Here is a 71,344-nt window from a genome sequence, read left to right as displayed (position 1 = left end):
TCATATGCAAACACTTGGAAGGTAATAAAGTGATAGGGAATAGCCAGCATGGGTTTGTGAAGAACAAGTCATGCCAAACTAATCTGATAGCTTTCTTTGATAGGATAACGAGCCTTGTGGATAAGGGAGAAGCGGTGGATGTCATATACCTAGACTTTAGTAAGGCATTTGATATGGTCTCGCATGATATTCTTATTGATAAACTAGGCAAATATAACTTAGATAGGGCCACGATAAGGTGGGTGCATAATTGGCTGGATAACCATAGTCAGAGAGTTGTTGTTAACGGTGCTAAATCCTGCTGGAAAGGGATAACAAGTGGAGTTCTGCAAGGGTCTGTTTTGGGACCCGTACTGTTCAATATCTTCATCAATGATGTAGATATTGGGATAGAGAGTACGCTTATTAAGTTTGCAGATGATACCAAACTGGGTGGGGTTGCAACTTCTTTGGAGGATAGGGACATAATTCAAAATGACCTTAGCAAGTTAGAGAAATGGTCAGAGGTAAACAGGATGAGGTTTAATAAAGAGAAATGCAAAGTGCTCCACTTAGGAAGGAACAATCAGTTCCATACATACAAGATGGGAAGCGACTGTCTAGGAAGGAGCATGGCAGTAAGGGATCTAGGAGTCATAGTGGACCACAAGTTGAATATGAGTCAACAGTGTGATGCTGTTGCAAAAAAAGCAAATATGATTCTAGGTTGTATCAACAGGTGTGTTGTAAGCAAAACTCGTGAAGTCATTCTGCCACTCTACTCTGCACTAGTTAGGCCTCAGCTGGAGTACTGTGTCCAGTTCTGGGTGCCACATTTCAAGAAAGATGTGGAGAAATTGGAAAGGGTACAGAGAAGAGCGACAAGAATGATTAAAGGTTTAGAGAACATGACCCATGAAGCCAGGCTTCATAAACTGGGCTTGTTTAGTTTGGAAAAAAGAAGATTACGGGGGGACATGATAGCGGTGTTCAAATATCTAAAAGGGTGTCACAAGGAGGAAGGAGAAAATTTGTTCCTCTTGGTTACTGAGGACAGGACAAGGAGTAATGGGCTTAAAGTGCAGCAGGGGAGGTTTAGATTGGACATTAGGAAAAAATTCCTAACTGTCAGGGTGGTCAAATATTGGAATAAATTGCCAAAGGAGGTGGTGGAATCTCCCTCTCTGGAGATATTTAAGAACAGGTTAGATAGACATCTGTCAGGGACGGTGTAGACGGAGCTTGGTCCTGCCTTGAGGGCAGGGGGCTGGACTCGATGACCTCTCAAGGTCCCTTCCAGTCCTATTATTCTATGATTCTATGAAGAGGCCAGTGTAGACAGGCAACTAGGACATTTTGCGCAAAAGCAGGCTAAACGGAAAAAAGCCCTAGTGGCCGCTTGGACGCTCCGTACCTGAGGGCAGCTCCTGACTTCCTTGTAACCCAAGACCCCTGCAGAGGCCACGAGGCAGAAGCTCTTCTGCGATCTCTGCTGAGAACTGTGCCACATGGCCCCTGCTGTCCCCAAAAGCCACCCAGAGCAGGATGGCAGCTCCGGGGGGGGGGGGGGGGAAACAGCCACCCACACCCTCAGTGCAGGAGGCTCCAAGGGGCCGAAAATGGATGGCCCCATCCTGGTACCCGGGGGAGTTGGAGGCTCTACTGGACCTCTGGGAGGAAGAGGACGCCCTCCATGCTACCCGCTCCTGTTGCCACAATGTGGACATTTTTCGACTGCATGGCCCAGGCGCTTGCCCACCAGGGACATCCAGCCCGGACCCTCGAGCAAGTCTGGGCTAAGGTGAAAGAGCTGGGCTATGTCCAGGCCAGCGAGGGCCAGGGGGCAGGAGCGGACACCTGCCCCCACTACCAGCGGCTCCACCACATCCTGGGCCAGGCACCACCCCAGGGACCATCCGTCCCTGTGGACACCTGCATACGCCCCCCTCCCCCTCGTCACCAGGACCAACGAGGTGGGGGAAGACGAAGACACCGCCAGTGGGTTGGAGAATGAGGCCAGCATCGTGACCCTCCATGCAGAGGCCCCCTCCGGCAGCCCCGATGTCTCCCGTGTATCCTTGGAGGCCAGGGAAGGAGCCGCCAGTGAGTGTTGCACTTTGCACTCACAAGGGCAGAGGGAGCCAGGCGCCCGGAGGGGGGAGAGGGAGAGCGTGTCACTCAAGGCTGCGTGAGCTGCACGCTGGGTAGCATTAGGCAGCAAGCAGTACGTGCAACCACGTGCAGCCTGGTGACCGAGCGGCATGTGGCCGTGGCAGGCAGCTGCAGGGCACGCCTGGGACTGTGCAGTGGGACCAGCTCCTTCGGCACCTCGTGCAGGCCGTCAAACACGTGGAGGCAGCCATCATGCGGAGGGTGAAGGCGGACTTGCAGTGGCGCCAGGAGGCCTGGGGCTCCTTCCAGGCCCCATGCGCTTGGCAGATGCCATATCCACCCTCACTGCACACATTGGCCATGCCATTCATTATGGCATGGCCTTGCCCCATGCACCTGCCATCCCTATCATAGCACTGCCTCCTGCTCCCGTAATGGCCCCTCCTGCTCCTTCCCCTCCTGCAATGGCCCCTTCTGCTCCTGCCCCTCCTTGCCCCTGCCCCTCCTGCAATGGCCCCTCCTGCTCCTGCTCCTGCCCCTCCTGCAATGGCCCCTTCTGCTCCTGCCCCTCCTTGCCCCTGCCCCTCCTGCAATGGCCCCTCCTGCTCCTGCTCCTTCCCCTCCTGCAATGGCCCCTCCTGCTCCTGCTCCTGCCCCTCCTGCAATGGCCCCTTCTGCTCCTGCCCCTCCTTGTCCCTGCCCCTCCTGCAATGGCCCCTCCTGCTCCTGCTCCTGCCCCTCCTTGCCCCTGCCCCTCCTGCAATGGCCCCTTCTGCTCCTGCCCCTCCTGCCCACCTCCCCTTGCTGCCTGCCCCAATGCGGCCTCACCCCCATGTGCAGATCTGCCCCCACAGAAGCAGTCGCAGGGGCCAGCCCTTCCAGCAGTTCCTCCTCCCCCTCCCACCCTACATCTCCCCCCTCCCCATTGTAAATAAAAAGTTCCAAGTTTGTGTTAAAAAAACCCCTGTGTTGTTGTTTATTGGCAGGTAAGGGGAGGGGAGGGGGGATGGGAGGGAGTTGTAAAGGGAGACAGAGGCGATTCTACTATGGGGCCTGGGAGAACATCTCCGTCAGGGCCTCCCGGATGTGCCTGGGCGGATGGCAGCTGTGCGGGGCTGTTCATAGGCCTGGCCCTTGCCTGCCATCCATGCAGGAAGGCCTCTCCCCTCTGCTCCACGAGATTGTGGAGCACGCAGCATGCAGCCACTACCTCTGGGACATTCCACTCACCCATCTCCAGACGGGTGAGCAAACAACGGAACTGGGCTTTCAGACGCCCGAAGGTGCACTCAACTTGATTGCAAGCCCAGTTGAGGTGGTCGTTGAACAGGGCCCGGTTGTGGTCCGGCTGCCCTGCGTAGGGCAATTAGCCAGGGCAGCAGGAGGTAGGCCACGTCCACCTCAACACATGTGGGCATGGGCACATCCCCGACAGTGAATTCCCGCCGGGGGAAGTAAATGCCCGCCTCCAGCCTGACAAACAGGCTGGAGTTGTGTAGGCTGCGGGCGTCATGTGCCCTGCCAGACCAGCCCGCATAAACGTCCAGGAAGCGGCCACGGTGGTGTCCAGGAGTACAATTGAGAAGTACCCCTTTCTGTTAATAAAATGGGCCGCTCAATGCTCCGGGGCACGGACAGGGATGGGAGTTGCATCCAGGGCTCCCCCGCAGTTGGAGAACCCAGGGGCAGTGAAGCCAGCCACTGTAGCCTCCACGTCGTGCAGGCGGATGACTCTTGGGAGCGGAACGTCATTGTTGGCGTGGACGACCTACAGAAGGGTGCAGAGAAACACAGGGGAACACATCACATAAGGCAGGGCGAGTGTGTGCTCCCTTGGGGCTCCCCCCCATGATGCCCTCTGTCCTCACACATACACACCCACACCAGGGCCCCCTCGCCCTATGGGCCCCCTCCCACCCCACCAGCAGGCCTGTGCAAGGGAGGGATGGCCCAAACCCCTGGGTGACCCAGCCTGGAGTCTTGCCTGCCCCTGGCCATAGAGTGCGTCACCCTCCCCCTCCCCACGGGACTTACCCTTCATCACGACGGCACCGACGGTTGATCTGCCCACCCCAAATTGCTGTGCCACTGATCGGTAGCTGTCTGGGGTGGCCAGCTTCCACAGTGCGATGGGGACCCTCTTGTCCACGGGGATGGGTGCTCGCAGCCGGGTGGTGGTTCTCTGGAATGCAGGGGCGAGCCAAGCACACAGCTCCAGGAACATCCGCTTTCGCATGCAAAAGTTCCGGAGCCATTGCTGGTCATCCCATTGCCCCAGGACCAGCCAGTCCCACCAGTTGGTACTGGTGTCCAGTCTCCACAAGGGTCTCTCCACAGTGGGGTGGGGATGGCCTCCCTGGTGAGGGAGTCCAGAGTGATCTGTGCCTCCAAGTCGTGGTGGAGGAGTGCAGCAGCCTGGAGCAACAGCTGCAGGCACTCCAAAATGGCCGGAAGGGGCCGGAGCAGGCACATGGCCACCCCTAGCTCCATGGCACAAAAAACAAGGTAGATAAAAAAAATCAGCCAAAGGCACTAAAAGGCACAAGGCAGTGGGGTCCAAAAGGCAGAGAGCAACCACAAAAACTGCTACAGCTGTCAGTCCCTGCAAGAGGTCCTATAGCTCGCAACAGGGGAGAATCAGCTGTCCGGGGAGATCCCTTTAAGCACATGTCTCAAAGGAGCTCCAGCCATCGCCTCCGGAAAGGGCTGGTGCCCTTTTGCCCTCTTCAAAATGGTTCCGGGCTTCTGCTTTTTTGCAAAAGCATCCTGCCAATGTAGACGCACTTTTGCGTAAAAGCGCATCGTTCTTACGATGACTCCCGGACCAATATAGACACTTTCTTACGCAAATCCTGGCTCTGGCTGTAGGATCAGTTACCCACTGTGAGACCCTCATGCCACCCTGGTGCCCACCATGCGGCGCTGGCTCCAACCATCCTTTGAAGCAGCTGCCCATCACAGAGCCCTGCACATTGTGCCAGAGCAGCTGCCCTCCACACAGCCTCAGCCCCGGCTGCTAGAGCAGCCATTTGTCACGTGGTCCCAACCCCAGCTGCCAGAGGAGCCTGTTACCGGAAGACCCCAGCTGCTGAAGCAGCTTTCCACTATGTGTTGCTGGCCTTGATTACCAGAGCTGGTGCACACTAGCTGGCCCCCGGTTACTACACGTCACTGGCTGCTGGTACAGTCATGCACCACCTGGCCCTGACCTTGCACCTGGCTGCAGAAGAGCTTCTCACACTCAGCCCTGAGTGCTACCTCCTCTCGGCTCTGGCCTCGGCCAGTGACACAGCTGCCCGCAATGTGGTTCCAGCCTCAAACCCAGATGCCAGAACAGCCATCCACTACATGGCCCCCCAGCACTGGCCACCCAAGGAGCCACCAAGCAGCCCTGAATGCCAGAGCACCCGCCCACTGCCCAGCTCCAAACATGAGTGCCAGAGCATTCACTCATCATAGAGCCCCTGGCAGTCGGAGGAGCTACTTGCTATATGGCCCTGTGATGGGGTGGCCTGACATCCCTGCTGGAGTCCTTTCAGCACCCTGGCCAGAAGCAGGAGCAGAAGAGAGGTCCTCAGAGCAGAACAGAGGAGCAGCCTCCACTGCAGCCAATCAGGATGCAGTAGGCTGATATAAAATGAGCTGTTAGGCCAGTGCCTGTCAGTTCCTTCCTGGAGCTTGACCCAGGCAGATCTCAAGGGAACACCAGAACTCTAGCTGCTTTTGTGGAAAAACTTGCCAGCTGTCTACACTGACTGCTTGAATTTCCGCAAGAAAACTGAGGGTATGTTTACACTACAGTACTAATTTGAACTAACTTAATTTGAATTAGGTAATTCGAACTAAGCTAATTAGAACTAGTGCATCTAGACCTAAAAACTAATCTGAATTAGCGTTTTGCTTATTTGAACTAGCATGTCCACAGTGAGTGGACCCTGAACCGAGGTTAAGGCTGGCCGGAAGCAGTGCCGGCAGGGCATCAGGTTAGGACTTAGAGCACGGAGCTGTTGTCTCAGGCTAGCTGAGGTCTGTGCTTAAAGGGACCCGACCCCTACCCCGGACAGACAGTTCTCAGGGTTCCCCACTCGCTTGTCTAACTCGATGAGGGACAGCAAAGCAGTCGTGACTTGGAGTGCCCTGAATGCCCACACTCGGTACATCACAGCACTTGGCCATCAGCCCGGCTGCACTTGCTGCAGGCTGCCATCCAGGGAGGTCAATCGGGGGGCTGCAGGAGAGATTCCACCCCGAGGAGCCCACAGAGCCACCCCAGTCCTCCCCATTGGGGGCTTGTACCCCATTCCTCCCTCACCTCCTTCCACTTATCCCTCCCTAGCCCCCCTTCCTGATGTAAAAAATAAAGGACACGTGTTAAAAAATAGAAACTCTTTAACAAAACTGTGGGGGGGGAGGATTAACCTCTGGGGAGACTGGGAAAAGGAGGTGGGAGAGGGGAAGAGAGAGGGTGGGAGAGGGGAGGGGGAAACCTGGGAGGAGGGAGCTGGAAGGGAGAAGCCAAGGGGAAGAAGGAGGAGGGGAAGTATCAAACTATGGTAAGCCACATCTTCAGTACTGTGTACAGATGTGATCTCCTCACCCCAGAAAAGATATTTTGGCCTTGGAAAGGGTTCCGAAAAGGGCAACTAAAATGATCAGGGGTTTGGAACAGGTCCCATATGAAGAGAGGCTAAAGAGACTGGGACTTTTCAGCTTAGAAAAGAGGAGACTGGGGGGGGGGTGGTATGATAGAGGTCTATAAAATCATGAGTGATGTGGAGAGGGTGCATAAAGAAAAGTTCTTCATTAGTTCCTATAATATAAGGACTAGAGGACACCAAATGAAATGAATGGGTAGCAGACTTCAAACGAATAAAAGAAAGTTGTTCTTCACAAAGCAAATAGTCAACCTGTGGAACGCCTTGCCACAGGAGGCTGTTAAGGCTAGAACTATAACAGAGTTTAAAGAGAAGTTAGATAAAGTCATGGAGGTTGGGTCCATGTAGTGGTATTAGCCCAGTACCCATTTAGAAAAAGGGGCCTCAGTTGTGGATGCCGAGTGCTTGATAATTTGGCCCTAGAAGCCCAAGCAGTGCAGGTTTCTGATGCATCGGAGGCAGGTTTGCATAATTTTTGGTGGTGCCCCATTAGCCACACCCTCTGCCCCCCATTAGCCACGCTCTCTCCCCCCCCATTAGCCAGGCCTCTGGAGGTAACATGCTCGGGGCAAGATGGACACATGACCAGAAGTAAAAGGTGTCACGTCAACCCTCTTTAAGGGCTTTTCCCACCATCCTCCTACCAACAGGGATTAGTTTGGCCCCCACCAACCCGCACACATGCAACTATCCTGCAGTTGCATTAACCTAATGTGTGCGACATTAACTCGGGGGCAGAGAGGCTGGGGGAAGTGTTCCCTCTAAGGCTATGTCTACACTCGCGGCTTCTTGCACAAGAACAGCTGTTCTTGCGCAAGAACCCACAGAGCAGCCACACTACCTCCTGCTCTTGCACAAGGAAATTTACAGTCCGGCGTGGGAAGAGTGGGCGTCTTGTGCAAGAGAGCTTACACCTGTTAGAAAAGAGTGTAGCTCTTGCTCAGGAGGGCAGTGTGGATGCAGGGCAGGGATTTCTTGCGCAAGAAACCCCGATGGCTAAAATGTCCATCAGAGCTTTCTTGTGCAAGAGAGCACCCAACCCCCACCCCTCCGCCGCCGCTATCTCCCGCCGGCTGGTTGATCTTCCCCGGCAAGCCCCACTGTACTCCCCGCCAGCTCTGCTTCCGGCGACCAGTTCTCCCCTTCTCCTCCTGAGCTCCCCTGGTCAGCCCTGCTCCACCTGATCCCTTCTCCCCACTGCCCAGCTTAGCTTCCCATCAGCTCCCCCCCCGATCTGCCCTAGCCAGCCTCCAACCCCTCCTCCCCTCCAGCTCTGCTTTCCGGCCTCCCCTCCTCCCGGCCAGCGCCCCATCCCTCCCGGCTGGTCTCCTCACCCCCCCCCCCCCATGAAGTGTGGCCAGTATATCTTTAAGCCTACCTAGTAACCCTACCGATCGGTGCCAGACCCCTGGAGCACGGCCTCCTCTTCTGGCGCATCTGCCCTGCCCAGGGCTATGTCTACACTCACGGCTTCTTGCTCAAGAACATCTTGCGCAAGGGTTCTTGTTCAAGAAGTCTTGCGCAAAAACACGTCCACACTGCCATGTGCGAGCTGTGCTTTTGCGCAAGAGTTCCCATGGCAGCGTGGACACTCTCTTGCTCAAGAAAGCTCCAATGGCCATTTTAGCCATAGGGCTTTCTTGCGCAAGAAATCCCTGCCGAGCGTCTACACTGCCCTCTTGTGCAAGAGCTCCTGAGCAAGAGAGCTTATACCTGTTAAGAAAGAGCGTAGCTCTTGCACAAGAAGCCCTCCCTTACCACGCCGTAATGTACATTTCCTTGCGCAAGAGCAGGCGGGCAGTGTAGACACTCTGCGGATTCTTGCACAAGACCAGCCGTACTTGCGCAAGAAGCTGTGAGTGTAGACATAGCTCAGGTGTTCTGGCAGCCTCCTCGGGTAAGAAGAGGGCTACCATGGCAGGCCAGCTGCTTACTCTCTGCCTTCCCCCTTTTCATCTGCCTCCACCGTTTTTAAATACCAGCGCCTTCTTCCAGCGCTGGCATGCCCTCGGCTGCCAGGTCTCCCCTGGGTCTATCAGCCCTCCAGTTTCTGGCACCCCTGGCATGCGCATGCACCAGATGGGGGTCTCCACTGGCCACCCCTGCGCATGCGCCGCAAGCCCCAAATGGTGGCAACCTGCTGGCCATGAGCGCAGCACCACTGGCAGGGCTAGTGTGGGGGGTCAGGCCCCCATCACAGGGACGCTCTGGGGACGGAGGACGCGTGGGGGGGGCAGCAGGGAGGGGCCGGGGCCTGCTCCAGTCAGGGCCGGGGGAGAGACTCAGCTCCAAATATTGCTGGAGCAGGGCCCCCGGCTCTGGATATTGCTGGAGCCAGGGCACCACGAGCCCATAGAACTCGCTGCCCATGCATCTCTTGGGAGACTGGAGCAAACCCTGGGCTGTGTTGTGTCCATTTTGTGCCACACCAAAACTACCTTAAAATGGTGTATTTAGCTCCTAGCCCCTGAAGGGACCTTCCGGGAGCCTAGAGCCAACCCAGCAGCTCCTAGAATCATAGAAGCATAGAGCTGGAAGAGATCTCAGGAGGTCATCGAGTCCAACGAAATCCCCTAGCCCAAGGTCAACTAAATAAACCCAGCCAGGGCTTCGTCAAGCCGAGACTTAAACACCTCTAGGGATGGAGATTCCACCACCTCCCTAGGTAACCCAATCCAGTGCTTCACCACCCTCCTAGTGAAATAGTTTTTCCTAATTTCCAACCTAGATCTCCCACTGTAACTTGAGCTAGCACATCCTGTATCAGATGGGAGATAGAGGTTGAGGCAGGGAAAGAGCATCACTGGGGCTTTATTATATCCCACTGAATGCCCAGTTACTGTAATATTCTCTGATATTCTCTGGTCATATTCTCTGATGACCACTGTCCATCTCTGGGTTCCTTTACCTTCTAGCGCAGGGCTGGCCCAGGGCTGGTTGCCCCAGTGTCAGGGATCACATTGGTGGTTGTAAGAGAAGATGTAGGCTGGGATCGCAAACTGAATACATGTCCTCACACTCAGGAAGCCTTCCTGGGTTTTCAGCCTCAATTTTCCCTTTCTCCGTGTTATCTCTATAGCGCCTTATGCCACATTAAGGGCTTGACTACATGGGGAAACAGCCGCTCCTTTTCCCTTTGCATACTGTTCCCATGTCCCGCCCTTCGACTTCACTTAGCTTAATGTGCATAGCCCAGCTGTCTTTCCAGTCTGTTCTTGTAAATTGATTTCCTCAACCTCCTGATCATTTTTGTTGCTTGTTTCCCACCTCCCTCCAATTTGTCAGTGAGAAAGAATAGGCCGTCAGTGCTCATCTGTGTTTTCTTTGTAGAGGCGTTCTGTGCCCAGTATTTCTCAGATCTCTGTGATTTGGCTCAGGTTTTTTTCCAGCTCAGAACATGCTCTGGTTTTTGTGCCTTATCTCACTCCTTATTTCACTGCTGCCTTTGTAAACTACAACTCGTATCAGAGCCCTTGTGTGTTTGTCACTGGCAGCCATCTTGAATGAAGACTAGGGACCTAAACACTCAAACTCTCCCAGAGTTTTAATCACTAGCTCTGAAACCTCTCATTTACTAGGTTTTCCTGGGAAGAGGGGTTTCTGTATGAAATAAATGATGCAACATTGCTGCCCTCTACTGGGGGAAAAATGAATGTGTGGAGGGAAGTAAAGAGAATAAGGACAGACTAGAAAGAAGTATTTTGCAGTAACACGGGGAGGGAAATTATTTTGGCTAAACAAAAAGCAAGTTTTGAGAACTGTCTTATGCCCTGGACACGAATTCATGCCCAAGTGATTGGCTAGCCTGGGTTGGTGCTCTCCAGCCTGTTTCATTAGCTAACACCCACCAAAGGTAAAACTTAAAAACCAACAAATAGTCTAGTAACATTTTAAAGACTAACAAAACATGTAGATGGTATTATGAGTTTTCATGGGCACAGCCCACTTCTTCAGATGACTGGAGTGTTGGAAGTCCAGATCCAAGAATAAATAAGGGAAGGAGGGTGGGGGGAGTAGGAAAAAAATTGAAGGGGAGGAAGAAAAAGACAGTGAATAGATAAGCTTCAGAGGTATAGCTGAGTGAGTCTGGAACAGGAAAAACTTAAAAACCAACAATTAATCTAGGAGCATCTCAAAGACTAAATAATTACAAGAGGCTGATAAGAACCATTAGCTTGCACTTGGAAAAGGTGTTGATCTGACACAGAGGTTTTTTTAGCCACAATTCTCATTCATGGCTTCTACCATTACAGCTACTTTATCCAGGCTTCTAACTATCTCCATTGTCTATCAAAACCAACTTCCACAGAAAATGACTCCAGCAATGTGTATTTCTGGATTTCTGTTCAATGTATTAGGAGACCCAACCTGCAGATGGGAGTTGGGGGAGGGGAAGGAAGCAGTTGCCTGGGGACCAAAAGTTCTGAGAGCTCCTAGCCATGGTCCCTGCTACTGCAGAAACGGTGACAGCCAGAGCCCCGGTCCTTTAAATTGCTTCCCAAGCCCCACACAGCACACTGCAAGCAGCACTGAGGGTTGGCTGGGGGCAGAGACTGCGGGGTCAGCATCACTGAGAGCTGGCTGCTCCACACCTTGTGCAGGGGCACCCGGATAGGGGCTTTTCCAGAGTTCAGTTTTGTTTTGATTTGAAGTTTCTCTGTATTCAGACTGTGCTGGTGTCTTTAAAAATCCATGGGTACCTGGATAATCTCCTTAATTTACACTAAAACAATGCAGCATCTCAAATGAAGAACTCATTGTTTTTGGATACTTTCCTTCTATTTTGGCACTGTAGTCAGATATCCTCTTTCCAGCGATGGGAACGTCTCTAAATGTAACTGTGCAGTTAAATAGTGATGCTTTTTCGGTTAGGTGGAGAAACACCCGTGGGGGCTGAATCCCTACTATTGCAAAAAGGATGTCTCTGGGCTTAGCTCATGGAGAGACAGACATGTCTCTGTAAAGGAGCAGGATGTTTGATTCCATCTCCTTTAAAAACTGAACAGTGGCCTGTAACTGGTTGAGTTTCCATCCTGGCGTTTCCTGGAGTCCACACTCTGAACACAGTCCACACTTTATTGGCTTTACATTGAAATGTACAGCCAATAAAGTTTTACGTAAAGCTTTCTCCCAAGCTTGGCTGCTCATAGGTTTTGCTTGAGGGTGGGAAATGGGGGAGGGAGGTATCCACATGTTCCCTTTGCAGTTTAGACCCTTATGCACATCCGAGATTGGCACTAACAGCCACATGACTTAAGTGATAATGCTGCATCTCTATGCGGGTGCCGAGCTCTTGACATCTGATTAACTCAACAGAAGAGCGTCCTCAAACCCACTTCTCTGTGGCAGGGTTAAAATAAAATAATAATCAGTGAGAGGAAGAGTTGGTTTTTGCTTGGGGTGTGTAAGAGTTAAATAAGGGGTCTGAGTGATCTCTACTGTGATGGGGCATGGCAACCCCGCACTGAACCGCTGAGAGTTGCCTCGGCCCAGCTAGCTGAAAGAGCCCCACCCCCACGATCCTGGTAGGCATGCTTGCAAGGGTGGCCAGGTATAAAAGCCCAGGGAGTCACTCAGTCTGGGCAGACTGCCAGAGGGGAAGGAGCTCAGGCCAGAGCTCCTGATCAACCTCTGCAGTAGCAGTAGTAGTAGCAGCCCCCCGACCAGGGAGGATGTGTACGAGGGTCTGATCTGCCGAGTAACGCCCCAAGAGCTGAACACCGCACTGGGAATGGTAGGATTGTCCTCCAGGAGCTCAGCGCGCTTCAGCAGGAATCCCTCACTGCCAACAGGGCTCTGAGCTGGGACTCGGTGGAGTGGGAGGGCCACCCCACAACAATCCAGCTCCCTAGCACTCGGGGAGGCTTCCCTTGGACTAGGCCTCTAGGTCCTACTGACCCTGAGAGAGGGGAGTGTGTTTGTGACTGGGTCTGCAGGGCCGTATATACCCTGCTAGTGGGAACTGTACTTTGGAACTAGGCCCACAGAGCTGTACATACCCTGATAGAGGGGACTGTGTTTGGAACGAGGCTGGAAGGCCATAGGTACTCTGGTAGAGGGACGTTTGAGGGGAACTGGGTCTACGGGCCTTATTTGCCCTGCAGAAAGCAGGCATGGACCCCAACTTTGGAGCTTCCGGACTGTTGAGGGGTCCTGCCCCTCGACAGCTACCATGGTGATGAGAGTCCCTATTGATTTATAGACATGCTCTCCTCCTTTCTTGCTTGCTTGGGCTAGGTAAGCATGTAGCTCTACCAAAGATGTAACGTCTAATGAATACTCTTTGTCTATAACTGTATGTTATCTTCCTCCCCTCCCTCTTTCCCACCTATTCTGAAACATATTCAGGGTCACAGCCCCTTTTTGTCCCCCTTGTAAGCTACTGGTTCAAGAAGTTTGTAATGTAAAACTTACTGCTTACAGCTTTTTAGCTGAAGCAAGCAACAGGGGCTGGTATAATTATATTCATCACATGGTTATGGTGTTCACATTACTAAATTAGGGCTTAAGGGAGGATGTAGGAGATAAGTGCATTTACATACTAACGAAGATAAAAAGGTGAACCTCTGGTTAATTTGTTGCTCACTTAGACCCGGGCTTTGGAGGTCCACAACGGAACGAGTATCTGCAATGAAGAATACTTTGACCCCATCTGCCTCTGGGTCACCTGTTCTTTTCTAACAGTTTTCCTTCCATGTCTGTGGTAGATGCACCCCTTGCAGAAGGGAGAAGGGAGAGTTTGAATGCACTCCAATATGGGACTGGCCAAAACTTTCTTGAACAATTTCAAGAAGCTTTACATTTTGGTTTCATTCTGCATCAGAACAAAAACAAGACCAGGTTCAAATGCTTGTTGCTCTGCATCAAGTATAAATAACTCGATTTCCTGCCTCTCTCACACCCTAGCCGTACACCCTAACACAGGGGTGGGCAATACTTTTTTGCCAGGGGCCACTTCTGAAATTTTTGAAGTGGCCTTGGGCTGCACTGGAAGGGGCAGGGCCTCAAGCAGAAAGAGCGAGGCCAGGATACTTCCCTGCTTCCTCACGCAGAGACTGTGACCCAGAGACCTTCCCCCAGAGGGTCCCGCTAGGCGCCCATGCCCCTGGAAGTGGGAGGAGACTTCACACATTCCCCAGGCCAATCAGAGCTTGGGGGTGGGGAGCACACAAAGTCTCCTCCCACCTTGCCAGGAGTGCGTGGCACTTCTAAGTGCCATGTGCTCCTTGCAGAGTGGGGGCAGGGTGGAGGAAACTTTGCACACTTCCCCACCCCTAGGCCAATCAGGGCAGGGGAGTGGCAGGGCCTCTGCAGGCTGGATTAACCCACTTGGTGGGCCGTATCTGGCCTGTGGAGGCCCTTTTCCCACCCCTGCCCTAACAACTAGGCAATGGGCTGTTCTGGAGAGAGACAAAGACCTTCCTTTTTTCCCTTCCCCCACAGAAATTCCATCCTGGGGCTTGAGAAACCGTTTCGGTTAATCTGCATGTTCTGACAAAAAATATTTCAACTACTGTCCAGCTCTGTTCACCTAGCCAATGCGTCGCTATGCGGAAGGAAAGAGGGTGACAGGAAAAGCTGGACCTATCATAAGTTCAATTTTCAAACTAGGCATTGTTTTAGGTTTTTTTCCTCTTTGTACTGCCACCGGAACTGACTCTCAAGTAAGAAGGAGGATCAAAAATTAACAACTTCATATCTCTGCCCTTTCCTGTGGGACATCTCACAGGAAGGAGTTAGGCTGCCTGGCTCTAAGGTTAGCACAAGTGTCAGTCTTGGCACTTCCTTCTCTGCAGGGGTTTCATAACTGAGTGATGTGTGTCAAATTTGCCTTACCACAGTCTGATACATGCAACTTCCATTAGAGTTATGTGTAGTGGATTTGTGTACAACTGGAGGATAATAGAGCTCTTATTTTTTCACCAGAATAGTGACTCTCCAGGGAAATTCCCTGTGTGCTTTACAATTCAACACAGATAAAAATTGACACTTCTGCCTAATGTGTCAAATTTGTAAGCCCGCTTTCAAAATGGCTACAGTCCAGAATTCCAGAACTTCATAGGCATAGTTTAACAAACCAACAGCCATTTGACAGGCCAGCATCTACTTCCCCTGAGGAAGAGGCCATAGTGTTAGAGCAAGCATGAAGCTCCCAAAAGGATTGGCTGGAAGTTGGCTGGAAGTTTTAAGATCAAAGTCTTGGTGACCCAGGAAGCCAGAGAAGTGAGTGAGCAAAGCTGCCTCTGTGCACCCTTTAATCACCAAGATTCTACCCACAGGAAACTTACTGGCAGGATGAAAAATAAGTCATGAGGCACAACAATCTGTAATCCCTGTCCATTAAAGAGTGTGAAACTATCAGGTTAGCTGCTGACTAAAGTCTTCCAAAAAGGTATTGGCCAACTCAAACCGCGACAGACAGGATGGTATCAGTTTGGTCCCGGATATGTGGGTTTGTGTCGCTGCATACTTCATTCGGGGCTGAGTTGACAGGATATGTGGCAGTAAGCCCTTGTGTATCTGCAAATACAATCAGACCAGGAGTTCTAGAGTGTTATCTATATAGGGATTTTTTTTTTTAAGTGTAGGTAGGCAAATACACACACATTCTCAGCTTGCAGTTCAGTCGTTTCCTGTGTCATTTTAGGTAAATCACTTGAAAAGGCAGAGCCTGACTCTGATATTTACTTACACTGGGGTGAATCAAGAGATCAAAATTGCACCTTCAATGTTACAGGCTTGGTCTAAGCTAGAAAACTGGCATCTTAACTACATAGTGCAGGGATGTGAAAAAGCCACCCCCCTGAGCAGGACTGTTAATCTGACCTAACTTCAAGTATAAACAGTGCTAGATTGATAGAAAAGGTGGCTTACCTATGCTGAAGCACTACAGTTGTGCCTTTGTAACTTTTTAAAGTGTAGACATACCCTCTGTTCCCTATCTATAAAATAAAGATAGATTTTCTCCTTCTCTTGTCTTGTCTATTTAGTGCTAGGACAGACATGCTGTTACTACACATGCACAGTCCCAGTCCCAGTTGGAGGCCTCTAAGGGCACGTCTACACTACAGCGTTATTTCAATACTAGCCAACTAGCCCATCCTAAAACGGGATTTTCAGGGCTCTCCTCCACATTGGTCTTCTCTCCTGAGCCTCCTGTCTCTCGCTCCGTCTCTCTCCTCCTCCTCCTGCCTCCCTCCCCCTCTCTCAGCTCTCCTCTGCCTCCTGCCTCTCTCTCTGTCTCTCTCTTTCTCTTCTCCTCCCCCTCCTGCCTCTCACTCAGGGGACCGCGGAGTCTAAATGGCCGTTTGGGCTCCGCACTCCCTGTGCTGCATGGGGAGCGTGGAGCCCAAACGGTCGCTTGCACCACTTGCTCCCACATGGCGGCCTGGCTGAGCAGTGCAGAAGTCGGCTGAGCGCCATGGCAGGAGGCGAAGGGGGGCGGGGCAGTGATATTCACAGCCAGGGAGCGGGGCCTGGAGCCGCTGTCACGCCACATGTCACCACCCCACCCCGCTTCCCCTCCCGCCGTGGCACTTGGCTGACTTCCGCACTGCTCAGCCAGGCTGCCACGGGGGAGCAAACAAGCCATTTTGGCCCCACACTACCCATGCAGTCGGGCCGCCCAGAGGGAACAGCCAGAATTTCAGGCAACAGCGCCCCCCCCCCACAGGGAACAGACAGCATTTTGGCGTTACAGACTCTCAGACACTGGGCTATGACGTCAAAACTAGCCAATTAGCCCATCATAAGACGGGATTTTCAGGTCTCTCCTCCACGTCAGTCTTCTCTCCTGAACCTCCGGTCTCTTTCTCTCTCTCTCTCTCTCTCTCCTTCTCCTCCTCCTACTGCCTCCCCCACTCTCTCTCTCTCTCAGCTCTCCTCCGCCTCCTGCCTCTCTCTCTGTCTCTCTCTTTCACTTCTCCTCCCCCTCCTGCCTTTCACTCGGGGGACCATGGAGCCCAAATGGCCTTTTGGGCTCCACTCCCCGTGCTGCTTGGGGGGCGCGGAGCCCACGCGGCGGCCTGGCTGAGCGGCACAGAAGTCAGCCGAGCTCCACAGCGGGAGGTGAAGGGGGGCAGAGCGGTGACATTCACGGCTAGGGGGCGGGGCCTGGAGCCACTGTCACGCCGCACGTCACCGCCCTGCCCCCCTTCGCCTCCCACCATGGCATTCGGCTGACTTCTGCGCCACTCAGCCGGGCCGCCACGGGGGAGCAAGCGGCGCAAGCGGCCGTTTGGGCTCCACATTCCCCATGCAGCATGGGCTGCCCAGAGGGAACAGCCAGCATTTCAGCATTACAGACTCACAGACACTGGGCTACTATATATATGACTAGCCAATTAGCCCGTCATAAGATGGGATTTTCAGGACTCTCCTCCATGTCGGTCTTTTCTCCTGAGCCTCCAGTCTCTCGCTCCGTCTCTCTTTCTCTCTCTCTCCTCCTACTGCCTCCCCCTCTCTCTCTCAGCTCTCCTCCACCTCCTGCCTATCTCTCCATCTCTCTCTTTCTCTTCTCCCTGTCCTGCCTCTCACTCTCTGTCCGCTCTCCTCTGCCTCCGTCAGGAATGAACACTCGTCCAGGCCCCACCCCCTGGCTGTGTATGTCACCGCCCTGTCCCCCTTCGCCTCCCACCGTGGCGCTCGGCTGACTTCTGCGCTGCTCAGCCAGGCTTTTGCAGGGGAGCAAGCAGAGCAAGCGGCCATTTGGGCTCCCCCGGCTGGGTGGTGCAGAAGTCAGCCGAGCACCATGGCGGGAGGCGAAGGAGGAAGTGAAGGGGGGGCGGGGCAGTGACATACATGGCCAGGCCCTGCCCCCTGGCCGTGTATGTCACCGCCCCGCCCCCTTGCCCTCCTGCCATGGCGCTTGGCTGACTTCTGCACTGCTCAGCTGGGCCACCGCAGGGGAGCTGTATGGCGGTGCTGCATGGGGACCGTGGCTCCCAAACGGCCACTTGCACTGCTTGCTCCCCGCGGCGGCCTGGCTGAGCGGCGCAGAAGTCAGCCGAGCGCCAAGGTGGGAGGTGAAGAACGTGACTCAGGCAACAGCGCCGCCCAGAGGGAACAGCCAGGGAGGCAACAGCGCTGCCCAGAGGGAACAGCCAGCATTTCGGCATTACAGACTCTCAGACACTGGGCTACTATATATATGATAAGTTATTTTGGAATAATAACTCCCGAAATAACTATTTAGAAATAACTTGCTTGCTGTGTGGACACTTGCCTGGTTATTTCTAAATAATGTGAATTATTTTGAAATAACTCTGCAGTGTAGACATGCCATAAGTGCTAAGCTAATACACATAATTAAGAAGACACATATTAAAACCCATGTTGTCTAGGCTATAATTTCAAAAACTGTATAAAACATTGGAACGCCATATAAAAGCCTTCACATAGCTTATAGCTGTATGAAATTAAACATAGAGTGACCTGGCAGGATGACTTAACCATATAAATAAGGCATACATTTTGAACAATATGAGTGATGACCCACTGCAACAAACTCTCAGGGGAGTTATATTCTCAATGGCTTCAAATCAAGACGGGATGCCTTTTCTGAGAGATGTTTTGGTCAAGCCTAAGTTAATTGAGTTCAATATATGGGCGACTGAGTGAAATTCTGTGGACTATGTCATGCAAGAAGTCAGACTAGATAGTTCCTTCTGGCCTTAAATTACAAGAAATTTTATAGATCCATGATCTACCAAGGCCCAATAGGGGACATCATGTGTGATAAAGGCTTCATATGAGAGAGAACAAGACTATTTTAGGCAGAAAACGTAATATACTGTAGGATAACTGTATAACCTCAGGTCAAGATGATTTCTACTTTAAGTAACTTTCTGTGATAAAAGTAAGGAGACAGACTTGTGTGGAAAAGAAGTAAACTCTGGACTGCAAGTGATGTCCTGAAATAAGGGCTGTTGGAGAAGAATGTTTATTCGAGTCCCAAATTGCATCTGAATATTTTATGAATCTATTCTTTTTTTAAAATCAGGTTTCCCACATCTAACACAAGTTACCTTAAAGGAAGCATCTAAGGTGTTTATATTACTTAAAAACCACAGTTAAAGAGTCTAAACACAGACAAATTCTGGAACTCCTATAAAGAGATGTGTTCAATGTGAAAATCACATTGCTTAACATGAAAGGCACTGATGCCTCAAACATCAAACCAAAGACACTTGTGTGTGGTAATGCTTGCTTGAATTGCAAAATACTTGCACAGAAGGCCAAGGCATACTTTTTGTGCTGGCGTGGCGTCTGCCAACTTCTGACTCGGTGACGCACGAATTTCTCAGAGTGTAGCATGTTTCCTGTCACTTTATTGGCTGAGTTTATCACGAAGCACTGAATAAATTTTCAAAATGAACATTAATGAGGTCTCTTCCAATCCATGATTATATGACTAATGACAACTTCAATAGTGTCTATACTTGCTTGACTTTTCTCTTCACCCCAAACACTTTTCGCCGTGCTGAATATATTGCTGACTAGCATGTCATGAGTTTTTTCCTCTGGAAAGAGGGAACAATTCTGTTTGGCATAGTAATGTGTGTTCAAAACATTTGATAAAACAAAACATTTGTTAAAAGGTTTTGACTGATAAACTAGGACACTTGTGGTATCCTGAAAAGCTCATGAGGCAGACACCACATGAGAACCCAGGACTGCGCAGGTGAAACAAACATACTGTCACTTGCAGTGTAAGCTCAGGTTCTGCAAACCTTTCTGTTTGAAGACTATTTTTCATTGTTTCTCCTGCGTACTGTAGTCCAATCCCTCCCCAACTTTTTTTTGAAAAGGCCATTAACCAGCAACAGAGGGACAAAATATTTGGAATTATCTATCCATTTATAAACCTTTGGTCAGACTATTTTGTTTGAAAGGGTGCTCAGTCAAAAACTAGTTATTTAAAAAACTAATCTGTTTGTGAAGATTCAAACAGTTGGCTTCTATTTACTGTGCACTCATGTTACTGATTAATGCTGCAGAAGAAATATTAATGTGAGCCCATGATTATCAGCAGCCTGGTGTCTAGATTATTCCCACACACATATGGCATTTCTCACTAGTGATAAGTTATGGAGTCTTCTACTGAGTAATGGGAGTGGCTAGAAAGGGGAGGCAAGAACCTTATTCCTTGTATCCTCTGGAACTGGTGATGGTTGAGCTGGGAGAGAACTGAGGCATTTGATACAGTTCCACATGGGAAATTATAAGTGAAATTGTAGAAGATGGAGATTAATAGAAGAGCCATAGGTGGAAAAGAAACTGGTAAAGAGACTACTACAGGTCATGCTGACAGGTGAGCTGTCTCTGACGCTGTGTCTAGACTACACCCCTCTGTCGGCAGAGGGATGTAAATGAGGCACTTTGAAAGTGCAAATGAAGCAGGGATTTAAATATCCTGTGCTTCATTTACATAATTGCATTATAGTGCTTTTTCAAAAAAGCGCCATTTTGAAAGTAAAACCGTGATCTAGATGCTGTTCCTTTGAAAATGGTACATTTTTTCAAAAGATTCTTTGGAGTACAGGATCTTTTGAAAAAACATGCTGTTTTCGGAAGAACCGCATCTAGACAGCAGTTTTACTTTCAAAATGGCGCTTTTTTGAAAAAACGCCATAACGTGATTATACAAATGAAGCGTGGGATATTTAAATCCCTGCTTCATTTGCTTTTTCAAAGTGCCTCACTTACATCCCTCTGCCGACAGAGAGATGTAATCTAGCTGTAGCCTTAGAGGAAGTATAGTAAGAATGGTTTTTGTTCCTGTATATTGCCTAGAGAGGCTGTGGAATCTCCATCACTGGAGATATTTAACAGCAGGTTAGACAGACATCTATCAGGGATGGTCTAGATGGTGCTTGGTCCTACCATGACCTCTCAAGGTCCCTTCCAGTGCTAGTGTTCTATGATTCTATGAGACTGGGAAGGATTTGGGAATAAGTCAAGAATATAAGCACATAAGAACAGGCATATTGGGTCAGACCAACAGTCCATCCAGCCCAGTATCCTGTCTGCCGACAGTGGCCAGTGCCAGAAGTCCCAGAGGGAGAGAACACAATAGGTAATCCTGACGTATTTTCCTCCCGTCACCCACCTCCAGAGAAACTGAGGCCATGGACACCATTCTTACCCATCCTGGCTAATAGCCATTCATGGATCTAACCTCCATGAATCTATCCAGCTCTTTTTTGAACCCTGTTAAAGGTCTAGGCTTCACTGCATCCTCTGGCAAGGAGTTCCACAGGTTGACTGTGCACTGAGTGAAGAAAAACTTCGTTTTGTTTATTTTAAACCTGCTGCCTATTAATTTCATTTGGTAATTTTTCATTTGGTTCTTATATTGTGGGAACAAGTATATATCTTTTCCTTATTCACTTTTTCCATGCCAGTCATGATTTTATAGACCTCTGTCATATCCCCCCTTAGTCTCCTCTTTTCTAAGCTGAAAAATCCAAGGCTTTTTAATCTCTTTTCATATGGGACTGTGGAGGCAGGAAAAGGGAATAAGGGAATTTGTGTGCAGCCATCTTGGTCTTGTTAGCAAGAGACTGAAGGTATAAACCAGCAATGCACCAACACTACCAGATTGGCTAATCAAATTGGTAAACACCTAATTCGGCAATGGGGCTTAGCAGATACCATCGCAGGCTGGTTTGGGCCTGGAAACTCTGTCAGTAACACTTATGTCATAGCCCAGAAATTGTATAGGATCCAGGTTGGTAGATGCAGTAATATCTAGTGCCTGTAAAGGCCTAGACACCAGCCAAGCTAATCAATTGATCCTAAATAGTTTGAAGGATCTGTCTCTGTGTTCACTTCATTAGACACAACCAGATATTTGGACCAGAGACTAATTGGATTGCTAATTAATGAAACTAAATTAAAGGTATTAGAAGAGTAATGTTGGAGGATAGCTTTGACCACCCAGCCCTAATGGTGGTGAGTCCCCATCTCCCGCGTGCCTATCCATGAGAGTGGGGAAGTAGAGAATCCATGAGGACCCAAAGGCCCACCTGGACAGGCCATAGTATAACCGTTTGTTTTTGGCCCCTCTGGGGATTCCTCACTCACAGTGATCAGAATGGTAACCTCCCTGCCTGTACCAAAGCAGGGGCATATAGATAGAGTCGAGGGCATTGCTAATTCTAAAGATGTGGTGTTGTACCAAATAAAAGCAAGCAGGATCTTATGAGGGGGATAAGGCAAAAAGCCACATTTATTGTAAAGATAATAATAAAAAATAAAGAAAAGATAGAAGCAAACAACGTTGTTTAACTACTTATTCCTATCACTACTTAACCCTTATACACTTGTGTGTGTATATATATATATATATATATATATATAACCATTCATTCATACATCCATTCATTCAAGTTCTGTGTATAGTTACCAGCCTGGAAGTTGCTTGTGACAGAATACTGGCCAGGTATTCTGTACACAAGTGATGGTAGTGGGGAGCGAAGTCCTGATCAGGTGCACATCTGAAGCTCCTGGTAGGCTGGCAGCAGAACCTTGGACTCTGATTCCATAGTTTTTTAGTCCAGTTCTTATAGGAATTTCTTCCTATGCCAGTCTATGGAAATTGCTGTATCATGCTGATGTCTCCAGGGTGGCTGCCAGGTGCTCATCAGTGATCTCATCGGGTGGACCTCCAGTTTCTCCACTTGACACCTTTTGGTTGCACTGGCACCTGACGCCTTCTTCAGCCCTTTGTTGCTGTATTCTCAGGCTGGCACCTCTCAGAACCATTCACTCATCATCCAAGCACTCTCTCTCTCTTACATACATTCCTTAATGTTTCCCATACAATGTTTTTGTATAATAATAACTTTACATATATCAGAGTTGTAGTTACAAAAAGTTTCTGGTAATAATAACTTTACATATATCAGAGTTGTAGTTACAGAAAGTTTCTGGGTGGTATTGCTTAAAACATTCTCTGAGTGCTGAATAAAGTTACAATGTTTTAAAGAGAACAGGCCTCAATTAAGTAACAATGGCCTTAGTCAATTACAGGGCTTGGCTCCCATAGCAGAGTTAGTGGCTTGACAATGCATTGTTACAATGTATCTCTGCAATGTCAATTTCAAGCAGCCCCTTGCACAAGCTTGAGTATGCCCTGGAGCGCAGAGGGGGGGGGGGGGGGGGGGGTGTTTCTGGCTACATAGGATTATATTCTTAACAGTTAGGATTATATTTTTAACAGTTCTAAGTTACATTACCTAATACATTATATTCTAAAGGGGCAATAATAATAATAAATCTAAACATTTAACAATCTTAACTAATAATAATAATAAGAATTAATAATAAATCTAAACACTAAGTTGTGGGGAACAAATTATGGGGAGTCACTTCCATTTGGGGGAATCATTTTCAATACATTAATATGTTATCCCCACATACTCCCCCTTTTGACACTACGATATCTGGTATACTCGTAGTGTCACTTTGTATTTAATCTGTTTGTTTAAGAGAAGGTATCGTGAGGCAACATGTGTTTGTGATTGTAATGTAACAAATATTCTCTTTATCCAGGTCAGGTGACTTTGCCCAGAGCGAGAAAAAAAAAAATAGTGATTTTATCCAGGGCAGCTTGGGCAACAGTCTGAAACCCACTTAACAGTGCATGAATGTATGTACACTCATCCCACATAGTGTAGGCATCTTTGCATCTAGCCCTGAAAACAAAATTGGTGGTGTGCCTCAGTTTCCCTTTTCACATCACACACCAATTTTGGATTCTCCTTTCTCAGGTGAGAAGCTCCAACACTAATTACAAGTATGAACAGTAAAATACCAGTGTTACAAGGCTTTTGAACATACAATGTGCTCTTGGGTACATTTTTTTAACCATTTCCAGGGTTTTGGTACAAAATCCTGCACATTGAACATTGTTACATTCTTAGTAACTGCAGTACAGTGGTTATGAAAGTTAGCATAAGTAGCAGGAACAAATCCATCCCAAGTGTACGCTGACAATTTTGGGTTTTTAGGTTGAAAAATCTGCAGCCTTCCTTGGCCACATAGGTCTTGCCCCATTGCCCTGTGGTTTTAAATGCAAAACTCCCTCTTCCAAAGACAAAAGGCCTGGCTGGGTGTGCCTCCCCTGGGAACACTCCTGTCCCAAACACACTGACTTCCCAGCAAGCTGGTCATACCCAGTCACTTGGTTGCCAGACTGCTCCAATTCCCTGACTGATTCTGCCTCTTCTGAAACAACTCTCAGTCCCTCTGAGATCTCTCCACAGCCATCCACACTGGGTTTCTCTAAATGCAGTTAAAATGTTTAATGCTTATTGAACCTTTCCTGCCTACTGCAGATTATCTTTAACACAGTATACTAGCTAGTTAGACAGACAGACATGAGACAAACACAAAACATAAAACAATCTTTGTTGCAACAATACATCCATGGTGTTGTAGGGTATTTAGCTGGTACCAGCTTGTCCTGATTTTCTGAAAGACAAAACAAGAACATACTTCTACCCCTTTGGGGGTGGCATTATTATTTACATACTTTCTCTTTTTATTTTACAAATATGCTTTCATGTTTCTTTGCTTACAATTACTCCTATAGGTAAATATTTTTGTTTTGTAGGCAAAACAGGTTTCAATGATTTTTACCCCTTCTTGTGGGTGAATTACCCCACTGTGTAATTATTAAATTTAGGAGGTGTACTTTAGTTTTTTTCTTATACAGCAGACTAAGTTAGTAAGTTTCTGCTGTGTTAGGTTTATGAATAGAGAGTAGCCAGGAAGCATTGTTACTATAATGCTGGGAGGGTTTTAAGTGTGAGATGTGTTTCCAATGATTATTTTAACATTTTAAAGGTTTTTCTTTTTTTTAAAAGAAAATCATGTACATATTACAGGGTTACTTATGAACATTAGCATTAAACAACAAGTAGCCCTGTGGATCTTACCAATAGGTGTTTAAGTATCCTGTGATAGCATGCCTTTCATTTAGACAACTTAGCTTTGAGACCAGTGTGTTTAAAACCATCTTGAAATTTTTCCATATGCAGACCCCTTTTTGTTCTGGTCTCAGGTAGTTTGCTAATCAAACTATTTATTTACCTGCAAACATTTTTTTTTTTTTTTTTTTTTTTTTTTTTTGTGTGCTGCCAGCTAGGGCATTTGCACCACAGACACTTTCTGGCTTGCTTTTAGATTAAAAGCTGTTTGTAGCTTTGTTTTAAAAAGGGACACAATAACTTTTGCCAGAGATTTACAGTTTTGAGTTTTTACTTTAAGTCCTGCTCTCTCTTACAGCAACCTGAAAAGGAAATTACATCCTGTTGTGGCTCCTGGAGCCCTCCCAGGATTTTAATTTGTTTGCAGTTTTTACCTCCTTCTACAATATACATTGCATGTTACAGGAAAATGTGCATTCTTTGTTTATAATGTTATATAGCCATATTAATTTTTGCATTGGGTGTAACTATTTCTTTTATGCTCACTGAGTTTTAACAAACCAATTTATTTTAAGCATACAAAACAGTTTACTAACCTACAAAACAGGAGTTCTGGATCTTAAAAACTTCACCTGCTATTTACACTATATTTACACACAGATACATGCATATATTCTCTGAATATTTTTAATACTATTTTTACATTCCTGTACAAAGATTACATTCACTTTTATTTATTTGGGGGTAGTTAAGTTCCTAATAGAACCCTCTTGGAAGTTCTTTAGTGAAATTTGCCTGGATTATTTACAGACACTCTTTTGGAAAAGGGCCCCTTTTTCCTTCAGAATGGCTGCAAAGAAACCAAGAAGTCTTTTCCTTTAACATTTTAGCATTTTCACAACTGCTCAATTTCCTTCCATACTCTGTAGAGTTAACTTCTGGTTTTTTTTTTCTCCTTTCTTAAAACACTTTCTTATTTCTTAAAATGAAAACTGGTCTTGCTTCAGATATTACTTCTTGTAAGTATTGTTACAGTACCTGTACTTACTGCTTTTTCCCAGTTTTACCACAAGGCCTTTAATCTATCTTTTGCCTGCCTGCTTGTTTGGGCCTGATCCTGTTTTTCTTGCTGAATGGCCCTTTTCCATGGACACAGGCTTTGTCCCATTACCAGGTTAGCAAGGAGGGTGGCCTTGTTCACTAAACCCCACACCTCCTGGTTCTTTTCCTTAAGCATATCCCTGAAAACTTTGAAAGTGCTACTTTAACTCTCAGTACCCATCCTTAAGGGAATCTAACTGTGTCTGGATACTGAGGCAAAATGCAGGACAATGTAGCACTTTACTGAGGGACAGACATTTCCAACTTTTTGCTTTTGCAGCAGAGGCTTTTACATTTTGCAGTTTCCTATTTGAATTTTTATAATTAGTTAATTTGAGGAACACCTTATTACAGGTTTTATAAGAGCCAAACTGAATCTGTGTTTTCTTTTCCCTTTTTCTTTTGGGTTTAGCTTTTCCTGCAGAGAGAGATTTTTTTTTCTTCTTTGCAGGTAGCTAAGTGGAGGTAACTGTTATTACATGCCTCCCATAATAGCCAAATTGCTGCTGTATCTCCTTTGGCAGCATTAGAAGGTTTGTACATGAGGATATACTGTGCCAATCTATCCTCTAGATCCAAAATATTACAAACATCTTTAAGGGCTTGTTCAGTCCAAGGACTTGTGCCCATATCTTTGAAGGATTTGTTTAAAGGGTGTTATTTCTTTATAAAAGGTGAGGTTTGAGCTCCTTCAAACTCTATTCCTCCCTCTGAGACTGCTTTCCCTGGACTTTTCTTAAACATCTTTAATACTTGTGTAGTTTCCTTTATCACCCCTGAACCCTTGCAGCGAGTGACACAGCCTAGACTATTAATTAATAATCGTAGCTTCTTTTTACAGCCTAAATTATTTTAATAATTGTAGCTTCTAGTTACACAGCCTAGATTATTCCAATGAATAATCGTAGCTTCTTACACAGCCTAGATTATTCCAATAATAGTCGTAGCTTCTATTTACAGCCTAAATTATTTCAATAATTGTAGCTTATAGTTACACAGCCTAGATTATTCCAATGAATAATCGTAGCTTCTTACACAGCCTAGATTATTTCAATGAATAACCATAGCTTCTATTTACAGCCTAAATTATTTCAATAATTGTAGCTTCTTTTTACTATGAGCTCTTTTGTGAAGCCTCTACCCTCTGGAGGTCAGCAGGCTTTGGTTAACCAAAATAAAAAGAAAAAAAAAGAAAAAAAAAATAGAACTGCTCTTTGTAGAGTCAGCTGTGTGCACACTAATGTTCACAATACCTGAGGCTTTTTACCAATATTCCCCCTTTCGCATTCTCCACCAAAATGTTGTACCAAATAAAAGCAAGCAGGATCTTATGAGGGGGATAAGGCAAAAAGCCACATTTATTGTAAAGATAATAATAAAAAATAAAGAAAAGATAGAAGCAAACGACGTTGTTTAACTACTTATTCCTATCACTACTTAACCCTTATACACTTGTGTGTGTATATATATATATATATATATATATATATATATATAACCATTCATTCATACATCCATTCATTCAAGTTCTGTGTATAGTTACCAGCCTGGAAGTTGCTTGTGACAGAATACTGGCCAGGTATTCTGTACACAAGTGATGGTAGTGGGGAGCGAAGTCCTGATCAGGTGCACATCTGAAGCTCCTGGTAGGCTGGCAGCAGAACCTTGGACTCTGATTCCATAGTTTTTTAGTCCAGTTCTTATAGGAATTTCTTCCTATGCCAGTCTATGGAAATTGCTGTATCATGCTGATGTTTCCAGGGTGGCTGCCAGGTGCTCATCAGTGATCTCATCGGGTGGACCTCCAGTTTCTCCACTTGACACCTTTTGGTTGCACTGGCACCTGACGCCTTCTTCAGCCCTTTGTTGCTGTATTCTCAGGCTGGCACCTCTCAGAACCATTCACTCATCATCCAAGCACTCTCTCTCTCTTACATACATTCCTTAATGTTTCCCATACAATGTTTTTGTATAATAATAACTTTACATATATCAGAGTTGTAGTTACAAAAAGTTTCTGGTAATAATAACTTTACATATATCAGAGTTGTAGTTACAGAAAGTTTCTGGGTGGTATTGCTTAAAACATTCTCTGAGTGCTGAATAAAGTTACAATGTTTTAAAGAGAACAGGCCTCAATTAAGTAACAATGGCCTTAGTCAATTACAGGGCTTGGCTCCCATAGCAGAGTTAGTGGCTTGACAATGCATTGTTACAATGTATCTCTGCAATGTCAATTTCAAGCAGCCCCTTGCACAAGCTTGAGTATGCCCTGGAGCGCAGGGGGGGGGGGGGGGTTGTTTCTGGCTACATAGGATTATATTCTTAACAGTTAGGATTATATTTTTAACAGTTCTAAGTTACATTACCTAATACATTATATTCTAAAGGGGCAATAATAATAATAAATCTAAACATTTAACAATCTTAACTAATAATAATAATAAGAATTAATAATAAATCTAAACACTAAGTTGTGGGGAACAAATTATGGGGAGTCACTTCCATTTGGGGGAATCATTTTCAATACATTAATATGTTATCCCCACAGTGGGAGCCTCCCTATACCCAGGGATTGTTGTACCCACTTTGATAAGGACATTTTATGTACCTGCGCATCTAACATCATGACGAATCTGCCTAGGTTTGATGTGGTTGTCACAGAAAAACAAATGAACATCGAGCTGGTCCAAATAAACGGTACCTACTGGTGTTTGACTACCCAGATAGACCGCTCCACTGAACTAAATGGAAGGTCCTGCTCCTCTACATATCCATCTGTATGCAAAACAGCCCCTCACCAGGCGATCCTGACCATTGATGGAATGTGGCTCTATCGCACTTCGGCAGTGATAAGTAACCTAACATGAGATCCTGAGTGGCACAGCAGAAGTAAGTACCTAGAGGAGGGTTTACTGGCCCTGGATTTGAATAGTGTTTGCCAAATTATGTGGGGAGTTTTGATTTTAACATTTATAATAATGCTGGTGCTGTACCGGCACTTCCAAGGTAAATTAAAAAAAAACCCTGAAACTATTGTATTTAACCTGGTGGGTTAAGGAGAACCCCAAAGTCAAGAGAAAGGAACTATAGGAGTAAACTGAGGCAGTCCATGGTATCTTGCTGAGAACTGACAACTCAAATCATTAGGCCAGCCCAGGGAAGCATATAGTACAGCAGTTACTGGGACCCTGGTTCCCCTGGCCACTACATTCCAAAAGGGCCTCACTTTGATAAGGCCAGTACCAAACAACCGTGCTGGATTGTTTTTATGGTTTGTTTTATTCCTAGGAAATAAGCTTGGTTCCAAAGGAGCCAGCTGGCTTTTAGCTCAAAGAATAGAGACTCTTATGTCCATCAGCGAAAGACGGCTCTAGAAAGACCTTTACCAAGTTTTGCTAACCACCAACACCTCTGGGAAGTGCCAAGGACTGAGTTAGCCAATGCTTCTCACTGCAAAAAGATCCCTCCATCTTGAAATGATCCCGACTGCTGATAAGCCTCTCTCTCCTTCTGGACCTGCTTTCCTACCTGCTGGTCACCAGAAGAACCAAAATATTACAGGGTGATGTGCTGGTAACCTCTCCCCTGCATGATGCTGAACCACAACTGTTTCAAGAAAAAAAAGAGGAAAAGTCCACTCCTCTGACACCGCCAAAGCCCAAAGATTTCTGACTACAAAAGGACATTAAGAACTGACCTTGGTGAAAGAAGTGAAGTATTGTATATTGCCAAGGAGAAACTTGTGGGAGTGGTTTGGGTTTCTCCCTCTGATCTGGACTCTGTACTTATGGATGGGTACCATCAGTATGTACTTGCCCTCCCTAATTGGTTTTTAGATGCAATTAATCCTTAAGTTTCAAATATCCTTTAATTGGATTACCTTAGTACCCGACCGATTCCAAAATCTGCTTTCACTCTTACCAGAGATTCAAAGAAATCTCTGAATATCCATTTAATCCATAGCACATTCTCTCTGGTGTACTAATTATGATATGTTGTGTTATGTTATTAAAATTATAGAACAGCCCCATCATAGAATTATATTGGGGATATTAATGATTATATTGCTTTTGCTTATTAAAGCTTCCATATTTGATTGTTGTTGTAAAAGATGTAGTAATAGAAATAGCTTTTATGTTTGTACTAATTATGTAATGTTTAACGAAAATAAAGGTTTAGAAAGGTAGTTGTGCTGTAAGCACAAAGGGGGGACTGTGGAGGCAGGAAAAGGGAATAAGGGAATTTGTGTGCAGCTATCTTGGTCTTGTTAGCAAGAGAGCAAGAGTCAGGCTAAGTCTGTGGCCTGACAACATGAGATCCGTAATTAGATGCTGCCTTTGCCTCTCACCTCCACATGGAGATAAGGATAGAATGCTGACTCTGGCAGGGACCTTGAGATAAGGAGCATCTGGGTGGAACTAAAATAACTGTTAGCCATTGGTGTTTGTAATGGGAAGGAGACTAATTGTTATTATTATATCTATTGGACAGTATATAAACTGCTTCATAATTGCTTGTATTCGAAGATATGCCTGGGGGGGAGGGACTCCTCCCCCCTCCCTGTCCAAAGCAATTTTTCCCTTGTTGCAGCTCATAATAAAACTGCCTCTGGCTACTTGTTGCTTACAAACCAGAGTGAGGACAATGTTTTCTTCCACAGGACCCATGATAAGACATGAGAATGTCATAAGAAGATATGAGAAGACATTAGGAGAGGGGTTGCTGAGTGGGAGAGCTTTCTCCGGTGAATTTTGTAGTGTTGCTGCTGGTTGTGAGAGAGCTGGGCATTGCTGGAAGAAGCATCCTGCAGCAGGTTGACAAGGGTGGATTTCTGAATAGATGAAAACCTGGGTGTATTTGGATTAGTTGGGGATCCTGTCCCATTTACACAGCCAAACACTGTCTCCATTCAGTTCAGCCTCCAACTTTGTCTCACTCTTCAGTCTTGACCACTTCTTTAGCACCTGACCCCATTCTATCCAACAACAATCCTCTTCCCCTTTAGCCTCTCTTCTCATTTACACCATTTCTCCTTGACCCTCTCTAGCTATCTTCCCCTGGCTAGCACAAGTCCAGCCAAAGGAGCAGAGAGCAAGAAAGGAGGTATGGAAGCACCTTGACTGCTTTTGTATCCAGCAGCACCTTGTACTGGACATGGGAGGACTTGCTCCCAGGAAAATCTGCATAGGCTCTGTTGGATGCATGGGGATCTAGTTGGACTGCAGGGATTGGGGGCAATCTTGGGAGATTTCAAGAATGATCTGGAGCTTGGTTTCCATGTTTCCAGTGTGGGCAGTGATTCAAGCCCGGAACAGACAACAAGTCAAACGGGGAAGAGCCAGAAATGAATCTGCCCTGGCAGAAATTACCATGCAGCTCTGTGCATCTCCGTTCTGTAACAAGGCCTGCTGATTGCTGGGATGGGTGCCCTATGGCCGAGTGTGGTAACAGTGATTGCTGCACAAAAGCAAAGTCAGAGCAGCTTTAGTTACCTGTTACTTGGTTGATGATTGTATATTTTAGGCCTAGATCAGGGGTGGGGAACCTCAAGCCCTTGAACACCTGACCAGGATAGTGACCTGACCTGACCAGGACAGCGATAGTGACTATGAAATGCTAAGGGAGATTAGAGAGGCTATCAAAATAAAAATATCAAAATAAAGAACTGTATAATAATGGGGAATTTCAATTATCCCCATACTCACTGGGTACATGTCACCTCAGGACGAAATGCAGAGATCAAATTTCTCTATATCGTAAACAACTGCTTCTTGGAGCAGCTGGTACAGGAACCCACAAGGGGAGAGGCAATTCTCAATTTAGTCCTGAGTGGAGTGCAGAATCTGGTCCAAGAGGTAAAATGTAATAACAGGACCACTTGGAAATAGTGACCATAATATAATAAAATGTAACATACCTGTGGTGAGAAGAACACCTCAGCAGCCCAACACTGAGGCATTTAATTTCAGAAAGGGGAACTATGCAAAAATGAGTAGGTTGGTTAAAAAGCTACAGTGACTAAAGTAAAATCCCTGCAAGCTGCATGGATACTTTTCAAAGACACCATAAAAGAGGCCCAACTTAAATGTATACCCCCCAAAAAAACACAGTAAAAGAACTAAAAAAGAGCCACCATGGCTTAACAACCACATAAAAGAAGCATTGAGAGATAAAAAGGCATCTTTTAAAAAGTGGAAGTCAAATTCTAGTGAGGAAAATAGAAAAGAGCATAAATACTACCTGTGACAGGGTGAGGCAGCCCCGCACTGAACCTGCAGGGCCCAGCCAGGGTTACCTGGCTGCAGAGGCCCCTCCCCCACAGCCCTACCGAGCATGCCCAGGCTGCAGCAGGGCTATAAAAGCCTGGGCCAGGACTCAGTCTGGGGAGACAGCTGAAGGAGAAGGACTGGAGAAGGGAGCTTGCCCTCAGCGGTTGCCAGGGACTCCAGGAGAGGCCGGAAGGAAGGTGGAGGCGAGTTGGTGCCACCCGGAAACTGCCGGCCGAAAGGACGCTGGCCTGGAGATTGCAGCTAGCTGGGCAAGTCCAGGGGAAGAAAGCCCGGGGGTCCAGGTAGGAAGTGGCCCAGAGCAGGAGCCAGAGCCGCCCCTCCTGGCCTGAGAACCTTGGCGTGTTTCAGCTGGATGGCCCTGCTGAGGGAGTGACCCGGTACCTGGTTGCTCACAGGGCCCTGGGCTGGGACCTGGTGGAGTAGGGTGGGCCTGGGTCCCCCTACCTGGGGTGCATCCCTGCTACAATGATAAACTGCTTTGTGGACTTGGCCTTGCTTAAAGGCCCAGTTATAAACTACTGTGTGGACTCAGGCCAGCGGGCCTTAGCCCTGCTTAAAGGGCTTAAAGGGCCAGTTGTAAACTGTCTTACAAGGGTGTTGGGGACCCAGGTGGGTGGGGCCTGCCACACTGCCAAATTAAGTGTAAAAATGTATTAAGAAAAGCCAAAAAGGAGTTTGAAGAATGGCTAGCCAAAAACTCAAAAGGTAGTAACAAAATGGTTTTTAAGTACATCAGAAGCAGGAAGCCTGCTAAACAACCAGTGGGTCCCCGGGATGATCGAGATACAAAAGGAGCACTTAAAGACGATAAAGTCATTGTGGAAAAACTAAATGAATTCTTTGCTTCAGTCTTCATGGCTGAGGATGTTAGGGAGATTCCCAGACCTGACCCATCGCCTTTGTAGGTGACAAATCTGAGGAACTATCACAGTTTGAAGTGTCATTAGAGGAGGTTTGGAATTAATTGATAAACTTAACAGTAACAAGTCACTGGGACCAGATGGCATTCGCTCAAGAGTTCTGAAAAGACAAATGTGAAATTGCGGAACCATTAACTATGGTTTGTAACCTTTCCTTTAAATCAGCTTCTGTACCCAAATGACTGGAAGATAGCTAATGTAACGCCAATATGTAAAAAGGGCTCTAGAGGCGATCCCGGCAATTACAGACCAGTAAGTCTAACGTCAGTACCAGGCAAATTAGTTGAAACAATAGTAAAGAATACAATTGTCAGACACATAGAAGAACATAATTTGTTAGGCAAAAGTCAACATGGTGACTAAAGGGAAATCATGTCTTACTAATCTATTAGAGTTCTTTGAAGAGGTCAACAAACATGTGGACAAGGGGATCCAGTAGATATACAGGCAGTCCCCGGGTTACATGGATCCGACTTACATCGGATCCCTACTTACAAACGGGGTGAGGCAACCCCGCACTAGCTGCTTTCCCCCAGCAGACCAGGGAGATGCAAAGCTAGCGCCCCCCCCCCCCCCCCCCCCCCAGCAGACCAGGCAGACGCGGAGCGGCTTTTCTCAGCAGACACCTCAGCTTGAGAATAAAGGACTGAGGGAAGTGAGGTGTGGGAGAATAAAACTGAGCTCTGGAGAAATGTTTGGCTAGAGTTTCCCCTACAATATGTACCAGTTCCGACTTACGTACAAATTCAACTTAAGAACAAACCTACAGTCCCTATCTTGTACGTAACCCGGGGACTGCCTGTAGTGTACTTTAGATTTCCAGAATGCCTTTGACAAGGTCCCTCACCAAAGGCTCTTACATAAATTAAGTTGCCATGGGATAAGAAGGAAGATCCTTTCATGGATTGAGAACTGGTTAAAAGACAGGAAGCAAAGGGTAGGAATAAATGGTAAATTCTCAGAATGGAGAGAGGTAACTAGAGGTGTTCCCCAAGGGTCAGTCCTAGGACCAATCCTATTCAACTTATTCATAAATGATCTGGAGAAAGGGGTAAACAGGGAGGTGCAAAGTTTGCAGATGATACTAAACTGCTCAAGATAGTTAAGACCAAAGCAGACTGTGAAGAACTTCAAAAAGATCTCACCAAACTAAGTGATTGGGCAACAAAATGGAAAATGAAATTTAATGTGGATAAATGTAAAGTAATGCACATTGGAAAAAATAACCTCAACTATACATACAATATGATATGGGATAATTTAGCTAGAACTAACCAGGAAAGATCTTGGAGTCATCGTGGATAGTTCTCTGAAGATGTCCACGCAGTGTGCAACAGCAATCAAAAAAGCAAACAGGATGTTAGGAATCATTAAAAAAGTGATAGAGAATAAGATGGAAAATACCTTATTGCTTTTATATAAATCCATGGTATGCCCACATCTTGAATACTGCACACAGATGTGGTCGTCTTATCTCAAAAAAGATATACTGGCATTAGAAAAGGTTCAGAGAAGGAATCAACTAAAATGATTAGGGGTTTGGAATGGGTCCCCTATAAGGAGAGATTAAAGAGACTGGGACTTTTCAGCTTGGAAAAGAGACAACTAAGAGGTGATATGATAGAGATCTATAAAATCATGAGTGGTGTGGAGAAAGTGAATAAGGAAAAGTTATTTACTTGTTCCCATAATATAAGACGTAGGGGTCACCAAATGAAATTAATGGGCAGCAGGTTTAAAACAAATAAAAGGAAGTTCTTCACACAGTCAGCCTGTGGAACTCCTTGCCTGAGGAGGTTGTGAAGGCCAGTACTACAACAGGGCTTAACCTCCATGAATTTATCTAGTTCTTTTTTAAGCCCATTAATGGCTATTAGCCAGGATGGGTAAGGAATGGTGTCCCTATCCTCTGTTTGTCAGAGGGGAGATGGGTGGCAGGAGAGAGATTGCTTGATCATTACCTGTTCGATTCACTCCCTCTGGGGCACCTGGCACTGGCCACTATCGGAAGACAGGATATTGGGCTGGATTGACCTTTGGTGTGACCCAGTATGGCCGCTCTTATGTTCTGAGGCTCAGGGCTCCCTCTGCCCTGGCATTGGTGCAGGGCTGGAGCATACAAAATTTACTAGGCTGGGCCCCTTCCAGGGGAGCATGTGAGCGGAATGTGGCCATGTCAGTGAGGGTTTTAGGCTTGGGGCGGGGGATTGGTTTTTTTCTTGTTTGTTTGGGGTTGTTTTTGCTTCTGACTTGTGTGGTCCCCCGCTGATTTTTCTGTGGGTCAGTGGCCCCCAACCCCCAAAAGTTCCTCACCCCTGGCCTAGATTCACCTAGACTGAAGGGCCTAAATCCTGTTTTTAGTCACCAATTTGATCCACAAAGCTTCTACTCAGCTGCTGCCTACATTTGTAGGCCTATAAATTCACATCACCCAAGTTTTTGCCATAAAAGCTCCATAGGTATCGGTTTCAGCCTCTGGGTATGTGTGCTTCTGCCTTACTCTAGGCATCTGGGTTCCCCTCTCAGCCCCATGTGATCTGCAAATTGGTGGAAGAGTAATTTCTAGACCAAGGATGAACTGTAGATCTAATCTGGACTTCAGTAAACCATTTGATACAGTTCCACATGGGAAATTATTAGTGAAATTGGAGAAGATGGGGATTAATACAAGAGCCATAGGTGGGAAAGAAACTGACTAAAGAGACTACCACAGGTCATGCTGAAAGGTGAATTGTCTTGTTGGAGGAAGCATAGTAGTAGTGGTATTCCTCTAGGATTGATCTTGGGATTAATCTTATTTAACATTTTCTTTCATGACCTTGGCACAAAAAAATGGGACTGTGCTAATAAAATTGGCAGCTGACACAAAGTGGGGAGATTCTCACATTAGTTTCTCCTTCGTATCAGGAGTGACACCACTTCAAGTCCCCTCTCTAAGAAGAAAAGAGATGAACAGGGATCTGTTCCCTCTGAACTAGCACTCTCCCCACAGCTATAGTGCATTCTTATGCGGGGCTCCCTTGTTCCACTTTATTCATTAGTACACAGGGGGTGACTAGCCCAGTGATTATAGCACACAGTTGAGAGGTGGCAAATCCCTATTCACCTCCCTTCTCTTCCTCAATCAGAAAGGGACTTCAACTGAGGGTTGTCTCTCATCCCAGGGCCCTAACTCCTAATCTAAAGGCTATCAGGGAGCTGCTGCTCCTTCCTCTGTTGGTTTGGTTTTTTTCAGAATTGGGTGGTTGCTGAACAGGTCTATTGGCTCAGGGCCCACACTTGACTTGGGCGGCTGAACACTTATGACTTCACCTCAGCTTGTGGCTCGCTGGTGGAGATGGACACCTGGGTGCCCAGCAGCAGCCTTGTGACAGTGACTTTCCAGGAGCTCTTGTGAATCCAGGCCTTCATTCCTGCAGAGATGAAGAGTGAGCATTTTAAGTTAGTGGCTCAGTATCCATTTGCTGAAGGCCCCAGTATTGGTTTGATGCCAGGACTGCAGTGCTCAAGGAATGCATGTCAGGCCACTGTCTCAGCTGCTGAGATAAAGCGATGGTGCAGTGGGCAGGAATGGGAACGAAGAAGATTGATGGCTGTGACCTGGGAAGGTGTAGGTGGAAAGGAACAGGCTCTAAAACATGTGGAAGACAATAGCAGGTTGTAGTGAGAGGGAAAAGGGGCACTGGGGGGGAGGAGGCACAGAGGCTTCAGGGGGATGTTTTCTGGGGTTTGGCTGGTGGTGGCTGCACTTTCATCAGACAAGCCAGCCTGCCATGCACCTCCTCATTGAATATAGGGGAAAGGCAGCAGCAGTGCAATCTTCCCTTGCCAGCTCTGCCAATGGGTCCCATCTCTAATTTTGGAGACAAGAGGTGTTACATTTCCATGTCTGTTTCTACTAGCAGCCCGCAAGCCATTGTTCTCAATCCCATCACCTTCTGGTTTGGCCTCATACATAATCACAGGGTGCATGACAAGCTGGACCCTTACGTTTGCCCCTTCATACCAAGTGTCTCATAGTCTTGTAGAAGTTTACCTTCAGAGGCGTCATTTGCCAATCAAGGTGAAATGTGCATGACACTGTTGAGATGTGTCCCAGGTTCAGAAAAGCAGAAACAAGACAGTTCCTGAGTGACAAAAGACGAATTGATTCCTCGGTGTCAACAAAATTGATTCCAGGTGTCAACAAAATCAAAGGAACTGCTGCTTGGTGAAGCATCCGTTCACTAGCAGGAGGAAAGGTGAGAGTGAGCAATTTGTATCTCTGCAAACGGTCATCTGAGGGTTCCTGTGCATACAGACAGTCTCCAGAACTGATGTTCAAAAAGGAAAAGAGCTGCAAAAGGTAAGAGGATGCAAAGTCTCTCTCTCTCTTTTCTTTCTGCACAAGACATCTATTACCCCTGGTAGATGAGGAAAGGAGCATTGGAATGGGGAGAGGTCCTGGAGGAAAGGCATCCAGCCAGTGAGACAGCTCCACCACACGGTGGACGAGACCCTTGCTTTGAACTCGTGAAGTTAGGTATTCGATGTTCTGTCTTTTTTTTATTTTCTTGTAACCAAATTGTGACTTCTAAGCCTCTTTACTGTGCATCATTTGAAATCTTTCTGGCATTAAAAAGCTTGGTTTAGCTAAACCAGTGTTTGGACTTAAGTGTTTGGGAACTTCCATGTGAGATAATAGGGTTTGTGCATGTCTTTTGCTATGCTGACCGTGCTGGGAGGCCAGGAGGGCACTGCCTTTGCAGGACAAGCCTGGGGTAGGGTTGCTATTGCCACAAATGGCATCTGGGCAGGACAGTTGGCAACTCTAGTCTGGGAGTAGGAATTTGCTGGTATAGCTCTGCCACAAAACTCATAGTGGCCAGCTAGAGCACTCCTAAAATACAGCTGGGTGAGACTTGTATGCTAGAGGCTGGAGGTGGGCAGACCAGGACTGGTTGCTGTTACAGTGAAATTGTGGAAAAGGAAGCCAGATTGGAGAATTGAGGGGACATAGCTGTTCAGCAGTCTAGATCATCCCCTGGGGAATAGCAGTTTGTAATGCCTCAAAAGTATGAATCATAGTCTTGTAGAAGTTTGCCTGGGAGGCGTCATTTGTGGATCAAGGTGAAATGTACATAGCAACACTGTACATAAAAGAAGATTCTGTGCATGACAGTGCCGAGACGTGTCTAGGAAGGTTTGAACCTATTTTTCATCTTTGAATCTTATTCAAATGTATCAAACATCTGCCCTGCAAATAAAACCTGGTTACTGGTCCTGTGCCATTGCATTCGCAGCAGTGACCTGTGGTTTCCTTGTCATCTTTCACAGTCAATTCGCAGGAAAAAGCACTAGTGCTTACCTTGTGCTGATCATCTTGATACCACATTTTCCTGTTTCACAAACATCGTTTCAGGGTGACTTGGTCTAAAAGTTTAAGCAGCTAAAAAGGAAACAATGTAAGTTGCAATTGTTTTAAGGAACCTAGCTCACCATGCGGACCATCCATTCTAATGGCTGGGCCCTGAATTCAGATGACAGCAGAAGGGCAGGGGAGATAAAGGTTTGGAGGCAGCAGATCCTCACATCTCCTCCCCAACCCTGAAATGAAACTGCTTTGTCCCCATACCCATTCTTATAGGATGCCTGTTTGCTTACTCGGTGAACAATGTGCACAACAATCTCAGGCTCTTAACTGTTCCCCTGTGCCCTCTTCTCAGTGTCTTCGTGAATTTATCTTCCCTTTCCCTGGGTCTCAGGTGGGGAGTTGATACACAGAGAATCTGGGTGACTTTTCCCAAGGTCACACAGGAAATTAGTTTGGCAGAGTGGTAGGTCTCTGTAGTGGGTGGGAATGGCCACCCACTGATCCTGAGGAGGAAGTGCCCCTCCCTGAGCCAGATTGGGCTCACCTGGAGAACTCATCCAGGAGGAAGTCAGGGGGTGGGTCTAGGGATATAAAAGGACTTCCTGCAGGGGGGGGGGGGAGAGGGACAGAGCCAGAGGCACTCTCTCCCCAGCTAGCAAGGGGGCTAGAGACCTCTCTCCCCCTGACTGCTGAGAAGCCAAAAGCCTCCCCGTCCTGGCTGACGGAGGAGACAGAGCCAGGGCCTATGCAGGTGAACAACTTGCCTGGGCCCCCTGGCCCTCTTTGGGAGGACTACCATGCAGGCCTGCTGTGGTGGCCAGAAGACCCTGCTCCTGGCTGCCCAGAAGACTTCCCAGGGAACCAGGTACCCGGGACGGAGGAGAGAATTGGAACAGGCCCAGGGGTAGCCGACCTTGGTCTGGCCAGGGCCCAGTGGGTTGCAGAGTGGATCCCCCACTGACACTGGTGAGACAGGTCAGTGAGTTTTGGCCTGGATTCCAACTGACCTGGCAGCTGATCCTCCCCCCGCCCCCCCAGCTGCTCTTAGGGCCCTGGTGTGGTGGTGAAGGGAGGGCCCATGCGTGCCCCCCCTTGATTGGGTGGCGGTCTCCCCTCTGGCAGCATGCAGCCACAGGTGAAGGACTGGAACCTTTCCTGAGTAAGGAGTCTGACCATTTACCTGGGTGTATTGACTGTGACCTGGTTGGTGTCCTGGGAGAAGCCCTTCCCCTGCCCTAGGGCTGGGATCCTGACTGCTAACTTTTGCAGCCCCTGCTTTGTGCTAAGGTTGGGCTACCCACTCTCTGTAAATAAACTATTTGCTTATTGCAGTCCCTGCCTGGTGTTAGGGCAGGGCTATGGACTGTTTGCTTGGATTACTTGACTGTTGCAGCCCCTATCTGGGAGCAGAGCCGGGCTACTGACTGCTCAGGTGCTTGCATTGGGTGTGAGTCTCCACCCTTTGACCCTGAGAGGAGCCCCTTCAGTCCTCAGAGGGCACCGCAACAGGCTACAGTCTCCTAGGCTCCAGACAAGTGCCCTGACTCCTGGACCATCCTTCCCATTGGTGAAGGCTGTCAGTTTGGCACTACTAGAAAGCCAAGTCCACAGTGCAGAAGTAGTGACAAGAGTAGCTCTTTTGTTGTGCCTGAGCTATAGGCTGGCTCAGTCTGCATATGCCCCGAGTCCATAGCCCCTCTTCTGAAGGGGCCAGTGGGAGTCCCAGGTAAAGCCAGTGTTAATTCTGGCTTTCTGCAACATGGCGGACTGCCTCCTTGAACTGCAGGGAAAGCATCATCTGATGAAAGTGAATGAGGCGCTACCTTAAGACAAGACAGAGGGGCTGTGTCTAGACTGAATCCCTTTTCCGTAAAAGGGATGCAAATTAGACACATCGCAATTGCAAATGAAGTGGGGATTTAAATTCCCCTGCTTCATTTGCATAAACATGGCTGCCGCTTTTTTCCAGCTCAGAGCTTTGCTGGGAAAAAAGCGCCAGTCTAGATGTGGATCTTTTGGAAAATAAAACCTTTTCCGAAAGATCCCTTATCCCTCATTTTAAGAGGGATAAGGGATCTTAAAATGAGAGAAGAGATCTTTTGGAAAAGGCTTTATTTTCCAAAAGATCTGTGTCTAGACTGGTGCTTTTTTCTGGCAAAGCTCTGAGCTGGAAAAAAGCGGCAGCCATTTTTATGCTAATGAAGCAGGGGGGATTTAAATCCCTGCTTCATTTGCAATTGCAATTTGTCTAATTTGCATCCCTTTTCCAGAAAAGGGATGCAATCTAGACACAGCCAGACTGTTACATCATGAATATGGGGTCCAGTATAGATTCACCTACTCACAGACTTTGTTCCTTCCCCTGCTTCACAGTCAAAAGTGATATACACAAAACTTATCAGGCACTGATGAGTATGTTTGGGGCAAAGCCAGGGCTCCTCCCAGTCTATACCCATTTGCAGAGACCAGTATCATCCCTGTCCACATGGAACGGCAATTGAATAATTTACAGGCTACGTCTATGCTACAGATTTCTTGCACAAGAAGCTTTTTGCGGAAGAGAACTTCCGCAAAATCGCCTTGCACGAGAGAGCATCCACACTGCAAAAGTGCATCAGAAAAGTGATGCGCTTTTGTGCAAGAGAGCATCCATACTGCATGGATGCTTTCTCGAAAGAAAGCACTGATTCACTGAATGGCCACCCGGGCACCTGTAATTTTTTCTATAGGGGTTTTTCATGCAAAAAGAGGCAGTTCTCTGTCCACACACACCTTTTTGCGCAAAAGCTCTTGTGTGAAAAGGAGTTATTCCTCATAGAAAGAGGAATAACTCTTGCGCAAAAAACCTCCATTCTCTTGATTTATTTGTGCAAAAACGTGTTTGAGGTGTGGATGCTCTGAGTTTTTGTGCAAAAATAGCCATTTTTGCCCAAAAACTCTTCAGTCTAGATGTAGCCACAGAAGGAGGATAATTTAATCTGGCACCCCTCCCCACTTTCTCAGTGCATGCATGAGACAAATCTAACAATTTGGGTAACTAGGGGGGATGCTGATTTATTTTAAATGATGGCGTTTGATCCTGGCTCTGACTACTGCTAATGACACCTGTTAGAAGAGTTGCAGAGTTGTCACTACCCTAAGAGGCTCCATCTAGAGTGGTGACTTGGGGGGCCTTGAAGATTCTTTCTTCTTCCAGCACCCAGCCTCATCCATGGACCTTGGATTCCATTTTTCAAACTGAGCCCAGAATATATGTATGTTCTTTTGGAAGGCGCTTAATGAATGTGAGACCCTGAAAGGAAAATGGAGAGGTAGCATGGCCAAATTTGCCTTGCTTTACTTCCCTCCCTCCTTTTCTATTCAGCTTTTTTTCATACGGGTCTTAAGACAGCAGAGATGTGTGTACGGGTTTTGAATGTGAGGAAGACACTGTGCTTATACATCTCATGGATTAGAAGTATATTCTGCATCTCAGCATGCTGGTATGATAACTGGTCTCATAACAGTGGCTAAGTCCCAAAGCACTCATTATGCCTTAACTATGGCTTCCCTGTCATCTTTCCCTCTTCCTCTCTGGGGGTCAAGGGAGTCACTGATCTGGGGGAGGATTTTATTCTTTCTATCACTGCTTCTAATCTAATAACACCTCAAAGCAGAAATCTGTGCTAGCCAGGGTACAAATATATATTAAAAGAGAGGGCCTGTGCGGAAGGGCTTACAGGCATAGTTGATGAATGATCAGGATAAGGGGAGGGCAAATGTTAGCTCCTTGTTGCAAAAAAGAATTTAAAATATCAAACCTCTCCTTTCTGAGAGACTGCAACCATACTGCAAGTCACCCTCCCAAAAAACCCTTCTGTATCTTAGATCAAACATTTCCCATGCTCATGTGAAATCTTTTTCAAGAGGTTTTTGTTTTTGCTTAAAATTAGCTGTATTGAAATGAATGATTAACCACACAGCTTCCAGGAACTGAAACAATAGAAATTAAGTTGCTTTTTATCTTGCTTATATTGAAATTAATGCCCTCGGTATACAGCCAACCCTTCGGTCTTGATTAAAAGATCCTGACCTAATTGTTTCTATGATGTCAAGACATGCTGATGATGCTAATTTTAATCCTAAGATGTCCAAAGAGCTGTCTGGATATAGAGAGAATGCTGGCAAAAATGGCCTGACTGCTTTGACTGTACATTGGATGCTGGCAGTTTCTCTCAACTGACCTGCTCTCGTGCTCAGAGTTATAGCTATGCAGGGTATGTCTGCACTGGAAAGAAGAATCAGCAGCATCCAGTCTCAAAGCCTGGCTCAGTTGCCTCAGGTGTGGGCAAAAGAGCTGAAATTAGCAGCATCGATATCCCTGCTTGGGATGTTTAATCTGGTGAGGGGGGAGGGGTCACTGTTGCTGACCTCCAGCTCTAAAAAATGTATATTGTGCTATTTTGAGCCCTGAGACTAGGTTTTTCTTTGCAGCATAAATATACCCTCACTCTACAGACAAATGTAGAATAATTTGACTCTCACCTGTGATATTGTGCACATGCAGAATTCATGTTCCCTGCAGAAAAATGACTTTCTGACTGAGAGGCCACAAGAGCAGTCATATACTCCACTTCAGCAACACCTACTGCCGAGAGAATTTATCATGGGTGATGGTAGGCCTGGGCACACCCTGGCCAGTGCTGGACTCGCTCCTCTTGTCCTACAAAGAGCAGCTGGGGCCGATCAGATGCACCCCTAGGAACCTCCCCCAGCTGCAGGCTGTTTTGTATCACCTTCCCCACACATTTACTGCCCCATTGCTCCTGCCATAGTGGGGATTCTACCAGCCTCCCTCAGGAAGCGTATTCCAGAGCTTTAACAATCACTAATGTTAACAAGTTTTTCTTCATATCTAACCTAAATCTCCCTTGCTCCAGAATGAGCCTATTACTCAATGCCCTGTCTTCACTGGACATGAAGAACAATGGATCACCATCTTTATAAGGGGCCTTTAGTGTATTTGAGGACCTGTTAGGTCTCTCCCCCGCCCCTCCCCACAAGACTAAACACGAGCAACTTTTAACCTTTCCTCCTGGGTCAGGTTTTCTAAACCTTTTAGTATTTTTGTTGCTCTCCTCTAGACTCTCTCCAATTTGTCCACATCTTTCCCAAAATGTGGCCCTCAGAACTGGAGACAATACTCCAACTGAGGCCTCACCAGGGCCAAGTGGAGCCAGACAATTCCCTCCCTGTCCTACATATAACACATATTCATACACACTGGCTGATGTTAGCTTTTTAACACTGCATAACAATTTTGACTCCTATTCAATCTGTGACCACTATAATCTTTAGAACCTTTGTGGCTGTACTACCACCCAGCCAGTTGTTCCTCATTTTGCATTTGTGCATTTAACTTTTTTTTGGTCTTTAATTCTTCTTGTTTACTCAGACCAAATCTCCAGGTTTTCAAGGTCAATTTTGAGTTCTGATTCTGACCTCCACATTGCTTGCAACTCCTCATCGTGTGGTGTCATCTGTGAATTTCTATAAGCACACTTTCCACTGCATTACCCAAGTCATTAATGGAAATATTGAGCATTATCAGATCCAGGACTGACCCTTGTGGGGACAAATCTTTCCAGTTTGAGAGGGAACCATTCATAACGACTCTTTTTGGATGGTTTTGCAACCACTAGTGCACCCACCTTATGGTAATTTCATTTAGACCACATTCCCACATGATACCCTCATAAGCAAAGTAGGGACTCCTGTGCTTACTTTGTGCTGGGGCTTGCCAGAGCTGAGCACTTCTAAGCTTGGCACTTCATAGCACTGCACCTCTGGGCTTGCCAGGTTCATTTATGAAAATTAAAAAATTGCTTGAGCTTATTGATAACTAAGCGGTGAGGGACTATTTCAAAAGCCTTTCTAAAAGCTAGATCAGGTCTCCTGCCTCTGCCTTATGCATTGTGCCAGGAGTGGTTTGGAATGATTGTTTTTCTTGGCAGATCCTTTCTGTCTTTTTTTTTTTTTTTTTTTTTTTTTTTTTTTTCCTTTGATAAGCCTATTGTCCTCCAAGGGCTTACATATCAATACTTTGTTCCAGTGTCTTTAGATGTACTGAAGTTAGGCTGGATGGTCTGTAATTCTCTAGGTCCCCTTAGTGCCCCTTCTTAAAGATAGGCAATGTGCTTGCTTTCTCTAGTCCTTTGGCTCTTCACCCAGTCTCCACAAGTTTTGAAGAGAATTGCTATTGATTATGAAATTCCTAAGCTAGTTCCGTAAGTACCTTAGGATGAACTCCATCAGGCCCTGCTGACTTGAATACATCTATTGTATCTACATCTCTATCCTTTTTTTTTCCTTTTTTTCTCTCTGTATTGTCTTGTGTTCCTTCTCCATTGTTATCAGGTCACCATTAACTTTTTAACAAAGACTGAAGAAAACTAAAGCTTCAGAAGGGTAGCCGAATTAGTCTGTACAGGATAAACTTAAAGAACAACAAATAGTCTGGTAACAAATGCCCGCAAAAGCTCATGATACCATCTATATATTTTAACATCTCAACAGTTATTAGTGCTCCTTCCACCCACAGTAGAGGATCTACTCTTTCCTTCATCTTTCTGTTGCTCCTAAAGTATTTGATGAACCTTTTGTAACGGCCTTTTATGTCCCTTGGTAGGTGAAACTCAGTTATGCCCCTATATGTTGTGTCCCTATGGCTACGTCTAGACTGGCATGATTTTCCGGAAATGCTTTTAATGGAAAAGTTTTCCGTTAAAAGCATTTTTGGAAAAGAGTGTCTAGATTGCTTTTGCGGAAAAACATCCATGCCACTTTTTTTGGGAAAAGTGTCCATGGCTAATCTAGACATGCTTTTGAGCAAAAAAAGCCCCGATTGCCATTTTCGCAATCGGGGCTTTTTTGCGCAAAACAAATCTCAGCTGTCTACACTGGCCCTCTTGCACAAACGGGAGCAGCATAGTATTTCCTCAAAAAGCACTGATTTCTTACAGTAGGAAGTCAGTGCTTTTGCGGAAATTCAAGCGGCCAGTATAGACAGCTGGCAAGTTTTTTCCGGAAAAGCGGCTGATTTTCTGGAAAAACTGGCCAGTCTAGACACAGCCTATATTTTTATTGCTGTTGGTTGTTCTGAACTCCTCCTTAGCAGTTCATCCATTTTTTTTTTTTTCCTACGTGGTGTAGGATTCTGTGATGGAGGTTGAGTCAGGAGCTGACTTGGTAATGTGTCACTCAAATTTGTGATGTGGCCCCCCCCTTCAAAAATTATTGCCCACCCCGGTGTAGACACTGCTGTAAGTCAACCTAAGTTATGTCCACTTCAGTTACGTAACCTTTTTTCATTTGAAAACAGATTATTTCCATTTTTTAAATGTTCTGTCTATAATTATATTTAAACAGAAAAGAAAAAAGGCTGAAATAAAACTTGATTTAAACATTTGGATTTTTATCAAACCAAACTATTTTGATATGAAAGTGAAATGCTTTCAAAATTTGTTTTGACAGGGAATTCCAAATGAAGTTTTTGTTCTGATTCATAATGAAAGCCAAATATAACTGTAGAATTTTCTGCAACAATGGAAATTCCAGTTCCTGCACAGCTCCAATGATCATTTTGTCACTTGCTTTGCAGTAGCGCCTAGTGACTTCAGCTACTGATCCACAAACTCAGCAGGAGGAGGTTTTACCCACAAACTCATTGTCATGAAAGCTCACGAGACTATCTACATGTTTTGTTAGTCTATAAAGTGCTACCAGACCCTTTTTTTTTCCTGTAACTAACTAACTTGGCTACCCTCTGAAGCTTATAATATACTTGTTACTCTAAGGTGCCACAGGACTGCTTGCTGTTCTCTGAGTGAAGTTACACATCTGTGTTGATATCAGCAAAATTGTGCCCTAAATTTCAATTGTCACAGCTATGCAAGCAGAATCAGAAATCATCTGTTTCTCAGGCACTTGGCAGCATTTCTTCTCCCACTGTGGACTTTGCAGAGGAATCTCTGGGTGCTCAGGTTTTGTGCTAGGGGAAGGGTGGACTGAGGCTACGAGGAGATGCATGTTTCCCATCTTCAGCTCCATGGCAAATCCCTAGAAAAGAGAACAGACAAAGCCTGCATCTTTCTGTTCCACTGAAACCTCCCATCCCCACATAGTCCTGGGAGCAGCTGCAGCCTGGATGGAATTGTAGAGCCAGAGAACTGGAGGGGGGGGGGGGGGGAGGAGAGAGAGTGATTCCACTCAGAACCTTTAGGTCAGTCATAGTGAGGGTGGGATCCTACTACCTTTTCCATGGAAGGGAACCCCCCCTCCACCTCCCCGAACCAGCTCCTAGCCCCAGTTGAGATTTCTGTGGGAGTTTTGCTGTAGGCAGGCTGGATTAAGGTGGGGGGAGAGGGGGCTAGCCAGGCAGCTGCCCAGGGCGCCTGATGGCAGCTGTAAGGGGTGCCATGTGCCTGACTGCAGCTGCAAAGTGCACAGTGTGCCAGGGGGCTGGGGCCGTGCATGTGCAGTGCACCCAGGGGCAGAGCCACACGTGTTACAGGCCTGCTGCCTGGGGTGCAGGAATGTCTCGAGCCGGCCCTGGCTGTAGGAGTGCACGATTCAGCCTACAAGTCTCTGCTGGTAATCATGCATGAACCAAAAAGAAACCACTTGAGCCTCTATTTTATTAGGGGTCATTCCAATGAGTTGCTTCAACTCCCCTGAGTTTCACTTGAGAGTTAGCCCAGTGGCCAGTGCCTGCAAAAGCAGCGAGCAGCCAGCCTGCAAAGCCCTACCTGAGTTAGTGTCCACAGAGGTGCTATACTCTTGTGTATGTCATTACATCTTTGGGGGCATATCCCCAGGCTCGCTGTGCTACAGTAAGCAGAGACCCTCATTCTGCCTCTGGGACTTGTGGAAGAATCATTTACTCTTTCTGTGCACTTATGGGAACAAGGAGCAATGGTCTTAAGTTGCAGTGGGGGAAGGTCTAGGTTGGATATTAGGAAAAACTGTTTCACTAGGAAGGTGGTGAATCACTGGAATGGGTTCCCTAGGAAGAGGGTGGAATCTTCATTCCTAGAGGTTTTTCAGTCCTGCTTTGACAAAGCCCTGGCTGGAATGATTGAGTTGGGGTTGGTCCTGCTTTAGATAGAGGGTTGGACTCGACAGCCTCCTGAGGTCTCTTCCAGCCCTTAGCATTCTATGAACACTAAGAACTATTCACATGGCTTAACCTATGTCCACACTGCAAAGTGGGCAGAGTACCAGCCCAAACGAAAGTGGAAGCTGGGTTCTAACCCATGAGTTGTACCCATCCAGCCTGGACTGAAAGCACCACTAAACTCCCATGAGATGTTTCTATATTGGTATGTGAAGGGGATAAGAGGCAGTGCCTGAGTAACAGCCTAGGCTAACTCTGCAGTGAAGACACTCCCTGTAAGATGGAGATTTGAACCACTTATGGCTCTCAAAGCCATCCGAGTAAAAACCACATACACTTCACCAGGTGTTGCTCCAAAGGAAACGAAAATGTGGGAACTGTGACATTTTACTGTAACATCATAACTTGGCTAGGCATGCTCAAAAGGTTCACAAATGTTAAGGATATCTTCAGTAACCACAGGCTGAGTCTCAGGTTTACACAAACCCCCTACATCCGTGGACTTACATATATGTGAGGGCTTGATTGAGATCATCTGCATGGTTTGTTTGGTAAAGGAGGCAAAAAAATCCTTTAAATCCTAGATGGTCTAGAAACTCGGAGTACATCTCCAGCCAGCAAGAGAACAGAGAACAGGAAGTAATTACTGAAAAAATTATTGAAAATGATCCCATGGCCATGGAACATGAGGTTCTGCCTAATGACTACATCAACATGAGTACATTTCTAAATTAAAAATCTGCTGCACATTTTTCTTAATATTCGCTCTTATCACCCCTTATTGGCTGTGAGGTAAGCTGGGAGGAAAAGAGAAATGGCCTATTTACTGGAACATAACTCAAGTCTGCAAATGGCTTCTTGGTTGGTCTTATTCGGACAAGAAGACGCACACGTGATCTGCTACGTTTATTTAAGCAGGCACTTTAGACATAATTGAGGTGCTCCTTTTTGGCTAAACAGAAGAGAATTGAATTCTGTGACAGATGCCCATTTAGAGAGGAGGGGAGGCCTCTGTTTCCAGACAAATCTAAGAACGTGACTTCATTACAACAGGCAGAGCGTAAATAGGCTGTTTCCTCCTATCATGATTCTTCAGTAGAAACTGTGACTCATAAGCTGCCACACAAAGTGGATTTTTCAGATATACCTCTTTTCCAGTAAAGAGCGTGTTTTTTCTTCTTAAACATGCCAGGGGGAAGGCTGTAGTTTGCTTCACTTGTGTCAGTCCTGGGGGGAGTATGGTTGGTAGGAGCTTCTTGAAGCTTGCAGTCGGAAGTACTCAATGCTACTCATGAAAGAGAGGAAAAAGCTTGCTGAGAAAAGCTGACTCTGGGAAAGGTGTGACGGGCAGCAATATGTTTAAGCAGCAGCTCAGATACTGTCACCCAGCTATGGCAAACTGGGTTTGGAAGAAAGGGGTGCCTGTTGGTAGGATGGCCCCTATGCAGGCCCAGGTTAGCCAGTATACATTTGCACAGGGTCCCCATATCAGGGGGCCCTGGACCACTGAGGGAAAACAAAACAAAACTGAGGATACATCTACACTGTGTGAAAATACACAGCAGAGTAATGTTTAGGTCAGCTCACTGGGCTCACACTACAGCATGTGCTTGCTGTCTGGTATGTATGCTGTCTGCAGAGCAACACTCTGTAAACTCGGTTATAGGTCTCTACCCCATTTTCAGGCCTCCTCTGCAGCTGTGGCTATCACCCAATTCACCTTTGAATCCATATCTGAGGCACTGTCCTACAAGGTATTCTGTGATTAGGATTTTTTCCCCCTCACATGTGCATCAAGTAGCTGTGTCTTCCATGGCTTGTTCAGAGTGATCCTTATTTTAAGAGGAATAAGGGATCTTTTGGAAAAGGCTTTATTTTCCAAAAGATCTGCGTCTAGACTGGCGTGCTTTTTGGCAAAGCTCCGAGCTGGAAAAAAGTGTCAGCCATGTTTATGCAAATGAAGTGGGGGGGGGGGATTTAAATCCCCACTTCATTTGCAATTGTGATGTGTCTAATTTGCATCCCTTTTACGGAAAAGGATGCAGTCTAGACACAGCCCTAGAGTGGTTACTGAGTACAGCAAGTGACACCTAGACCACTGCAACAGTTAAGCTCAAGATACCTCTACAGCATGGGCTGGGAGCCAGCTGACTTTTAGCTCAGAGGGTAGAGGCTCCCTATAGTCAGTCAGCTCCCAAGGTCCCAGCTTCAAATCCGCCTTGGTGGTGGTTACACTCACACATTGTAAGTACTAGTGTAACCCATGCACTTAATAGGGAGCTATCCCTTTAAGACCCCTGTGGGGGAGGTAGGAGTGAGTTAAGTGTTACTGTTGCTGGGCAGATTTAGCCTCCACCCAGAATCTTCTGCAGGTGAGTCCAATAGTTTGGGGTCAGACTTCATGAGCAGGCAAGGCCTGCCTAGCAGTGACCATAGCAGAGGAAGAGTCTGCCTGGACTCCAGCTGAGGATTCCCTACAAACAAGGGGGGGGGGGGAGAGAGAGACTTCAGGCTCCGCACATGGTGCAGAGTTGATATCAGAGACACAAACAGACTTTGGTGAACCAAATCTCAGCTCTTGGAACCTCTCAGTCTTTTCCTACTATGTTTGTGTGGACTGAACTGTTCACAGTTCACTTTTAGTTTTCTCTTTACTTATGTTTAGTGTCATTATAGACATTAGTTGTGGATTGTAAAGTAGTTCTGTTGTAAGAATTAGAATTTGTTTCTTCATAAAATTTTATAAAGCTATTTAGTTCATTATTTTAGTTTCTTTTGGAACTTGACTATAGGGAGGCTAACACTGGGCCATCATGGCTGAAATTCCTAACAGATAAACTCTGGGTCTCCAGTGCTGCAGTGGAAGTGCGGGTTTCTTTAGACACTGGAGAAGGGCAGTGAAGTCTGGCCCACTCAGTTACATGAGCACTGTCAGGAGGATTAGAGGGCTCGTGCCGAGGTCTGAGTGGTTTGGGAGGAGCATCCTGAGGTTTGAGTGTGGGGAGAGCTCCAAATTGGGCAGGGTGCTCTGTGAACTCCACTTCTCTCAATTTCCAGAGTGCGCTAGGTCCACAGTTCCAGGCAGGGGTTAAACCACCTCCCTAGGCATGCAGCTGGTGAGGGAAAAGGCCATGAGCCAGGTCACTGAAGGGCTACCTGGTGTCACAGAAATCCAGACTGAGGGTTGGAAGGAGAGAAACACTTTTAAGACACAGCTGTGGGAAGTTTCAAAAGGAAGACTTCAAAACTTAAATGTCTGCAGCAACCTTATATATCCATGATTGCACATCAAAAGGAATAGACATTACATAAGCTAGTAACAGCGTTATGATAGGGGGGCTGTGAGCAATAAGCCAATCTCAATATGCATAGATAAACTTAGTTACATGAGTGTTAGTCTCATCCTTGCAGCAGAAAAGCTAGATCAGGCTGGTTATCTCTCACACAATGCAAGGTCACATTTGGTTAGCTCTATACACACTTCCACATTGTTTGTTTCAACAACATACATTTTCCTTCTCACGGGGTCAGGGAATGGACCTGGAAGGAGGCTTGCTATCCTTGCTAGGTGAAACAACTGGCTGGGGACAAGAGTTGTGCAGGCAGCAATAGCACCTGCCTGAGACAGGTTTTAGGAGCGGTTGTTGGGCAGGGCCTGGTTTACCTGGTAGATGTCAAGTGAGTGTGTTGTTAATAACACCTCCCTGGGAATAGGGACGGGAATACTGACATGGGTGGACACAACACTGACACACTGGTGAGCTGGTTTACAACAGGCAAGCTCACGCTCGCCAGGCCCCTTGGCCAGGGATTAGGGCTCCAACTCTGTGCTCCTTGAAGGGCAGGGCCTGAGGTGGAAAGGGCAGGGCTGAAACACACACATACCATGGCTCTGCAGCACTGCCCTCCCACCACACACACAGGGCCTGAGGCTACAATTTTGGGCCCCTTTATATCACCAGGCCCAAGGGCAACTGCCCCCTCTGCCCCTCCCCCATTGGCAGGCCTGTCTGCCAGCTTCTGAGGAGGGAAACTGAGGCAGGGTGCTAGGAAGACCTTGTGACCCAGGGGCTGCCCTTCTGTCTCATGCTGTTCAATATCTCCTCCTCCTCCCATAAGGGCAGTAGCTGACTTTCCCCACTGAGATGGGTATTGCAGGGTCAGACCACTTAGCTCTGGATTCCATGTCTGTAAACTGCCGGTTCAGCGTGCTGTGTGGCCTTGTTCTCCATTGCATTCCAGCCCAAAGCAGTTCCACCCGCAGAAAGCAAACCCAAGTGCCTTACAAAAGGGAAAGGTTTGATTGGAATAAGCACATAAGGAGCATTGTAGTGTGGAATGTTGCGGAGTGGCAAAGTGGCTGAACATCCCAATACAAGTACCTACTGTTGCTCCAGGATTAGATCTAGTAGTAGACGGTGGCCTACTTTGGGGGCCATGCAAAGCCATAGCATTTCCCGGGGGAACATTTGCCACTTGGGAAGCTGATGCACACCACCCTCCATGGATGGTGAGCTCTTTCGGGGGGGGGGGGGGGTATCATAGCAGTATTTTATCTTCACCTCTCCTGCTTTGGAGATGTCGAGTACCTCACACAGCTGTGCTGCACTTAGGGGAGTACAAGGACAGCAATTGTGCCTAGCCCCCATGCAAACGGGAGCCCCCACCCCCTTGGTACTGTCCTCTGTGGCCATGCACAGTCTGGTCCTCATGCTAATGAGCAGTTGCAAAGTTGCCGCATCAGGTGTACCAGGATGCAGCGGCAAGGTGGATGTGGCAGTATCAGACTGGTGCCCAGAGAACTGGTGCAGGATTTACAGTGCGAAGTATCTTCACTATTTCAAAGGGCTATTTTGAAAGACGTTTTGTGCTGCAGTTAAATGCTTCCCCTTGATCAGCAGAGTTGACTTCTCTGTATCAAACCGGGACCTGCCGCCACATAAGATCTTAGTACTCTGAGGCAACAGCCAGCATAGAAATGCTCCTTCCATGACAATCCCCTCCCTTTTTCATCTCTCCAGTGCACAGATCTGCTCCGTTTCTTTGGCTGAGCCTCTCTTCCCCTCTAGTGAGTGGAGCTCCTAGTCCTACAGCAGAAATACAAATCGCAGCCTTTCCAGGGAGAGAGGTTGGGCAGATGACTTTAGCAGTGATGGACTGGCTAGCTCTGGGAGGGGTATACCGAGCCTTTCCTCTCTGCTGCCATCCATTTAACTCTAATCCATGTCACTGAGTGAGTCCCAGCTCCTCGGGGACCTCTGCATGGACAGCTCCAAGGAAACCCCCTTGTGGACACAACTGAATTTTTAAAACAAGCTGGCTAGGTAGCCTGTGGTTTTTGCCACGTTACAACTTCTCCATAGCAACATACACAGGCACAGACTTTCCAAAGTGAACGGGGGAGGGGGGGGGTGCGGGGAAGGGGAGGAGAGGGTTTGACCTTCCCCAACCCATCCATTCACCAGAGTCCCAAATTCTGTAAAACAGCTGATCCCAGCAAGCAAGAGACACAGGGAGGAAGGGGGCTCACAGTGGTCCACAGGGCTAACAGGCAGCTGGTGCTAGGGAGGGCATACTGATAGGGTGGGGCTGCCAATGGGGGCTCCAGCACCCACGGATGTGGCTCATTTTTGTGAATACGGATGCAAATACAAATTTTTATATCTGCACAGGGCTCTACTCAAGGAGCCAGTGCCTATGGAAAGACACAGACATGCTGAAATCTCTCTAAATCTGAGCGCAAATAACAGTGTAGTGATACTCGTGCTATAGATCCCAGTCTTGAATTCCTTGGTTTTACTCAGGTTCCAGTACACTTTCCCCTACTCTAGAATACACCCTGTTGGACCTCTGAAGCTGGCCGAGGATGGCCCAGAAAAGCAAAGAGAGGCCCAGTGGATGGCGGCAGCAGCAGAGTGAATGACAATGCAGCAGCAACACAGAGTGAAGAGTGGCAAGTGAGGGCCAGTGGTGGTGGCAGCAAAGGCTTTGCTCAGTGTTTCCTCGCACCCCACCCCCATGTCAGGTGAGTGTGGCTGTGTCTCTGAACTCTGGGTCTATCAACCAAGGACAGCAGCTGTGAGTGGGGCGAGGCAGAGGGAGCAGCGTGTTCAAGGGACATTTTGTTTGTTTGGACTTCCACACCGCAAGGTAAGAAACGGAGGCAAGGACCACTGCCCAATGTTCTCTGGAGCAGTTGGATGTATTCAAATCATGGTTGTGGTGTTTTCCCAAATTAGTGCTGGCTTCCTTCCCTCTTTTCATAATTTTTTTTTCTCGCTATATGCGGACTCAGGGCTTGTGAGAGGGTCTCTCAGAGGTGCAGAAAGGGGATGTTTTAATTTTCCCAGGTCACTGCATGTGGGCTTGAGTTGGTTTCTCTGTTAGAGTAAGAAGAAGCTCTGGATATTGATCCCGGCCCTTGTGGCTGCCAACGGCCCCTGGCAGAAGGGTTACGTAACACTACCTGGTTAGTAAGGTTGAGTTGAGCCTAGTTTGCTTGTAGTTAGTTCTAAATTTCCATTTTAAGTGTTTGTTTACAACTAGAAATTATCTGGCAATTCTTTGCTAAAAGTATCCAGGGGCAACCTCTGAATGTAGAGTGTAAGTAACGGAGGGTGAGGTTCTCCATAAACAAGCAAGAACAATCTTTAGTTCTTTCATTGTGTAAAACACATGGACTTTGTTTTTTTACCAGTGCTATTGTCAACGAGGCAATTGCTGGTGAATATTTTCAACGCTTTCCCAAACCTATTACAAATTGAACAACTGAAGACAAAGTATGGAACACAAGCAATTGTGGCTGTTCAGAAGTTTGTGTACATTCTGCTGTATTCCTAATGTAACAGTAATGATATTGCCAACTACACATGGGAAATTCAGCTTGCTCCTGCTGGTATTTCAAATTAGCCATGTTGAGTCTCTCAAATGCTCTCCTCCTGGATGCTGCTTTGCTGTTTGTCCATACAGCTATCTGACCTGGAAGAGGGTTATGGAGTGAGGCTGGTCAAAAAATTTCATTCACATTTTTGGGAATATTTTGAATTTATGCCCCTCCCCATGCACACTTCCCTCTTTTCCATTTGTGTGCACCCCATAAAATGAAACAGCTTAGAAAAATTAGGCGGGCAAGAGGAAAAATGAAAAGATGTCTAGGGGATCATTCTCTCTCTTCATCCTCAATTTATTGTACTCAGTTTGTGTGTCAGCCCCCACCCTTCCCCTTTCTGCCACCCGTACCTTCCCCAGTCTTGATCTTTTTTGATCTTTAGCATCTGTAGCCCCAGGAAGTAACATCTCCCAGCAACAGCCCAAATGTTCTCTGAGCTGCTTTCAAGGTGTGCATCTGTGACTGTTATTTCTTAATACTGGCTTCCTTTCCATCCAGCTGCTGTGGTTTCAATTAACACTTTCAGTTCAAGCAGGCAGCAATACAAAACTGAATGGGGAAACAGTCCCATGTAATATTCATAACAAAGAAAGCCATGGGCACTGTGTGATTGCCCCCTTTGGGGAGGTTAGATCCTTGCCACCTCTTCTTCTGTGCCCCTACCCCACCCATGGGAGCCCTGAGCCTGACCCCAAACTACAGCTGGAGGGGCCTCAGCTAAGCTGTCCCACTCCTTGGCTCAGCATGGGCTTGGGCTGCTACCTGCTGGCCAGATCTCCAGGCCTCTGGCTAGAGCTGAGTCCCTCTGGCTTTCAGGGAGAGGGTTAAAGAGGGAGGCAGCAGGTTGCCTTCCAGGGAAAGGGCTGGAGGAAAGGAGGGATGCAAATGGTGGGGAAGGGGCTGGAGGAATGTGACATGCAGCAGGAACCTCTGGAGTGGAGGGAAAGAACTAGGAGGGACTCACCAGCTGGCCATTGGCAATGGGAGCTTCAGGGAGTGGTGAAGCCGAGCACAGATGGGCCAGGCATCCTGTAGCGACTTGTGACCCACTGCCCATGAATAAAGCAAGTATCTCCCAGTTCATTCTGCCCCCTCTCCGTGCCCGAGGGGTTTATGTCCTCAGCATGGTGGCCTGCTGGTTCCCAAGCAGTCTCAGGGTTGCGGGATGCAATAAAACTCAGGTTTATTAAGAGCAGAGTGATCTCATGCGAATCAAAGGAATAGTCTAGTCTGAAACTTCCCAGAGCGTCTCCCGAGGGGCTCGTCTCTGGAGCCACGGGTGAAAATGTGACATGTCTAGAACTGGGCATCCCCCACCCGACCACTTGGGCAGACTTGCATCATGTCTATTGTCAGACCCAAGCTCCAATCTCTGCACTGTGGGAATTGGCTGTTTCATGAGATTGCTTCACAGTGGGATAACAGGCTCTTTGGGACTCACATGGCTCTCACATTCAGGACATCTCTCAGGTGTATGGGAGCGAGGGATGGGTATCTAGCATCTTCCATCTGTAGCTCCTCAAGTGGCTTACCAAGAAGGCAGCATCCTTCTCCCCATTGTACAGAACGGGAAGTCCTGGCCAAGGTCACCCAGCCTGCCAGTCAGCACTAGCTCCCAGATCTGAGTCTCAAGGCACAGACATTCTGGTTTGTTCTTTCTAATTCAGTCATTAGAATGTGTTGCTTCTCTTCACCTCCATATACTTGTCCGAAGGTGGGTCTGCTTGGCTAGGTGTGTGTGACCCTTGCCTGCAAAATCACCATGTTTGGGGCCTGTCCTTGTGGAAAAGCCCTTTTGAGGCAGTTCAATTGAAACTGCCCTCCAGTCTATGGTTAGCTGTCCCTGACTGCAAAGCCGCCTTGCTTTGTCTGATTGATAGGAAAGGGGAGTATTTCTTGCCCATATTTCTGCTCTCAACTGCACTGTGCGCAGCCTGGAAGATTTTCAGGTTTGATTCCCAGTGGGCCATTGAAGGCACAGTATTAACAGATTCTGAAGGCGATGGAGGTTTTAAGCTGCTCTAGGAGTGTGAAGTAATCTCCCATCCTTCTGGGGAAGTGAGAGAGGTCTGATGCAAAGCCACAAAAGCAAGATAGTGCCAACTTAAGACTGAAATCTCCATCTTCCTCTGTTCCCAGTTAATGAAGGGCTCTCAGCTCTCTTCTGCTCTTTTGAACCTTACACTTGTGCTATAATACAGATAAGTAATGGGATGGGTGGGATGAGGAGGCTGTATCTTGCTTTCTCAGGTAGCGACCGATTCTGCAGTCCTTACTTAGCTAAATAAGACCAGCAGTCTCGAGCCTTTAAAATAGAAAATATACTCTTGCTCATCTAGAAAGAATTTGTCATTTCCCCAGCTGTACATGGAAAAGAAGGTTCCTGCAGTGTGGGGTGTGAAGATGTAGTGAGAATCCAAACTCCAAAAGGCTGCGCAGTAACTGAGGTTTTCAAATGCACTAGAAGATGCATTATATTCTCCCAGTCTCACCCTATTGTCTGGAGTCCTTATCCAAGGGACTCCATGTGCGTGCGTGTGTGTGTGTGTGTATACACACTAAAGTATGCTAGTGCAGTGCTGTTCAAAAGTTTGAAGACCAATCTATGAACTGATATCGCCAGGCTAAACTTGCCATAACACATAAGTAATATGTGCAATAAAATGGCAGCTGGCAGCTGCAGTGGGCCCTGGAGGTAGTTCATGTGTTTTCAGGGAGTGGTCTCAGAAGAACCCTTCTGCAGAAGGTGTAATATAATCGCACTGTGCATTATCGCAACAATACCCTTGGCAAAGGAACATTCTACATTTTTCAGCTACAAGATTTTGTTGTCATCATGCTTGCGGTGCATTCAATGCGTTTGGCCCTGCCCAGGTTAATACAGAATATCTAGAGAAAAACACCACTCGCAATAGCTCTAGAGCTAATGTCTCATTGTTGAGCAGATCAGTATCATGTGTGTTCAGTCTGAATCTCTTTGGCTGTGAAACTGACATTTTCAAGTTGCTGGAGGCTGAAAGTTCCGGGAAACTTGCAAGTTCATACCTGGGACAAATTTAAAAAATTGTTATAAAGAAGCCTGAATCATTCCAGCTTCTAGCTCTGCTCCACCTCTAAATTGTGGCTGGTTTCTATATAAGGGTCAAATGAGGCAGAAGCCCATGACACCCTTCCCCACCTGAGCCAACAGCCACAGTCTGGCCTTTATTATAATCAGCTGTAGCTTGATAAGCAAGTGTCCTGAGAACTGAAATCTGTCCTTTCTCCTGAGTCATTTGGGAAAGATGTGTTACCCAATTGATTTGGCTTTAAGTTTGCTATTCTGGTTGGATGATACCATACGCCCGTCTAAATTATAACAACTTACTCTCATCATAACACAGGCCTCTGAGGATGCATCTATATAGCACCCATAGCTCGAAATAAGCCATGCAATTTGAGCTGTGCCAATTGCGTAGCTTATTCTGAGTTAATTTCGAGAGAGAGCACTATTCCAAAACATCCTTTACTCCTTGTGGAGTGAGGTTTACCGGGATGTCAGAATAGTGAACCCATTCTGTTTCAAAATAACAGGCTTGTTTCACGGAATAGCTATTTTGGAATTCCAGAAATATCCCGAAATAGTACCACAGTGTAGATGTACCCTGAGAGTCAGTTGGAGGCAGGTCACGCTAACTTTCCCCACAGAGCCTATTGCTAAGTAGGTCAGAAAGATTTAGTAAAAAGATGTAGTACAACCTTACAATCCTGGTTTTCTAGCTGCATTCACTGCTGCCATGGGCATATATTCGCTGTTGAACTCATGGGAGTTGGAGTCGTATTGCTTTGTCTGCAAAGAAAATGCCCTGAATTTAGTTGATAGTCTCCAAAACCCACCCTGGGTGATGTTCTTCTCTAACGTTCACGAGTTGGAAGAGGAAAGCAGACTCTTGCCAACAAAATGCTGCTGCTTCCTTCTACGGCTGCTATGCCCTTTTGGACTTAAGAGGTTTTGCACCAGAACAGAGCTGCAGTTCCTCCACCAATTTGCTTTCCCTCCTGAAGAAAACAACCCAGTGAATTGCTTCCAAAGCCATTTTCACTGAGCTGGGCAGAGTTGCTTCCTAGGCCACCACGTCTTTAAATCAACTGAGGAAAATGAACCCTGAACTGCTGTCACTGAGGACTGGATGCCCGTGGTACACAAAAAAGTCAGTTTCTGCATTGAAACCCATCACACTTAAGCTGTGTCTACATTGGCACCCCTTTCTGGAAAAGGGATGCTAATGTAGACTTTGGAATAGGCAAATCCCCGCGGCATTTGCATTAACATGGCTGCCGCTTTTTTCTGGCTTGGGGAAAAGCCGGAGAAAAGCGCCAGTCTAGACGTTATTCTCCGGAAAATAAAGCCTTTTCTGGAGGATTTCTTATTCCTACTTTCAAGTAGGAATAAGAAATCCTCTGGAAAAGGCTTTATTTTCCAGAGAATAACGTCTAGACTGGCGCTTTTCTCCAGCTTATCTCCAAGCCAGAAAAAAGCGGCAGCCATGTTAATGCAAATACCGCGGGGGATATTTAAATCCCCCGTGGATTTGCCTATTCCAAAGTGCTACATTAGCATCCCTTTTTCCAGAAGGGATGCCAGTGTAGACACAGCCTTACTGTGTGTGTGTGTCTCTCACACCGAGGGCCAGACTGAGCAGGCATTGGCTTTGGACCAAGGGCTATGCAAGGGCATCACTTACCTTCTTTCTTAAGCAACAGGCCACTATGCAGCAGATACAGGAAACAATGGAAAATGCAGTGATCCCAATAAGCGTCCATGACATCACTTCTGATACCAAGCTGGGTTCTGCATCTTGGACATATTAAGAAAATGGAAGATGAATAGTAGCCATTATTGCCCACCCCTCTTTTGTATGAGCATGATCTGAAAAAAAATATGTGCTGGGAGGGGGGTGGGTTACCAGCTTTAATAGGATAGTGACCCAGCTTGCTTTTAATTTTTTTTTTTTCAGGTTTTGCAACCCCGCCCCCCCATTTGAAGCAGTGGGAGCAATGGCAGAAGCTAGTGTTTTAGAGGGATGGGAATGATGTGACTGGCTGGTGTGGTGATTCAGCTCAAGGCAGAGACGCTGAGTGAGAGGCAGCAGTGGTCCGGGGGGGTTGTATGGGGAAGAAGTAAAAGAGGCTTTGGGGCGGGTATTGTTAACAGAGTGGAGGGGGCAAAGGACAATGTCTCCAAGGAGACCAGGGCTGCAGCATGGCTGGGCCTGCAAGGCCCAAACAGGACTTAAGTTCATGCTCAGTCTTGGGAGCCCATACCCAGAGGATGGGTGAGAGGGATTTGGAAGCAACACTTTGGATAGAACGGAGGGAGCCAAGATTAGACAGCCCAGGAGAGGGCCATAGTCACAGCATGAGGTGATAGAGAGATTTTTAAGGTCAGAAGGCAACATTAGGGCAGCAGGTTGGACTTGGCTGGGCGCTGGGCAAGGTGGAGGGGGCTTGGAAGGAGGGCTTTGGCAGAAGGGAAGGGTCTGGGGGCAGGCCTACTGACGGGGGCAACTGTCCCGAGTCCTAGCAATTCTAAGTGACCTGGAGCTTCCAGCTGTTGCCACTACTACTGTGGGCCCCGAGTCCTTGAAATCGCTGCCGAAGTGCCACGTGGCGTGCTCTGGGCAGCTCTAGGGGTTCGGGGGGCAGTGCAGCAGGCACTGTGTGGCACTGAAGGCTGCCCCCGCCCCTTCCACCCGAGGCCCTGCCCTTTCCAGGAGCGCAGAGCCAGCTCCCCACCACTGCCTTCCCCAAGGGCCCAGTGGGGCTGTCGGCTTCTCTGGCTGGGGGCTAACCTCCCCCAGCTAGCCCTTCAGCATGACTTGGGGCTTCAGCCACTGCGGCAGCAGCCAGGACCTTGAGCCCTTTTAAATTGCTCATCGGCGGGCCTGCTTGGTTACCTCAGCACTCCCCAAAGTCCTGGGAGGAGGAAAGAGAAGAGCTGGAAGGATGGCTTGATTATCCATCCTACCAGGGAACTGAAGGCTTGGGTGGACAGATGATAAATCTGCTCTGCTAGAACAGAGACACTTGCAAGCCAGCCAAGAGGAGAAGTCCAAGAGACAATGAACAGGAACTCAGCAGACGGATGTTAGTTCAATAAATGTGGATGGACTCTGTCCAAAGTTACATAAGGCTTTGACTGTGACTCAGTTAGGTAAATCTCAGAATGTATGTTTTTCTTCATCTATAATTAACTCCCGCCTTGCATCCAGCATCTTACATGAAGGACAATGTATTCTATCTCTAGAATAAGGAGAGAGGGGCTATGAACTTACCACGGATATAGAAATAGATTTCATTTACCCTACAGTCTATGTAAGGGGCAGGCAAAAGGATTTCCAGGCAGCAGATATAAACGCCAGTGTGCTTGCTCTCCAGATCTTTGAGAATGAAGGACATGTTGTTCCCAGAGTGCACTGGCTGACAAGAGCTGTTGTTAGTTTCAGGAACTGACGTTCCATTGTATATGTTGAGTTCACAGATTTTCTGCATCTCCTGCCCTTTCAGCAGTTTCATGCTGAATTCAGTAATATTTTTAGGGTAGTCAAAGTTGAACTTGAAGATTCCGCTGTGAAATTCAACCTTCATCTGGGTTTCAGAGACAGGAGAGTGTTCTGCAGAGAGAAATAATAATAATAAATCATGTGCGCACCATGCAAGAAACTCTCCGAGTTCCTGTATCAAAACAGGTAAATGTAACTGTAGTACTGAAATCTACAAAACTGTGGGTGTCCAGAACTGATAGTCTTTGAGCCCATAATGAGCACTCTCTTGACAGCATGAAAGAGAGAGAGAGAGAAAAAACTTTTTATATCGCTTAGGGATACCCTTAAATTCTCTTCCACCTTGTTGCTTGGCACATTTAATATTCAGATGTGGAAACAAGGGTAAAAGAGGTTTTAAAGATGCTGCTGAACAAATAGGTGCACTATGAGGATCTGAAATACCTCAGTGAAAGCTAGTATAGGTCACAGTTAGTGTTACTGCATATTTGTTGTTTGTATTATGGCCATGCCCACAGGCCCACTGATTCCAGTACTGTGTAGATAACAGTTCCTGCCCCCCCTCAGAAATTCATAATGTAAGTAGACAAGACAAACAAAGAACAGGAGAAAGAGATGATCCTTTTCTTCTTTAACAGATGTGTGAGTGGGGCACAAGATTTACCTGAGGTTGCAAAGTGGTAGAATGAATATCGATCTCCTATGACCCAGTTCAGTGTCTTATTCACAAAATCATCCTTCCTCTATGCAATAGCTATTTGGTTTGATGCCAATAATTGACATGTTTATAGCTCCCCTTATCTTTTGAAGCTTGCTGGATCAGGGGAAAGGAATGTCACCCCATGCCTACTCTAATAATCAAAAATCTACCTCCTCTCTGGCCCCAGATGTTTATGAAAATCCCTGAAGTGAAACCATCACCTAATGTGCAGCTGAAATAATGCTTGCTTGCTTATTGCTTGTTTGCTTGTCAATTAAACGACCTGAACAAGGACCTCTTGGTACCTTACAATTTGGCTTTTGTAGGAGTCAGCAGCAAACAGAACAGGGAAACCCTTTGGCCAGATGCATGAATTGCAATGTCAATTGTAAAGAAGAACCCGTTTCCATTTCAAAAGCAGCGTATCATGCTATGGAAAGACCTTGACAGCTCTCTTAATTCAATTCACTGAAATATTAAACATTGTTTTAAAAATGGCTCTTACCTCTATTTTTGCATAGTTGATGTGACGAACAGGGATTAGCTCCTGAAAAATAAAATGTAATTTGCTGTTTAAAAGAGCTAAGGGGTCATAATGTGATGTTAAGACAGCGATATTCTTTTCTAGTGTTTCTATTAGGAGCCCATGAAACAGCAGCCAAGTGCTAACAATAAAAGCAAACAGTAATATCATTATGAGACATTAAAATCAGAAGTTAAAGAGCTTGGTCCAGCATTAAGATCAGTTGCTATGTAGCATTCATTAATGCAAAATATAGATAATACTTATGTTTTATGGGTGTTCTGAGCAAGTAGAAGCTGAAAGTTAAGAAATTTTGCCAAAAGCTACAGAGCAAATTGGTGTAAGACAGGATTCAAAATCAGAAGGTATCTGATCATGTTCTCAGATGATAGTCAAGACTTTATTTGTCTCTTATCAGGGCTCCTAAGATCAGAAGGATGTCACAGCCAACTGGACACAGAAGTCTGGCTATTTACTTGTGATAGTAATTTCAGTAAAGCATTCAGATGTCACTTGGATTGACTCACTTCAAGCAACTTTATTTTGTTATGCTAGGGAAATAGACTGACCATGGTTCATTATGAATTTTAATGAGCCAACATATAATTGCTTTTATATTACAGTATCGTCTAGAGGCTTCAGCCAGACTCAGACCTTATTGTACTAGGTGCTGTACAAAGTGGTTCTAAAATACAGTCACTGCCTTAAAGAGCTTGTAACCTCAAGCGGCCTTTCATATTCATGCTCTGAATTTCTTTTAATCCTTGTTCTCCCACTTGCCTGTTAGCCGGGGCAGTGTGATGCGTCCCTTCCCCACTGTCCTCACAACATTGAGCGACATGTACATTCCAAGATACTTACTGTTGTTTGAATATTGATTAAACACCCTCTGAGGTGTTCTCATTGGCTGGTACTATAGAAACAAAACATTGTCATCACCCTTGTCTGTCTGAATCATCCTCTTCTTCTGTTATCTCGCTGCCTCTAGTCCACCGTGCACAGTCAACAGCCTTTGGCTGATGCTATGATCATTCTAATAGTCTGTACCACTCTCTGGGCTGTTGCCATATATGCTGACAGTTTGGACAGTGGTGATAGGACCGAGGGGTAAAACACCCAGTTGGAGTATAGATGTCAGCTCCAGGACACTCACCACTGACCCCAACTTGTTGTACAATAAAGTCACAAATACAGAAAGTGCCAGCACCAAGAGGAAGGAGGAACACTGAAATAATTGTTGCTGCTTTGAACGTTCCTATGTGAAATTTGATTGGGGGGGGGAGGGAAGTTGTTGTATTATTGTTAATTAGCACTGGCAAAATCATTACTTAACATGTCTCATATTAGGGTCTGTTGTTGGACAGTTTTAAAATGAGGCACCCCAGGAACAAATCGGGAAGGAAGAAAATAGTTGAAAATGTATCATTGTAATGGGCAGGAAGCTTACAGTGTTTGCCTTGTATTTTAAATCTTAGCTCATATTTTTGGGTATTGAATTTTAGATTTGTGGTTCAGTTGCTTTGGTTAAATAGGGACAAATTCTGATGCACCTTCTAATGTTGCACAGCATCTCACTCCACAAATAGCCCCATTGATTTTGGTGTGGCTATGCAATTATGAATGCTCAAGCTGGCCACAAAGCTTTACGCAGAAGTGAATTTCATCCAAAAAGCCCACCCAGACTACAGTGTGCAGAACCTGTTGAGGAGCTGGTCCACAAAGAAGACAGCAAGCTAATTTTGTATGAGCTAATGTAGTGGTTCCTTTTGTTTAAATAGTGATCTATCTTTTGTTCTGATGAACATAGTTGTCATCCTTGCTGATGACCAGTGCATGCCTCTACTCCCAGTCACTGAGTGTACAGATCATGTGAAACTGTGACCAACATGGAAGATGGGCCCAGAACTGTAGCCATCAACTTCCAGGAAGACTGAGACTGATGAGATCACTTCACTGAGTAAACATTTTCGTAAGTATGATGCAATAATCAGTCTTTTGGGAGTAACAAGTGACAATGTGACAAAATGGGGAATTACTGGCCAGGCAACGGTGCTGCAAAACATGGGTCTGGGAGTTATAGTGGATAATAAATCGAATGTGCCAACAATGTGATGCAGTTGCAAAGATGACTCCTGTTCAGGGGGTAGGAAGAGGAGTGCTCATGAAAAGTATTTGTTCCACTCTGTTCAGCACTGCGGAGCCCTCAGCTGGACGGTTGTGTCCAGTTTTGCCAGGCTGTAAGAAATGTGGACAAATGTGACAAAGTCCATAAGTGGGCAATAACAAGGATAAAATGTCTAGAAAACCTGAGCTATGAGGGAAGACTGAAATCTTGGGAGTGTTTAGTTTTGAGAAAAGATGACTCTGGGGAAGATACTGATCCTTTTCCTACCCTCAATAGACAAGAAATAAATTCAATCTGCAGCAAGGAAGAATTAGGTTAGATGTTAGGAAAACCCTTCTGTTTATACAGACAGGTACTGGAATAGGTTACTAGGGGAGGTTAGTGAGTCCTTCTTGTTGAGGGTCTTTAACAGGTTGGTCAAATACCTGCCTGGCTTGGTCTAGGTGTGCATGGTGCTGCCTCAGCCCAGCGGCATGAAGAAGATGACCTCCTGAGGTCCTTTCCAACCTTACCTTAGTGATCCTGTGCTTATCCTAGCATATAGAAAGCAATGCCTGTGAATGAGGTTTTAAAGATGCACAAAAGAAAAGATCACAACCAGTTTCACAAGCTTACTTCCCACCAGCTTTGCCACTAAAAGTTGTATTTTGCCTTGCCAAAATGGAGACTGCCATGAAGCGTTGCAAACATGCCTCTGAAATTTACAAGATGACTAAGACAGAGAATAGTTTTCACTCCAATTTCTAACTACCAACCAGTACTGGATGGAAATGACTTGCTCAACTGTGGGAACCTCTGAACCTTTAGGGTGTGTCTAGACCAGTGTTTCTCAACCTTTTTTTTTTGCTCATGACCCCCTTCTGAGCCTCATTCATTGTACGCCTGGCAGTTAAGTTTGGGTGGTCCCCTCAGAAACTTACTGTGCCCCTAATGTTCTGTTTTTTCCATGTGGCCCCCTAGAAGGAAGGCGTGGCCCCCTGGGGAGCTATATGGCCCATGTTGAGAACCACTGGTCTAGACTACAGGGTTTTGTCAACAAAAGTGGACTTTTGTCGATAAAACTATACCTGCATCTACAATACCGCTGACACCTAACGTCAACCGAACTCGGCAGTTTTCTCGATGGTGGTAAGCCTCATTCTACGAGGAATAATGCTTTTTGTGGACAGAAGGCGTTATTGCATCTACACTGTCCTTTGCGTCTACACTCTCATGTCGACAAACCGGCTTGCTTTATCTACAGAACTGGATGTAGTCTAGACGCTCTTTGTCGACAGATTGACAGTATCTGTTGACACAGCCTCTGTTGAAAAAAGCCTATAGTCTAGACGTACCCTTAGAGTTCCTGCCCATAGCTAGTGGTGGTGTCTACTATCTTCACTGCAGCTTTAACATGTGTTGCAGTTTAGCAAAAATCCTATTCCCCCAGTCACTTGGAATGGGTAACATTTCTGACAGGACAGTAAAACAGTGTTAGCTTTTCACTGACGTCAAGCATGTCATCTACATCATTGTGGAGTGAGAAGGCAGATAAGAGATGTTGTGCCCCCACAGTTAAATTTCCTTTGTTCCAGGATCAGATGTTATTTGTGGAACCTCATCAATCCAGGATAACTAATTAGATGCTTTTGTGATGTCACTCTCTAAAATACAGGTAGATGAAGTGTGTGGGGGGGAGAGTATAAGCGCTGTTTTTTATACAGAGTATAAAACAGCCACGTCTGGATTAAAGCATTTGGAATGGAGCCATCTGACTTTAAGGTTGGGGGCGTTTCTTTAAATTAAAATCAGGCGACAGTAACGCAGTAGCACTGCAGGTCTCAGACTGTGGGTCAGGACCCCAAAGTGGGTCATAAGCCCAATTTCATGGGGTCACAAGGGCTGGCTAAGATTTGTTGGGGCCAAGGGCCAGAACTAAAGCCTGAGCCCCACTACCCAGAGCAAAGCCAAAGCCTGAGGGCTACTGCAATGGATGGGCTTTGGTTTTGGACCACCAGTGAAAGTAACTTAGAATTTCTTATAGCTACTGTCCTATTGCAACCCAGGTCCCTGCAAGCCCTTTAAATAGCTCCCTACTGGCTTTTGCCGCAGCTCAGCCAGCTCTTGTTGGAGCTGCGCACCAGGGCGTGCCCCCTTGCTTTCATCTCTGCTTTGGGCCCTGCCTACCACCCTGCCTCAGTTGGGGGACAGGGATCAGGCAGGCTCAAGTTCAGTACCCCCTCCTGGGGTCATGTAGTAAGGGGTTTGCAGTGCAATGAAGTCTGAGTGCCCCCTCAACAGCAATAAGAGAAGCAAGGGTTACAAATTCACACAAGCAGGTGTAACTCTGGATTGCAATGGAGGTTCTCTTCGTTTAGCCTGGTATAAGGAAAAGCAGACTCTGGCCACTTATCTGTTGACTTCCATAAGAGATTAAAATATGTTTCCACCTCTGACCTACCAAGATGCTTCCTGAGGTACACCTTCAATAGGGCCAGTGGGCACTTTGGATTTCGGCACCAGTGGTGGTTGGCTGGCCCATGACCAATAGGTGTTTTGTTTGCCAGCTGGCTACCAGCTACTACTGGTTTTCAGACTGGTCAGTGGCTGAGTCATTGCAAACGGCCCGGATCAAACCACAACTAGCTAGATCCTCGTTTTGGACCTGGGAGTTGAAGGTGGGACAGCAGGGTGGAAATAATCTTGGACTGTGGCAGACTTTTGTTTTTGTTTTGATGTTTAACTCTCAAGAACCCAGCCTTAGCTGTAACTTATTCATGAAAGTCTACAACACAATCTCAGCAGGAGGTGTTGGCTGCTGAAGGTGAGCTAGGACTACTTTTTTTTTCTTCCAGTAGCATAAAGAAAAAAGATTTTTAAATGATTGTAGCACTGACCCGTCAAGCCATTCTACGCAGTTACACTTTGACCTCCATTAAACTACTGCCATGTCTGGAGTTCAGTATGTGCATCAGCCTTTGGAGCCTGATTCTACAGACTCAAAGAGCAGTGCAATCCTACTGGGAAAATGGAGGTGGTCACAGATGTACTACTTGCCTGTCCCATGCTATAGGATACATTGTAAATATGGGATGTATATTATGGTGGTCCCTATTAAAATGTCAGTGTTTGCCATTCAGTACTTTACCCTAGTATCTGAGATGAGCTTGGTTACTCCCTATGCTGGCCATAGGAGTTCTCTGTTGCAAGCCATGAAAACAGTTGGCAAATGTTAACTTTTTTAAATGACTATGTGAAAAACATATAATAGACAACTTCCCACAGCTGGAACCTTACCACTCTCTGCTACACAGCCCTCTGCAGTAGTGTTCCCATGACCTCCAGACAGGCAGATTGCTAATAGGGAATCTCTTGGAGATTTTAAATGTGCTGGGTAAACTTGTTTGAGGTGGAAGTTTGGAAGATAACAATGTAAAGTCTTACCAAGTAAACTGAAAGCATACAAACAACTCAATGAGGAGTAACGGTAGTCCAAATTAGGGGCTTTAGTTCGAACTATCTAGCCCGTGCCGCGTGTAGCCGTGGGCAGGGAGTCCAAACTACCAGGCATTTAAAAATGGCGGCACCTGGGAACATGCAAATAAAGCCTGGGATATTTTAATCCTGGGCTTCATTTGCAAGTTTGAATGACTACATTAGCCACCCTAGTCTGAGCTAGGGTGGCTAGTGTAGACATTCCCTAAGTTTTTGTTTTCTTCATTTAGTCCCTGGTCCTTACATGTCTTATGCAGGATCAAATTCCATTTAAGTAGACTCACTGGAAGTCTGGGTAGGGACCAGAGCATGAGGCTGCACATTCTCATAAGTGATTTCTTTATAAAAAATATGCAATAAAGTTGCAAAGACTAGAATAAATTAGAATGTACATGGCAGTTTCTGATCATATATATATTCAGAGGTCATGCTGGGGCCTGCAAATTTCCAGGCATTTTTTGTTAAAATGCTGCTGTGTTTTGTTTTTCCTACTGAGATTCTGCTAAAGTGTTGGGAAGTTGTATTTTATAAGGAAACATACTCCATACATTATCAGCAGCCTTGTTGACATACTCTAAATCAAACAGCCCTTTAGTTCACCCTGTCTTATCCATTTGATCAATAATACTACTAGTAAGTAATTATTGTGTTTAAACCAATGCAGAAAAACATTTCCTGAGAGATTTCATTTTTTCCCTTTAGAGGAACTTTTGAAACCTTCCATTTTTCTCTCTCTTTGCTCTGCCTTTCTCCCTGATTCCCAACTCTGAGGGCCAAAAAAAAAAAAAAAAAAAAAATCCGCTATCAGAGAACATTTGCAGTTTTATTCTTGTATGAAATGGGCCTTCTCCAGTGTGGAGAAGGCACATTAGTTGGATGTTTCTGCCCAAATGATCACCTGAGAAGTCGTTGGTATTGATGTCTGGTTCTCATTAATATGTTTTTAAGTTAACTTCTCGTTGAGACAAGGGCAAGCTCACACACTACATGAGATATTGGGTGAAATCCTGGCTCCAGTGGAGTCAATGGGTGGTTTCAGTCTACCTGTGTGAAGGCTTAGGGTGCTGGCACTACATTAGCTAACATTGTGTAGTATGTCATCACAATCAGAAGGGCTAGAATCTCAATCTCGCTCTCTTTTTAACTTAAATAAAAGCTTAATTTCTGCATAGAGCCCTACAAGTACTGAAATTCTCCTGATACTTTAAAGCTATTTAATTTCACTGGAAATCCAGTAGCACATATTTCTAATGGCCCTCAGCATGACCTTCCATGGAACAAATTTAAATGGGGGTTAGTGGTAATACCCACCAAGTCCCAAACTTCAGAGTATTGTGACTTCTGGCAAACCACACTGAATCCTACAACAGGATGTAGGTTAATGAGATTTCTTATTTTAATCAAATATTGACAGAATGCATGCTATTCCATTGCAGACAAAGGAAGGTGGGTTTCAAATAGGTTGAAAAGAAGTGAGGTAGGATATTATACTTTACATACTACAATACTGCAGTAGGGTACTGGAGCCCATAAAATGGCTCATCAGTGTGATGGTCATATTTGGATCAATGGCACCACACCTGGCTCCTGCTAAGTCCCTCTGTATTTCTAGCCTGCAGTGTAAATTACCTAACTCACTTATTTTCCAAGTTAAAAGAATTCCCCCTTCCCAAACATGACTCCTACTTGAAACCAACAGCTCAGTCTGAGGCTGTATTTATGCTTTTAATGGATAACGCTCCATAAGGGAAGTTGGCTACAGTGCTATAGGGGCTACAGCTAAAAAGTAACTCCAAGCAGATGAGTGAAGAATGTAAACAGCCAAAGTGTGTGCTTTTCTATGTCTCAAAGACAGAGCAAATGTTCGGTGCTGGCCCAAATTTACACCAACTTTAGCACAGGTGGGCAGGTTGAGAGTAACATCTTTCCTCTTGTCCACTATTTTTCTTAACTGTTTCTGTTCCCTTGTCCCCATCCCCAGTTACACCCTCTGATCATTCTATGGCTTAAATGCCATTTGGAAGATTATTATAAGAAGCAAAACCCAAATGCCACTTACCACAGAGAGCTTCCAACTGAAAGCAAAGGAGACCGAATGTTAAAACTCCTGACTTCATACTTGTCTAGCCCAGACAACAGCCCCAGTCTTCTGTCTTAAGGTTTCAAAGCTGAAGGAGAATTCATATTTTTGTCGTTGTTGCCTGTTTCATACGAACGGAAGTGGTTTTGTGGGCAATGAATGGAATTATATAGCAACGAAAAGGGTTTTTTTTATTTAAAATAACCCCTGGCAACATTCTAGCTATGTCAGCAGAGGTTTTGCTATTACAGGCGTCTGGGGTTGGGGGGAGGGAACTGTGTTTTTTGTTTTCTTTTCCCCTAGCTCACGTCTTTCTTTCATCTTCCCAGCACCGATTGTTTCTGTGTCATTGGCTTGCCTCATAGAATATAGGCCGCCTTCAGTGTTCACTTTCACAGGTGGCTACTTCCTGCTTAATCCATTCCTTGTAGGCACCACTATCCCCTATGCAGGCTGTGTCTTGCAAATAACCAGTGGCTAACAAACCAGTGATGACATAGATAAGAACCAAATAAATTTATGTCAAATTGCTTTGCATGAGGCACTCTCTGCCCCCAGTTTCTCTCAAACTTTGTTGCTGTCTCTTTGTTTTAAAGCTCTCAGTGGATAGAGTAAGCCTGACGGAATGGCTATACTAGGCTACACAGGGTACTTGAAACACTGGAATTCAATGGAAACGCAAGCTCAAATCCCAGGTGGCTGCTCAGCCCTCTGTCTTTCTGGGAGCTTGTTCCAATGAGACTTTTAAACCCTAGTCCATGCCTGTTCCGCATGGACACAAGAGCTCGCAAAAGCAGGGGGAGTGATGCTGTGTCCACAGCCAAAATTCTCTCACTCTGCTTTTGTTACTGGGTTCTGGGTTACTGTTTTTTTTTGTCCCAGAGGAGGCTGCACCTGTGTAGTCTGAAGAATGCTTTGGGATCCCAGGGTGACAGCCACATCCAAAGGATTATTTACCTATGTATATTTTTATTATGACAGCTCGTTGGAGCAGGGAAAACAGTTTAAGAATCTAGGGGGTTTGGTTCATTTCAACTGTATTTGCACTCGTTAGCATCCCTAAACCCACAAAGATGTTCTGAACGGAGTTAGAGTACCCGCTGGGTGGAAATACTTGGGTGACCAACTCAGACACTGTGCAGATATTCCAGAGACTGACCGTGGTTCACTTTGCCTGTGCTTTGAATGTTACCAGATATCAAATCCAGAGTGTGTCTGTGCTTGTGTGAATATGTTTGGTCAAAAACACCTAAACAGTAAGAGCTAGGACCACTCAATTTGGTAGGCAGCTTTTAGAGGGACCCTGGCTTTTTGCAGCTGAGCCAGTTCCTGGGCTGATGAGCCAGGGCAGCCTCTGGATTGAAAGCCAGGGGCTCCTGTATTCTAATCCAGCCCTCTACTGCCTTTAGCCTTCCTACCTCTTTTCTTCCTCTTAAAGTGGGGCTAATACTCACTCAGCTCCCAGGGATAGCATTTCTGAGAAAAACGAATGCCAGCACCTGTTGACA

At 46.4% G+C, this 71,344-nt stretch overlaps 1 protein-coding gene and 1 long non-coding RNA gene across 3 annotated transcripts; one reads left to right on the top strand and one right to left on the bottom strand.

Annotated features, from left to right (window-relative positions):
• Positions 1–32,204: 32,204 nt before the first annotated feature.
• LOC142830211 (uncharacterized) lies at positions 32,205–62,708 on the top strand. The gene is made up of 3 exons (XR_012905255.1): positions 32,205–32,357; positions 53,335–53,528; positions 62,576–62,708. It is a non-coding gene; the product is annotated as an uncharacterized LOC142830211 (long non-coding RNA).
• Positions 53,077–69,981, bottom strand: ICOS (inducible T cell costimulator). 2 transcript variants are annotated; one of them, XM_075933811.1, is made up of 6 exons: positions 69,816–69,981; positions 62,140–62,181; positions 60,707–61,045; positions 59,117–59,229; positions 58,131–58,221; positions 53,077–54,481 (listed from the first exon to the last, which is right to left on the bottom strand). In XM_075933811.1, exons 1-5 carry the CDS (start codon positions 69,871–69,873, stop codon positions 58,132–58,134), a joined length of 642 nt encoding a protein of 213 aa, XP_075789926.1. In that variant the 5' UTR covers positions 69,874–69,981; the 3' UTR covers positions 53,077–54,481; position 58,131. The 2 variants fall into 2 exon arrangements, with proteins under 2 accessions (XP_075789926.1, XP_006114302.1); XM_006114240.4 differs by lacking the exon at positions 53,077–54,481 and adding an exon at positions 55,559–57,437.
• Between the last annotated feature and the right edge of the window lie 1,363 nt (positions 69,982–71,344).

Source organism: Pelodiscus sinensis, chromosome 7 (assembly GCF_049634645.1).
Source record: "Pelodiscus sinensis isolate JC-2024 chromosome 7, ASM4963464v1, whole genome shotgun sequence".
Classification (NCBI taxonomy): Eukaryota; Metazoa; Chordata; order Testudines; family Trionychidae; genus Pelodiscus; species Pelodiscus sinensis.
The sequence above is the reverse complement of the archived record's forward strand: the minus strand, read 5'-3'. Positions and strand labels throughout refer to the sequence as shown.

Excerpts from the sequence above, each read along its gene's own strand:
- ICOS (XM_075933811.1), bottom strand. The coding sequence starts at position 69,873 with ATGAAGTCAGGAGTTTTAACATTCGGTCTCCTTTGCTTTCAGTTGGAA. Across the intron at positions 62,182-69,815 it reads TCAGTTGGAAGCTCTCTGTG|GAGCTAATCCCTGTTCGTCA; the intron begins GTAAGTGGCATT and ends TTTATTTTTCAG. Across the intron at positions 58,222-59,116 it reads CCTGTTGCTTAAGAAAGAAG|ACAAAGCAATACGACTCCAA; the intron begins GTAAGTGATGCC and ends TTTTCTTTGCAG.